At 29.1% G+C, this 71,238-nt stretch overlaps 9 protein-coding genes across 10 annotated transcripts; 6 read left to right on the forward strand and 3 right to left on the reverse strand.

Moving 5' to 3' along the window:
- Window positions 1-3,070: 3,070 nt before the first annotated feature.
- On the forward strand, window positions 3,071-6,583 carry LOC124911300 (COP1-interacting protein 7). The gene is made up of 8 exons (XM_047451765.1): window positions 3,071-3,328; window positions 3,410-3,589; window positions 3,658-3,788; window positions 3,874-3,926; window positions 4,013-4,071; window positions 4,155-4,307; window positions 4,405-6,169; window positions 6,235-6,583. Exons 1-8 carry the CDS (start codon window positions 3,270-3,272, stop codon window positions 6,394-6,396), a joined length of 2,562 nt encoding a protein of 853 aa, XP_047307721.1. The 5' UTR covers window positions 3,071-3,269; the 3' UTR covers window positions 6,397-6,583.
- Window positions 6,584-6,589: 6 nt separating this feature from the next.
- On the reverse strand, window positions 6,590-8,044 carry LOC124911716. Its single transcript, XM_047452226.1, has 2 exons — window positions 7,638-8,044; window positions 6,590-7,299 (listed from the first exon to the last, which is right to left on the reverse strand). Exons 1-2 carry the CDS (start codon window positions 8,042-8,044, stop codon window positions 6,723-6,725), a joined length of 984 nt encoding a protein of 327 aa, XP_047308182.1. The 3' UTR covers window positions 6,590-6,722.
- A 2,006-nt stretch (window positions 8,045-10,050) lies between these two features.
- On the reverse strand, window positions 10,051-12,010 carry LOC124911301 (polyphenol oxidase, chloroplastic-like). Its single transcript, XM_047451766.1, has one exon. The coding sequence runs from the start codon at window positions 11,920-11,922 to the stop codon at window positions 10,159-10,161; it is 1,764 nt and encodes a 587-aa protein (XP_047307722.1). The 5' UTR covers window positions 11,923-12,010; the 3' UTR covers window positions 10,051-10,158.
- Window positions 12,011-13,642: 1,632 nt separating this feature from the next.
- LOC124911720 lies at window positions 13,643-25,494 on the forward strand. The gene is made up of 5 exons (XM_047452228.1): window positions 13,643-13,667; window positions 24,030-24,159; window positions 24,243-24,366; window positions 24,944-25,146; window positions 25,242-25,494. Exons 1-5 carry the CDS (start codon window positions 13,643-13,645, stop codon window positions 25,492-25,494), a joined length of 735 nt encoding a protein of 244 aa, XP_047308184.1.
- LOC124912101 (bifunctional epoxide hydrolase 2-like) lies at window positions 24,019-27,342 on the forward strand. Its single transcript, XM_047452659.1, has 7 exons — window positions 24,019-24,159; window positions 24,243-24,366; window positions 24,944-25,146; window positions 25,242-26,260; window positions 26,341-26,508; window positions 26,583-26,821; window positions 26,910-27,342. The coding sequence occupies exons 4-7, from the start codon at window positions 25,970-25,972 to the stop codon at window positions 27,154-27,156; spliced, it is 945 nt and encodes a 314-aa protein (XP_047308615.1). The 5' UTR covers window positions 24,019-24,159; window positions 24,243-24,366; window positions 24,944-25,146; window positions 25,242-25,969; the 3' UTR covers window positions 27,157-27,342.
- A 1,871-nt stretch (window positions 27,343-29,213) lies between these two features.
- LOC124911996 (AB hydrolase superfamily protein YfhM-like) lies at window positions 29,214-30,789 on the forward strand. The gene is made up of 4 exons (XM_047452546.1): window positions 29,214-29,594; window positions 29,749-29,916; window positions 29,998-30,233; window positions 30,303-30,789. The coding sequence occupies exons 1-4, from the start codon at window positions 29,220-29,222 to the stop codon at window positions 30,562-30,564; spliced, it is 1,041 nt and encodes a 346-aa protein (XP_047308502.1). The 5' UTR covers window positions 29,214-29,219; the 3' UTR covers window positions 30,565-30,789.
- A 1,113-nt stretch (window positions 30,790-31,902) lies between these two features.
- LOC124912628 (clathrin light chain 2-like) lies at window positions 31,903-33,806 on the forward strand. Of its 2 annotated transcripts, XM_047453272.1 has the most exons (4): window positions 31,903-32,203; window positions 32,285-32,445; window positions 32,991-33,144; window positions 33,226-33,806. In XM_047453272.1, the coding sequence occupies exons 1-4, from the start codon at window positions 31,979-31,981 to the stop codon at window positions 33,622-33,624; spliced, it is 939 nt and encodes a 312-aa protein (XP_047309228.1). In that variant the 5' UTR covers window positions 31,903-31,978; the 3' UTR covers window positions 33,625-33,806. The 2 variants fall into 2 exon arrangements, with proteins under 2 accessions (XP_047309228.1, XP_047309227.1); XM_047453271.1 differs by having other exon boundaries at window positions 31,903-32,445.
- Window positions 33,807-33,907: 101 nt separating this feature from the next.
- Window positions 33,908-37,535, reverse strand: LOC124912627 (cold-responsive protein kinase 1-like). The gene is made up of 7 exons (XM_047453270.1): window positions 37,319-37,535; window positions 36,916-37,024; window positions 36,052-36,164; window positions 35,711-35,921; window positions 35,396-35,624; window positions 35,162-35,312; window positions 33,908-34,253 (listed from the first exon to the last, which is right to left on the reverse strand). The coding sequence occupies exons 2-7, from the start codon at window positions 36,989-36,991 to the stop codon at window positions 33,921-33,923; spliced, it is 1,113 nt and encodes a 370-aa protein (XP_047309226.1). The 5' UTR covers window positions 36,992-37,024; window positions 37,319-37,535; the 3' UTR covers window positions 33,908-33,920.
- A 2,972-nt stretch (window positions 37,536-40,507) lies between these two features.
- On the forward strand, window positions 40,508-44,319 carry LOC124912626 (trafficking protein particle complex subunit 13). The gene is made up of 12 exons (XM_047453269.1): window positions 40,508-40,946; window positions 41,024-41,108; window positions 41,244-41,374; window positions 41,473-41,575; window positions 41,702-41,716; window positions 41,907-42,052; window positions 42,134-42,335; window positions 42,802-42,876; window positions 43,324-43,440; window positions 43,553-43,597; window positions 43,838-43,936; window positions 44,037-44,319. The coding sequence occupies exons 1-12, from the start codon at window positions 40,651-40,653 to the stop codon at window positions 44,055-44,057; spliced, it is 1,335 nt and encodes a 444-aa protein (XP_047309225.1). The 5' UTR covers window positions 40,508-40,650; the 3' UTR covers window positions 44,058-44,319.
- Window positions 44,320-71,238: the final 26,919 nt, after the last annotated feature.

Genomic DNA, 71,238 nt, shown 5'->3' on the forward strand with positions numbered 1-71,238 from the left:
AAAAAAAAAGTCGATATTTTTTTTATTTCCCTAAGTGTAGTTTAAAATATGAGTTTTAGTGAGATTTAAACTCATAACCAACTAAAAGTTCTAAATTCTTTACTCAGAAAAACTAAGTTACAACCCTTTATATTTAAAATTATATCAAATTTAACAAAAATATCTTTCTATTTTTAATAAATGGGCTGCCCTAACTCGATGACTTGTCGAATTTACCCGGCTTTGTGTATCGATTGTGTTTGTTGTACCCGGGACTCTCCATTTTTTTTTTGTCTTCGCCATCAAGTGATTAATTAATTAATTATACATTTGTTACAAAATTAATTTGCAAGTGATCATGTGATGATCAATTGACTTCCTTAAGTCAAACCACAAGGAATATCATAAGTATAACCATTATCAATATATGAAAATGATGGAACATGGGAACCATGTGATGAACTCTGTCTTAATGCAAACTTGGCATAAAAAATTTGAATTTTATTTTTTGAAAAGGTAAAACCATTAAGATCTGATATTGATGATCTCTGCATCATAAATTAAACACTCACGAGGAGGATGTGTAACATTGAACAAGCAATCTTTTCCCATCTTTTTTGATCATTATCTTTGTACTTGCCTTTCATGACAAGCAAAGAAAGTGTAACATTTAATTTATTTTACTTGTACTTTTCAGTCCCACATGATCATATGCCACATCCACACCATAATTTACAATCTCAAAATTGATCCAAAATAAACACCATATTTAAGTTTATTTATGACAGGTTTTTCACCAATGTGGAATGTTTGACAGAAAATCTAATATAATGTATCCTCTTATTTGGCAGCATGGTTGAATGTTGGACTTTTCTTCCCAACTTCCAAAATGTTTTTAATTTAGGTTCATTTATTTGTAAAATATGTAAGTCCAATTTGAAAAGGCTTATATTCAGGATTTATATTTTTTTTTATAATTTTATTAAGATATTAATTTAGATGAAATAATGTTCTTAAATATATTTTAACTATGTATATATATATATATATTATTAAATTTAATAATATTTATCTGATCAAACTTAACTTTACTTTAGCTCTAAATGTTTCTAAAATATTATCGTATCCCCAAGTATTCAATTTCTCCTCCGCATAGAAAATTAATAACAAAAATATATCATTTGAAAAAAAAATATCACAACCATAATTAATGTGGGGTATTATAAGAAAACATTAATAAATTTTCAAATTGAGAGTTACAAATTTAGAAACAAATCAAAAACAGAAAATGAAAGTTCATAGAAAATTAAATATTCACAAAAACATTAAATAATATTTTAATATCTTAATTTAGATAAAATAAGGTTTTAATATATATATATATATATATATAATTTTAATTTATTTTAAAATTATTTTTTTAATATCTTAATTTAGATGAAATAATGTTTCAAAATATATTTTAATTATATATATATATATATATATATATTAACAAATTTAATAATATTTGTTCGTTAAACTCAATTTTATTTCAGTTTCATGTGTTTCCAACCCTGTAAATTTATCATAGGTTGTTACAATTATGTTTGATTTCATCCTATCGCATCACCAAGTGTTCAATTACTCCTCGACATCGAAAACTAATAACAAAAACGAGGAATGATAAACTCAACGAAAAAATTAACGAAAGTAAGTCCACGAATCCGACGTGGCCTGCTAGGTTGTCCCCACGTTCCGAAAACGCTCATTTCGGGTATCGAAATGCTTATTTCGGGTCTCGAAATGCTTATTTCGGATCCTGAAAATGCTTATTTCGAGACATTTTTAATTTTTCTCCCTTCTACCCACGTGTGTTTCAGGACCTGAAATGAGTGTTTCGAGACATTTTTAAAATTATCTCTCTTATCTAAATGGCATGCCACGTTTTATGGACTTGCTTTTTCTAATTTTTTAGTTGAGTTTGTCATTTTTCAACAAAAACATCTCATTTAAAGAAGGAAGAAAAAAAATATCACAACCATAATTAATGTGGGTTATTATAGGAAAGCATTAATAAAGTTCCAAATAGAGACTTAGAAATTAAGAAACAAATAAAAAAAGAAATTGAAAGTTCATAGAAAATTAAACATTGACAAAAACATTAAAGTCCCCCAAACACATAAAATACCTTTAAATCTATTTTTAAATTTACCAATATTTTGATAAATTAAGGATAAAGATGTTTCTAGGTAGGTAATGACTCATCTAGCTAGGGGTGAGCAAATGGGTAAAACCAATTCATTTTGTCCGATCCGTAATAAATCCAAATTAAGTTTATCCAATCCGTAATCCAAAGCATTTTACTAATTAATACGGATCGGATACGGATTGGATTGAAAATTGTTTGGATAATCCAAACTAAAAAATATTTATATATATCAGCTTGAAATTAGTCAATAATTTTTTTTTAATTTTTTTTTTTTAAATTTTTAAATTTTTTTTAAAAAAAAAAATCGAATTTTTTATTATTATTAAATTTGAATCTGAAAAAAACAATAAAAATAATAATACTAATAATAAAATAAAAATAAAAATAAATATCGTTGTCAAGTGATGATAAATAAAATATATATTATATTGAGATTAAATTTAATTTAAAAAAAATTAATTAAATTTTTTATTTTTATTTAGATAGTTTGGATAATCATCATTAGGTGAGATTTGATGCATTACCCTTCACATAGACTTTATTTATTTATTTGTTTTTGCTGTTAATCAATAATCACCATATTTAATTAAAATTTAATAATAGTGGTGGAAACATGAATAGTAATTAAATAATAATTATGATCCATAATTAATCAGATAATATTTTTGATGAAGAATTATTATAAACCAAGCAAGTAGACACCGACGCCTCAACCAACCCATAATTGAATCTGGCCCACTTCCTATTTCCTTCCATAAAAAGACAACCTTGGCGGGCTGGGGAATGAGATTCTCTGTTAAAGGTTTAAGATTTATGATTTGATTAATCAGAAAATTAGGGTAAAACTTAGATGTTAATGATGATGAATTGATGATGATCATTACCCTACTTTACCTTTTTTGTTTTGGAAATGGGAAGAAGGAAGGATAGATCCATTTTTTGTAAAAAATTCTCCGTAAAAATGGACACATCACTCTCTGGCATGTGCTATCGCTGGCTCTAGCTCATTTACAGTTCATCGCTAGTTTCTTTCCTTAATACGCCACGCCCAAATACCCTTTAGCTTTCTCTCTCTCTGTGTTTGTGTGTGTTTTTGACCATGGATCCTGAAGCTCTTCTCGAGCATGCTGTGTTTCAGCTAACCCCAACAAGAACAAGGTATGTTTTATCGTTTTACCGATACAGATTTGTGAAATACTGACTGATAATTGATGGGTTTTTGCTGAAATGTGATAATAGATGCGATCTTGTGATCTTCAATGGAGGGATTAGTGAAAAAATTGCATCTGGGCTTGTTGGACCCTTTGTTTCGCATTTGAAATATGCGAAAGATCAGCTACCGAAGGGTGGGTATTCGATTCGTCTTACGCCGCCGACTAATGTTGATGCTTCTTGGTTCACTAAATCCACTTTTCAGAGGTGAATATTTCCTTCTGTTCTTAATTGGCCGCAGATCTTCTGTTCTTATACTTGTATATACATGGCAGATTTGTGAGGTTTGTTAGCACGCCTGAAGTTCTTGAGAGATTTGTGGGTCTTGAGAAAGAAATATTACAGATTGAGAGTTCGGCGGTTCAATCTAAATCCATTGAAAATGGGATTAACCATGAAGTAGAAGGTAATTCATTAGTTAGAATGTTAATGGAAATCATTGATTTTGTGATTATTACTCATTCAAATGGAAACTTGGCGATGTTTTTCAGGAAATTTATCAACTGTTAATGGGTTTTCCAAGCATTCTCCTAATGCTTCAAAGGTAATCAATCAATCATGTCTTCATAAATTGATCGTTGCTCTGGTTTTCCTTATGTTTGATTATCTTTCTTGTGTTGTTTTGTTTAGGTTAAGAATGAGACTGAAGGAACTGATGGTGCTGTTGTTGGACAAGAAGAGAATTCCAAGTACATTCATCTTCATCATCTTACCCTTTTATTTATTTTTCGTTTTTCCCTAGATCAAATTTAAACTAATTTCTCTATTTAAGGATTCGTCTTCAACGTCTAATGGAGACCCGGAAAGCCTTACTTCGAAAGGAGCAAGCCATGGCTTACGCTCGAGCCCTTGCTGCTGGATTTGAATTAGAGAACATCGACGATCTTCTCTATTTCGCAGATGCATTTGGAGCTTCACGTTTAAGGTACAAATCAATCAACCTTTTGTTTGTTTCTTTTTTTGAAAACTGTCAATGCATTATATATAATATATTTTTCTGAAATCTGCATAACAATATGCAGGGATGCTTGTACGGAATTCAAGGATTTATGTAAGAAGAAACATGGGGATGGGCTATGGATGGATGAATTAGCTGCAATGCAAGCAGCATATGCTCAACTTGAACAGCCCTATATGGTCACACCAGGAATTGTTCTTACCTCCGATGGTAATAATGGTTTGGATCAATCGACTGACTCGATTTCAAGTTCAGAAAACAATACAAATGGGACTGCTGCACCAGATCAGATTCCAGCTACAACAAACACAAACGTTCAAATGCAAATGCCATGGCCGAATCAAATCCCTCCTTATATGTTCAATTTTCAAAAACAAATGCAGAATATGTCTCCTTATCAAGCATACCCTTTTCCGGGTATGCCTCCTTATTACAATATGGGTTGGCCTCCTAATATGGATGAACATCACAGAACATCTTCCAAGAAGAAGAAGAAGAAGTCGCCAAACAGGGAAGCTGATGATGAAGAAGAAGAAGAGCTCACTGAATCTGAACAGGAGAGTGAGTCAGATACTAGGCGATCGCAATCGAACAAGAAGAAACAACAGAAGTCTTCTAAGACTGTTGTTATTAAGAATATCAATTATATCACTTCGGATAAAAGAAATGGAGAAGAAGATGGAAGTTCCGATGATGAAGACGATGATTCGGTTGAAGATGAGATGGATGAAGATTCGCTCAAGCAAGTGCATGACATAATAGGATCAATCCAGAAGCATCATCAGAAATCAAATTCAAACAAGAAGAAGAGGAGTGGGCAAAAGGGTTCGTCTCGTCAGGAAGTCGAGAACAATGACGGTTCTGACAAGGCGATCAAGGAAGTAAAAGGGAATGATAATTGGGAGAATTTTCAGAACCTTCTAATGAGAGATGACGATCCACCATCAGATATGGTTGAAAATCATCAATCTGTTCAAAATGATTTTGAATCTGGAAATTCCCGTTCTTTTGATCTGGCCTCTGAAAAGCTCAACACTAAACGGAATTTCGGAATGGATTCTTTTGATGTGTCAGAAAGGAACGTAGTTAATGAAGGTAGAGGAATGGAAGATTTTGCAAACGGTGAAAACTTCCGTCCTATACGGCTATCTGGCGACGATTCCATGCTTTTATCGCAAAGGGTATCGGGATCAGGAAATATTACTCGAGAAGGATATATTCCCGAGTCTTCAACTATCAAACATGGAAAAGCGGAAGATTGGTTCGTGGCAAATCATTCGGGAACATATGAGACGAACGGAATTTCCACCGGGAATATGTTCGAAGGAAATTTCCCTTCGCAAACCGCCGCCAACATGGAAAAAGTCGAAAAAGTGGTCCCCATTGACGATTCTTTCATGGTAACGACTCGTACTTCTGTCGACGATCATTTTGACTCGCAATGGAAAACAGACATAAGCATGGTTTCTGGCATCCTTAATAGTTCCCAAACCGAGGTTCCAAACAAGCTCGATAACCGTAATAGCCTTGAACCCGACGATCTCTGCGCTGTTTTCGCTAGGGATTCGGCTATCGGAGAGTCTTGGTCTTCTGAAATGGACTATGGTGTCGAGATTTCTTTCGTCGAACCCATTCAAAAGCCTGCAATAGTTGAAACGATTGTTCCTGTTCAAGTGGAAGCTCCAGAAAATGGTAACAGCCCCATTCCTAAGAAACAAACAAGGACTAAAACCTCGCCGGTTTCAAAGATTAAATCTGACTTTTTATCGAGAAACAAGACCCCGGTTGCTGTGCGAAAGCCCATCACCCCAAAGAGCAAACTGGAAAAGGTATTATATTTTTGAATTCAAATGACTAATTTCAGTTTTCAAATGCGATTTTATCTTCGTTGCAGGAAGAGGAGGCCCGGAAGAGGATGGAAGAGCAGATGATCGAACGACAGAAGAGGATTGCCGAAAGAACTGCAGCCAGTGGAGCAGCTAAGAAATTACCGCTAGTAGGAAGTAAAGTTTCACCCAGCAAGCCGGGGCAGCTTAAGAACACAACCACAAAGTGATCGGTGTCGTTTCAGGTTTCAATTTTGCGCTTAGCTCGTGAAAAAATCAAACATTCTTTTACTTTTACTTTTTACCATGTGTGTTGGATTGCTTGTGAAATATTATATGCCTCTCTTTTTATGTATAGTGTTATTTGAGTTGTATATGATTACACATTGCTGGGAATGAGAGCCTCCTTTTAGTCCATTTTTTGTTCATAGAATCATTAATCTTTCAGAATATGTTATTATTTGTGTATTGTGTAAGACTTTTGAAACTTCAATAAACAAGGCTATTTGTTATTATTCTTATCTTAGTATGAAACAGTTAAGGTTTTTCGAGATATCTATGATACATCCTCATTATCATCGTCGCGATCATCACTGTGATTGGGTGGTGGTGGAGGCCATAGATAGGACTCGAGCGCCATTAAAGCCAAGGCAATTGGTCCTATCGCGAGAACCCCCAGAGCAAACATGATAAGAACTGCCATTAACAAGCATACCAGCCATAGTGTCGTCCATAAGGCCTTCAGATATGCAGACAAACGCGGCATTCCGCGTGACACATGTACCTCTGTTAGCAATGTTGTGAATGCATCTAATGGAAAGACCTCAAAAACAAGTCTTGATATTGGGATGAATATCACATCAGTATAGATCTTTTCGAAAAACCTTAATGGGTTCATGTTGATGTCGTCAGTATAGATCTTTTCGAAAAACCTTAATGGGTTCATGTTGATGTTGTCGATATTGTTGTCTTTGTCGGGTTTGTTTGATTCACGATGCTGCCACCACCTCCAGTACCATAACCAAACCAAAGCCAACATGTTTTCGCCGCCATCATCTCCATTGTTGTCGCCATTTTTCCTTTTATTGCCTCCTCCATTGCCATTGCTATTATTTCCATCAGACATGATTAATCTGGAATTCATTTGGATAATTAGGTTATTATTTCAAATAAAAAAATTGTTACAGAGTTATTTGTATAAAAATACATCAAAAGTTTCAATTTATTTCAAGAACAAATATCTTTTAAATCATATATTATGGTATTTTGGTTATGACAATCAAGGCCCTTAGGGCTTGTTTGATGTACTTTAAACCATTATCCCATCATCAATAATCTATAAGGAAATTATTTAAAAAAATACCTTAAATATTAAGAGTATTTTTATCTTATTATCTAAATAATCCACTCAAACAAGATTTTTTTTTAAAACAAAAACAAAAAACCAAACAAACTCAAGAGAGTGACTTACTGATCAGATCCTGCAGAAACTTGTTTGATTACAACATCCAAAAGCTCATCTTGTTTCCTTTCTTCAGAATCATCTTGATTCGCCATTAGGCTAGCATAAGCTCTGTTGAAAAACTTACCAAATCCAGATGGCGTTTTCAAGAACAAGCTAACTCTGTTTGATAAAACAGATCTAGATAATACCCACTTGCCAGGTTCGGATCCAGATTGTTCATTCATGGAAAAAGTTCCATTCTTTCTTGAGTTCCATGAAGATTGAGCAGAACCCATTGAAACTCCATGGAACCCTGTTCTATGTTGCAGATGCTTACAAGGCCAAGAAGCCAAATGAGATTCTTCTTCCCCATTAAGGAAACCTAGGGCGTGTTTGGAGTTGGGACGAATGATAAGTAATCTGCCCAGAAGCATTAATAACTATAACTGAAGAACAGACAGATCAGATCTATCTATTCTTGATGATGTTAATGGGGTTTCTCAGAAATGAATCATAGTTTAATTAATGTGTTTTCATCATTGGATCTAATTGGTCAACCTTTGTCCACATTAATCACTATTATTAAATGACTTTTCTCCAACCGGGGACTCCTAAACCTTTTTTAGGGGAATTAACATATTACTATAATTTTGTGTGTGAATTATAACCAGAGCCCGGGGCAGGTCTACGGCAGCCAAAAGTCCCAACATATTTATTTTATAGATCTAGGGCAGCCCTTTATAGGTTACTTCCTTAATAGAAAAATATACAGGGCAGATTTTTCCAGCCAAAAAAAACGACATTAATGATAAGTCATCTACCTTTTACATTGATTATTTGTAAATATAAGAATATTGTATACAAAACGCTATTATGATGACGATATGAGATATCTTTTCTGAAAAAATCGGTAGAAACGGTCGGTGTTTTAATTGATATTATTGAGGACGACCGAAACTCGTTAACGCTAGATTTGAAGTTATATTTGTTTGTTGTTGAACATTTTTTACTTATATTTCATTATTGCTCTAAAATTGTTCATCTCGTTGTGTTTGTTTGATTAGAACTTCATAGGTGCACGTTTCTCTTTATACAGTAGAATTTCGATTTCAAATGGAATCGAACTCGTGACATTTTGATCTCTCAAGCCGACTCTTACCACTGGACTACATTGGTAAAGTAATATATATTTTTATTTATATAATACATCAGGAATACATTTCATCCCAGACTAATTTTCAAACACAATAATAAGTCATATTTTTTTGAAAAATGCCTCCAAAATTGATTGTTTCTTTCCTCCACAAAATATATCTGATCCTTAATTTTGTGTAAAACATGCACCACTTATGGAATATTTTAATCATGTTGTACTATATAATTTTGTATAGTGACAATAGTTTGAAAAACTAATTCTCTTGAGGACTCTTGTGGTATAGTGACAATATCATCTACTCGTCAAATGATTTTTTTTTTTTTTTTGTCTCAAAGGTATTCATTTATCGAGGTACTACTATATTTTTTCATGTACGGAGTGTAATTTATATTGGTTTATTTTATTTTTTAAAAATCTTGTTTGATATTTAAGATAAATTATTAAAATGTATAATCAGAATATATTTAAAAAAAAAAAAATCTGAAATAACTCTAATATAAAGTCAGCTTTAATTGGTTACCATGGTCCGTGAGAATAGTAATTTTTGTGCTATTTTTAATAATATTTTATTAGTTGTAAAGAAACAAACAAAAATATCATAGTCTATGGGGGACCAACCCTATCTAATTAGTAGCCACCCAAATAAATGGGAAAAAATAATTATTTGACTTTAATAATCACTCATTAAAAGAAGATTTTGATATAAGGTAAGTTTGATTCAATTTATTTGCTTAGTTTATTATACTCAATTTATTTGCTCAAATTTATTCGTTAAAGGAGGGAGTAAATAAAAAGTTGTTTTAAACTCAAAATATATTTGATTATAATTGTTTGCATTAATTTTTTACGCAAACACGTCAAGATATAACGACAATTTTGTGAAGTGTTTTAGGACCAAAATGACTATCACACCCTCATCATTTTGGACGTCCAAATCCTCTAGCAAATATGTAATACCAAGCATAAAACATGTCATTATCTTCGTATTAAATAACATATTATTTTGTACTAAATTATTTGGATCAAACAAACTCGGGTCATCAAAAATTGACACATTATCAAAGAAACTTTAAATGTCTTCTTTAATATATGTTGAAATGTAATTGCCTCTTTTAAATGAGAAAAGATACATTGAATGTATAATATTCTTATTTAATAAAATTAAGATAATATTTTAATTATTTTGTTGAAAAGTAATTGTCCTTTAGATTTTTTCAATTGGGTTGAATTTGTTAGTTCAATCTTTGAAATATCCATACAATTTCTTAATTCTTTTGAAACTATTAATATTAATTTCAAAATAAAAGGATAAAAACATCAATTTACCCAACCCAATGAAATGGGGGTTATTCTTTAAAATATTATACTTTAATAATAATAAAATTCATTCAATCATTCAAAGACAATTTTAATACTAGCTATAGTGACAGTTGTAGTGACGCGTTTTGGTACTATAGTGACTAAAACACTATCATCATCTTCAACATCCAAATCTTCAAGCAAATCCGTAATCCCAAGCCTCAAACATGTTTTTATCTTCATCTTCTTCCCTTCTTTATGCAAATGAGGCACGTTCACGAATGTCCCTGCAAACTCCGCCTTATTCGGCCCGGTAAACGTCGCCCCATCGTCCTCATCGTTCACCAAAACGTCGAATTTCACAAAAGAATCCTTATCAAGTTCAATTCCCTCGATTAACAACACTTCTTCCTCTTCTTCCTTCTCCTTTTTACTCCTCTTCTTTTGCTTCGGCCTAATCACTTTCACCGTCACCGGTTTTTTATCCAACACTATCGGTGTCGTCGCCTCACTTGTTGTTGTTGTGGTTTTGGTTTTGGTCGGTATCTTGATCTCCCTGGATTGAAGAGTTGTAGTTCGTGTCGTAGGCTTCGGCCTGGCACCGAGCCATAGATTAGGCACGGTTTGAAAAGTGTAACCTAGTCTCTTCTCATCCAAGCAATCTCTTACTTTAACCTCAACTAACTGAGCGTTCTCGTCGTAGAACGCGAACGACGTGTTTAACCAATCCGTATCGGTGAAGTTACGTCGACGCCCTCCAAGGGTATTCCACACCGCCCAAAGCCGGTCAATGTTCGAATGGTGAGCCATAAATATAGGGTCCCGACCCGCAGAGTAGAAGTTTCCCATGTTCTCACCATTAGGTTGATTACGGTCCCCTGTCCAACCATGAACTGGTCCGTGAGGAGAATTCTCAATCGAACCACCGCCAGGATCCGCTTCGGATCCTGCCCGATATGGTTCGCCTAGGAATGAGTTGGCCTTTTTACCATTGGATATCATTTGTTTATACATGAGGGCTAGGTTATCGGATATTTGCTCCTCATTGGTAGAAGTTGGATCGGTTCCATCGTAGTTGAAGTTAACCAAAGTGGGAGGTTGATGAAGAGGGTCTCGAAGCGGGTCGTAAAGTGGGGAGTTAGGGTTCGAGTAGATGGCGGGTATTGGCATTCCTGCCGGGTTATCCCAGTTCCAAAATGGCATGGCGAAAGTTGGATCGTCGATAAGTTTTCCCAATATTTTCTCGAAGAAATAGAGGTAATACCTATGCCAAGGAAAGAATAGCCACGAGTTATGAACTTGGAGCTCCAAACCCGGATAATTGACTTGATCATAAGCTCCATCACAATAAGCACAATGAATATTAGCTTGTTGATAGAAGCTACGAGGATCGGTTGATGGAAGAGCCTTCATGAGCCTAACCGCTCTTTCGAACTTCTCGACATACTTCTTATCTACCAAATGAGAAGCCGGCCGGATTCGAAGTCTAGTAGGTGGTGGCAGCTTGAAAGGAACAATCTTGTTTCTAACCGAGGGTGGGCAGCAGTTCACCGGGTTGGCGCCCTCGGGCAGGTCGGCTGCACCGCATTGAGTGAGATCCGGTGCTAGAACTGGATCCGCGAGTGCGGGTTGTGGTAAGTTGGATGCGGTGTATAGACCACCTAGCCCGATTAACACGTCTCTCCTATCTAATTCGCCTGGTTGGTTCATTTTGCATTTCACGTTTAGTTTGTGGTATGAACGGTAATGATTTGTGTGGCTTTGTGGTGTCTTATTCGACGAGGGTAGTCGGAAAGACAAGGATAATGCTACCGTGGTTGATGCTGGCATGGTGGCCGGAAATGTAAAAGATGTCATTGTTTATTTTTCGACAATGTTGTCGATGAAAAATTTAAGGATATTTCATCTGTTTATATAGTGAGTAGGATTTGAGATTAATGTTAGTTGCAAATTTCTAAACAACTATGTATAATGTGGGGAACGGACTTTCAAATCTTTGGACCATGTGTAAAACGTATGGAATATGCCTACTTGCTATAAAAAGAAATGTCTTCAATGTGTATACTTATATTTCAAAGTTAAAAACTCATTTTCATAACATAATTTTTGAAAATAACTATTTTCGTGACATTTCTATTTTTACTAAAAAACGATTTAAACATAAACTAATGACGGTAAAATTTAATAACCAAAGTTCATTTTGTTTATCTTATTGCCAATTCAAAGTTTGAAATACTCTAGATCAAAGACAAATTCAAAAATTCGAGTTTCAGTATGCTGAAAAAATTTTGGGATGAGCTTAAAAAATTAACAAGAAAATTATAATAAAACGAGAGAGTATAAAAGTAAGAGTAATGATATATACAACACCCTTATACAACACCTTCACATAACACCTATCTCATTTTAAAAAAAACATAAAATATTTTTCTCTCATATATTTTTTTTAAGATATGTTTTCTCTTTCTTTCCAAATGAGATAGGTGCTGTTTGAAGGTGATGTATGTATCATTACTCTAAAAATAAATTATCTTTTTTCAAAAAAAAAATATATAAAAATTAATGAATTAAATTTAAAAAATATAAAAAAAAAATATAAAGAAATGTCACCTTTGTACCATAAAATATATATATATATATATATATATATATATATATTATTTTTTATTTTTGGAGTAAGTCATAGATTAGAATATACTCCGGACAAAGTTTATCTTTTTATATTTTATGTGATAATGAATATATAATTAATAAACACACAAAAAAAAATGATTTAGTTTAATTAGTTAAATCAAATTTATAATAATTTTATGTTCAAATTTTGATAGAGAATATTTTTAATTACATATATATACTAACCGTTCACGTATTAAGGTAACATAACCTTTTTTTTATTATAATGAATTTTTTGTCATAGTAAAATCCCAAAAAAACTTCTAACTTAAAAAAATAAACAATAAAAAGGTGTATAGTAAAGTGAAAGAAAAAGAAGGATTAGTGAATAAATCACATATTATTTATAGAAACAAAACATTGTGATCAATTAATATTGTGGTCCATGGCATTGAATTATTGATTTTTGGATCTATGTTTTCAAACAAACAAAAGACTTTACGGAATAATGGAGACTATTCAATGGTATTCAAATTAACATATAGTCCTCAATTTCAAAAATATCAAGGAATTTATAGGTCATGTTTGTATTTCATTATCATTTACATAATTTAAGGATTAAATGAAACATTGGGTTAAGTAACTTTTGAATATCTCCTAATACTTTAATTAGGTCCCATTTAATTTATCATTATTATTATTATTTCATTTTTCCTTCACAGTACTTTGTAAAAATTGTGAGATGTCACCAACAAATGAACCTATTTAGAAATGTAAATTTTCTTAAATGAACTCTAATAACCTATAGTTAAAGGCAAACTAAAATGACCTCTAGACTACCAAATTAATTTCAGGTGAACTTTCTCATTCTCATACACCTTATTTGTAAAATTTGAATTGTTTTTAAATATTATCAGGTGGGAAAGAATTATTTAATTAAATAACCCTTATCATGAAATTGGAAATGGGTGGAGGAGGATCTAGTGCAAGTAAAACGTGGGTTGATACAACTTTTTTATTTGGGACCATTTATCTATATAGAATTGCGTGTGGGATTAAAACGAAAACTAAGAAATCGAGAAATAATTTTTATATTTATGTAATAATCGGTAGAAACAAGTTTAACTGAAAAATTATTTTTTAATTTATAAATTTTATTTTTAATTTATAAGTTTCAGTTGATATATATAATAATTTTATATTTAGTATATTGTTTATATTTTATTTTATTATTTTTATCAATATTAAATTTTTTAAAACCAAAAAAAGGTCAAACTAGTTAAAATAAAAAAAAATTATAATAAAAATTCATGACATTTTTAAAATATATAATATTTTTATAAAGATTTTAGAAGACGTTTAGGAATTTGAACACTATTTGATTTTTTTTTATATGAAACTAAATAATTTGTTATATAATTTTGTTTAATAAAATTATTATCAAAATTCAATTATATATATATTTTTTTAATTAAAATAAGGTCTATATACTAAATAAATATTTAATAAAAAAAAGTTAATAATAACAATAATACTTTATTATAAATTAATTAAATTTTAAGGATAACTTGTAACAACATATAAATTTATAGTTTATATTTTATTATTAACATATGATCTAAAATTATCAATATTTATATATCTAGAAAAATATTATGATTTAAAAATTAATTAAAAAAAATAATAAACATAATGACTTTTTGTTGAATTGAATATTAAGTAACATTATAATATTTAGATGGTGAATAAAATAATATTCTTATATTAAAAATAAAATATAAAAAAAATATTTTAATTATTAAAACTTAATTAAAACAAAAATAAATTCAAAATGAAACAAAGTCCTCAAACTAATAAAAAAAAACTTTCAAACAAACTCTAGTAAAGACTAAATCTAATAAAATAACATTTTTTTTTTAGAGAGCTACCTATCAGAAGTGAGTGTTTCCAAACTATAGTCATAATTGAATGTGGAATTAGGTAAGTTACCGTTTCCAAACAAACTAATATATATTGTACTTTTAAACACGATTATTTTCACGGTCAGTAAAAGGGAAATACCATCAAATTTCCGGTGGGGTTGGCCAAACTTCGATCTAAATACCTATCGAAATATGTTTGCGGTGTATTGATTAATACCCACCGAAATGTTTTTGGTGTTTAATTATTAATACTTATCGAAATGTTTTAGGTGTGTATAGATTAATACCGTGAGGATTAAATTTACATCTAATAAGTTGTACAAAAAGATATTTAATTATAACATTTAATGTGATAATTTTTTTCAATAAAGACGACGATGATATTGACGAAGATAGATTAACATTAAATGTTGATATCATGACTACTTTAATGTGTGACATGGATAGAGATTGATTGACAAAGAAATAACATGCGGTCAATTAATATCAATCCACAAGCACAAGCCCTTGATTTAATGCACTAGGTAAATGCAGCAGCGAGAAAGTGGAAGAAGATATGCAGGGGAATGGAGGTAAAATAAATACAAGATTGGAGGAAGATTTTAGAGAAAAAAAACTAATTAAAATAAAACATATACCTACAAACCGTCTTATAAATTAATTAAATATTATATTGATTTAGTCAAATATATAAATTATATATATATATATATATAGATCATAACATATAAATTGTATATATTTTTTTGTTTTGTATATATATAATGAATTAGTTAAATAATATATAAATTATTTAATTTATAATTATTAATTATAATATTAGTTATACAATATAAGTAGCAGAAATAATTAATTATACTTATTATAAATTTATATACAAATATATAAATATATATAATTAATATTTGTTTTTGGAGTTAAAGAAAAATTAGTATGACACCCGCTTAAACTTAATCTACAGATGAAATTGAAACTTTTTTCTCTCCGACCCTTACCACTAAATTAGGGAAGTTAAATATAATTAATATATACATACTGATTAAATTAAAACTAATCTTTTAATATTCTAATAGAGATTGAAATATTTTTTATCTTTATTGATAAGTTAATAAAGACTGAAATTATTTTTTTGTCTTTATTGAATAAAAAATTTAATCTCTTTTAACGGTGTTATTCTATACTGAAAAAAAATTGATCCCTATTAACATGTTAAAAGCATCATACTCATACTCAAATTCAAACATAAACTCAAACTATATTTTTCCTCCATTCTCAAACTCAAAATGAGTTTTCACCGATTTTCCCTCCCTCGTCTCAAAAGTTTTTTTTTCTAATTCAACCTTAAACTTAATTTAAGTATATATTTTATAGATTAAACTTATTTATATAATTTATTATTTTAATTTATTTATATAATTTAATTCATTTATATAATATTTTTATATAAAATAAATTTATAATAATGTTTAAAATTAATAATAATGTTATAAAAATTATAATAATGTTGAAAAGAATTATAATAATCTTCAAAAAAAAAATTATAATAATGTTAAAAAATTATATTTTTGTTTTGTATCTTAATTTTTTAATTTTTAATGAAATTTTATAATTAATTATAATCAAATTTAAAATAATGAGGTGATATTAAAATATTGTGGTGTAATTTATAGAATTGTAAAACATATGGGTTAATGTAAAAAAATTATAAAAGTTGATGTAAGGAAGAATGTTATAAAAATATTCTTTTGGATTTAAGAATAAATTTTTAGTCGAAAAAAATTATTGTTTGATGTGTAATTTATATTAAAAATAAGTTTAAAAATTGATTTTTCGGGTTAGAGATAGTCTAATACAAATTTACAATTTTTTTGTCTAAATTAAGGACAGGGTTATTAGAGATCGTAATGTTTTTTTCTCTATTGACGCTTAATAGTCACTATTTTTTTTAAATGGATTTACTAGAGACTGATTAATCCGTCACTATATTTAATCAATGTAAACTCAATTTTTACTACTAAATTTATAAGTCTCTTCTAATTATGAACAAATAATTAATGCTTCCATATGAAAACAATGTAAAGCTTTGAAATAAATTGTCGGTTGTCAAATTTGATAGTTATAATTTAAATATATTAAAGATTAATATTCCAAAAAAAAAAGATTAATTATATTGACCAACAGCTAGAGCAAAGAGATTTACATTCCCTTCTAGATAGACGTGGACCGGTTGGTTTATCAAAATTTGTTATGAACATCAAATTTTTGGTTGGTACATATTATTTAAATTTGAGTCCCTAATCTTTTTCAAGAAATACATTGTGAGCTGAGCCTCAAATTTGTATGGAGGAAAAAATAAATTTGTTAAAATTAGAAGGAAAATAAATATAACGAGTTAAACTTTAAATCTGTTCGGAGAAGAAATTAATATATTAAAATGTGTGAATCTAATTTTGAAAAATAAAAATCAGATCTTAGTTTTAATAATTTATTATTTATTTACTTACATGTATTATATATATATATATATATATTAATTTATAGATATTATTTTAGTATTTATACCAATATACTGAAATTTTGAAAATTCATATTAATATCTTACCGATAAATTTCGGTATCGATACTATACCTTACTCAAAAAATTAATATTTTCGATATTTTTTTATTACTGTATTTTTAATTTATCGAAATATCGGTAATTTTTCAATTCCTAGTTATTCTATTGAGAATTAAGACCTCACAAACTCATTAAAATCATTTAAGTGGTAAAATGATTTTTAAGAAAATAAGTCAAATGTTAAATTAAAAATAAATAATTAAAATCTAGACCTTAGGAATACATGGACTAACACCTTTGTTTTTGATAATTTTTAACGCATTTGAATTTCAATTAGTAGTTAGTACTCCATTGGTTTTGTTTTATTGATCTTATTGATTTGTGTTATTTTGACATATTATATTATATGTTTTGGAATTTTGTTTTTATGTAAAATAAGTCTTTACACTTTTTTCATAAAAATATATATATTTTTATTTTAAATATATAATTACTGAATAGTACTCATAAAATAACTTTTATGACACATGTTAACTAATTAGTGAAAGGATCATGAAAATAGTTTTAACTCACACAATATCTTAATTAAAAATATCAATAATTATAATTTTTTAGAGTAATAATAGGGGGAGCGAAACATTTGCAGCGAATGGGGCAGCGAAGGACGTGGATTGCTGAATAGACAAGCTGACTCAATATATATTTATTTTTCTCTTTATTTTCATTAATAATTTTTTCTCACTTCTCACTATTTACCTTTTCTCTCTATATTAATTAAGACTTATTCAATAAAAAATCGATTATTATTATTAAAAAATATTTAATAATTATTCTGTTTAATTTTTATTATCATAAATATGTTTTTTTTAATTAGTGTACATATGCGATTATTATACACATTTTAATTATTTCTCTTTCAATAATTTATTTTTTATTGAAAAAAATAAAATTTATTTTCAATAATAAAAATTACTCAAATTAAAATAAATAAATAATAAGTAGATGTTATATTTAATTAAAAATATTTAATTGGGTTAATTTACTATTTTATATTAATAAATTACACAATCTAATTAAAGTAAAAAAAAACATGATACAAAATATAAAATAAACGTACCAAAAAAATATGGTCCAAAATGTATTATAACATCTATTTTTATAAAATCAAACAACATAATATAATCGATAAATTGTCTTTAATCATTTCATTGCATTAATAGTTTTCACTAGTCTACAAGATAAATTAGAAACAATATAATTTAGAATAAAAATAATATAATTTAATACTAAAAATAATTGTCTAAAACATAATAAATCAAACCTTTTTTTTCCGAGCCTTTGTAATTGATTTCTTCACAATTTGTTCAATAACATATTGTTTTCTCTGTGGACTACCTGTTTACACTAGATATTATTATTCCTTTAAACTTTTCAACAATTAAGAGTTTAAAAAAAGAATTAATTCATTGAGTAAAATGATTAATAATTTATTATTATTATTAATATATATTCTTAAATTAACAGAGGATATAATTAATTAATTGAATTTTAAAAAAAATATGTTTATGATAATAAAAATTTAAGAGATTAATTATTAAGTGTTTTTTAATAATAAAAATTGATTTTTTTATTGAATGCGTGTTAATTAATATAGGGAGAGAAAAGGTAAATAGTGAGAAGTGAGAGATTAATTATTATTTATTTTAATTTGAGTAATTTTTATTATTGAAAATAAATTTTATTTTTTTCAATAAAAAAAATAAATTATTGAAAGAGAAATAATTAAAATGTGTATAATAATAGCATATGTACACTAATTAAAAAAAACATATTTATGATAATAAAAATTAAAGAGAATAATTATTAAATATTTTTTAATAATAATAATCGATTTTTTATTGAATGAGTCTTAATTAATATAGAGAGAAAAGGTAAGTAGTGAGAAGAGAGAGAAAATTATTAATGAAAATAAAGAGAAAAATAAATATATATTGAGTCAGCTTGTCTAGTTAGCACTCCACGTCCTTCGCTGCCCCATTCGCTGCAAATATTTCGCTCCCCCTATCATTACTCAATTTTTTATACCAATCAATATCACTCTTGATTTGGATTCTTGAAAAAATAAATCTCACTTTTATGATATATAAAACCTTTTATTTTTCTTTTTTAAAATGTTCTATATGAACATAATCCACAATAATAAATGAAAATTTTATTTTATTTTAAAAAGTTCATGCAATATATATAAATGATAGTGTTTAAGTATAACAATAAAAACATAAGTGTTATTTTGTCACTAAACTCATCGAGATCAAGCATTGAATAGCAACAATGGAAACAAAACTAAAAAATGTTCACCAACGAACAAACGTAACATAAAATCAAGTTTAAACGAGTTTGAAGATTTTCAAGAAAAATTAATGAGTTCATCGACTTTTTCACAAGATTTTCAAAAATATTTTATCAATCATAATAATAATAATAATAATAATAATAATAATAATAATAATAATAATAATAATAACATCGCGGAACAAAAAATAAAAATTATTTAAAAAAACTAATAAAATATAAAATAGAGTAAGAAAGAAAGGTTCACATTTTTTAAATTATATATATATATATATTGTGGACCATCAATAATGCAAACTATTAACTATATATCATATTCATGACAAATCAATGAGACAACTCATTAATTGAATTTGACGTGTGTTTTAGTGTAACAAGTACTTTATTATAGAAAATAATTTATCGTAAAATACCATGATTTGACAAATGTAACTGAATCAAAATAGATGAAAAAGAGATCTAAGAATGCAAATTTTGGTTCAGAACCTTAGAAAAATAAACCGTTCTTAGTGTACATTACCATTTTGAAAACTAAATTAAAAGATTTTTTATTTCAAAAATTGTCTATTTAATATGAAAACGAATAAGAATTAATTAAACATAACGATAAATTATTATAAATAAAATTAAAATATAAACACAATAAAGTGTGGAAGTCTATCGTATATATCATCAAAAGAGTTGGGTAGGGTTGGTTCATTTTTACGGTCATCGTTTTTTAGTCATACCTCGTTTAAACTCAAAGTGCTTTCAGATGAAATTAAGTTCGTGACCGTTTGGTATTTTAAGTTAACTCTTACCACTATGTTAATTATGTTAATTTGGGGAATTTCATTTCTACCATAATAATTAAGAATGCAATATTACAATGGTAGTTCATAGATATAATATAAACTTTAACGATTAAAAAATATATATATATTAAATTATAAATGACTTGTACTACAAAGTTTCTTTCAATAGTACAATTGTACAAGACTAGCTACAATAATAATGCAATAATTTGTACTAAGAGGATAAGGTGCATGCGATGATCACTTTCTCTTTGATGTATAAATATCATTCAAATTAAGAAGGCTAGTATTTATTATAGCTTTAAAGGCTAATAATAATAATATTATTTCCTCAATATATGGTTGAATAATTAGTTTATTCTACTAGTAAGTTTGTTCAGCCCCTTTTCCGTTCCTAATGTTATGAATTGTTTAATATTTGTATTTATTTTTTATTTTTTAGAAAATGTCAATTTAATAAATTGCACAGGAGGAGAATGAAATAGTTGACAAAAACACAATTACTTAGGTTTCTCCTTTTCAATTTGTCTGGTTGGTTCATCTTGCATCAGAAAATGATCGGTACAGGTTAGATTTAAGGTGAACCAACTAGAGAAATTGAATATGAGAAAAGCATGAACAACATTATCTGGTCGATGTCAAAGATGTTTCTTCCGCGGTCGAGGTAAGTAAGTGCATGTATCTTGAATATTATGTTTATTTTTAAATGGTTTTTGTGAAAATCCATTCATTATTTTGTTATTGTCCTATTAGGGCAGTTGTTCACTTGTTGTATGTTTTTTTTAGAAAATAATAAATAATTAATTAGTTAGTTTAAAATGATAATTAGTTTTTAGTAGTTATTAGTTAATTTTGTTAATTACTAACACTTCTATATTGATAATTGTTTAATTAATAAATTCAATAATAATACATTTTCAATTCATTTATTTCTCAAGAAGTTAATTTTCTTTCATTGCAATATACATTGAGTTTGTTTGATTTTGAGTTTTATCTAGGTTTTGGGTAGAGTCATTAATTGATTTATTTTAAAAATATAGTGTTTTCAAATTTAATAACCATTTATCTTTTAAATTTTAAATAGGTGGGGTAAAAAATTAAAGAAAATATATTAATAAAGAATATTTTGGTATATAAAATAAGTGATGGAATAGATAAAGGCTCGAAATTAGGTGTTTTTTAAAATGGGGTTCGGAACTTTGAGTTGTTTTATACCGGCCTCAAATTTTTAAATTTTAACCATTTGAGTCTCTTTTTTCAAATGGATAAAACGTCAGTTATATTCATTTATTTTTGGATTAAAGGAAAACTAACATGACACTGGGCTACTTTGGTGGGGTTCGTTAGATTATTTTAACGTGTTATTTTCGGGTTTCTAATTAGTTTATTACGTTTTCAAATAAAATTATATTTAGAGAAGTCTTGAACATATATTTTAAGAATTGAGTATTATTTTTGGGATTACGCATTCTAATTAATCAAAGTTGGATTTAATGATTAAAACAATGTATAATCTAATAAAAGATTTGAGAAAATTTGAATAGAGATTGATTATTTATTTATTTTTCAAAAAATATTACAACGACATAACTTTATGTACGACCTACAAATTTAGATGTATTTGTATTTTAAATTGAGTATTTTTTTTTTCAAGATATACTCGTTCATAATTAAATAATGCGGTTTGAATGTTTAAAAAAAATGTATAATTAGTGAAATAGTTAGAAAATTTGAAAAAAATTATTGTTATTTTGTTTTTATAAATATAATAAATTAACTAATTCAAAAAAGGAAAATATTAAGTTAAAGTAATAAGACATGACATCATTTGTTTTTATAGTTCAATTTATTTAATAAAAACGATCAAAGTTTGAACCCAAAATAAAAATTAGATCAATGGATAATAGGTAAAATGAAAATAAAAAAATATTGAATTTTAAATAAAAACAAGCTCTCAAGTCCGGTTGTTATCAATGACAACTAAGAACAATAAAAACAATTGTAACAGTCACGGTAATTTGTCTGGTCGTGTTCACGCTTGTAGTGCCCTTTTCTACCTAGTTAGTAAATATATTAAATTTCATTTTATTTATTATTATTATTATTTAAAATATAAGAAGACCTAAATATCTACCCAAAAAAATTCCAAAGAGGATTGTTGTTCTTTGGGACGAAGAAAGATCTGTCTTATTCGATATCTTATTCTATGGCTTGAACTGAAATACAAGTAAGCGAGAAGAATTTCAATTTAGATTTTTCTAAGCTTTAATTATCCCAACCTAATGATATTGAATGATTGACTCATATAATGATTTAAAGTATAAATATAAATCATACATGTTTTAAAGTATAATTTAAGGCCTTTAATAATATTATTTGGGCCTATAGAGGTGGGCTATGCAATAACATAAGAACTAAATACAATTTTTTTAACTGAAATTGTTTGTAGACAACTCAACAAATAAAACCGATCAAAGTTTTGTGAAATTATTCACAATTCAATTAAAACTTTTAATTGATAACTAACCTTTGAAGTATAATAATGATTTATATCAAACAATATAAGAACACCTTATTGTGAAGTTGAACATATAAATCACTCTTACATTTAAACTGTTGTTTAAAATTTATTATTTTGTTTATAATATATATTTAATAATTAATATTTAATTTAACGATTTTATTTAAACTAATAAGGAATGAAGTATTTTGATTTTTTTATTAAGATTAATAAATTTAATTTATATATGGAATTTATTTATAATGATTAAATTTAATGATAATTTAGAATAAAATAAATAAAATAATGATTTTATTTTATTTTTTAAAATATATATAATATATTTTATTACAATAATTACTAAATTATTTATTAAATATATACAAAACTGTAATGATAATTTAGAATAAAATATTTTGATTTTATTAATAATATTAATATATATATATAATTTTATTTAATATTATTATTTAAAAGTTATAAAAATTATATTTATTTATTAGAATAAATTCATAATATTAACAAAATATTATAAAATTTTTAATAAATTGAATATAAAATTTTAACAATAAACTGAAAATTTGATGTGAGATTTTTTTAATTGATCAACTATTTAGTTATATATATATAATTTTTTATTTTTATGTTTTGTTTTTCATTTATTTATTTATTTATTTTTTAATTTGGTTAGAGATTTCATACTCTTTTTTTCAAATCTTATATTTTTAGAGTTTTTTATAATTAAATTTATACCAAATTTAATTTATTTATGTTACATTTTAAATAAATAAATAAAAAATTAATATCATTATTTATAAATGGGACGAAGATAATAAATTAACAAATAAAATGTCGTTTTTGTGTAACTTTAGCCATAAAAAAAGTTGTCGGATTTAAAAAAGATATCCAAAATTCCAATTAACCACAAGACTAATTCGACATTTTTAAGTATATAAACCTCACACAATTCAACATACTGGTAAGAGTCGGTTTAAAAGATCAAAAATTTGATTAGATCTGAAACGCAAGTTAAAAACGAGTAATTTGTCCATTTTATTTATGCTCATTATAGTTTAAAAAATGTGTAATAACTTTATTTTGTTCACAAAAACGTCAACCGTTATCAAACACCACATTAGAGCTACTGGCCGCTCATAGCCAAACGCCAGCTTAAGATGGACGCGCAAGTTAGTTACATATAAACGAGCGGTTTTAGCTTTTACCAGAATCCAGTACCAGCCAGCCTCAGAAGTATATTGACTCCGTTTCATTCATTCCAGCAGCAGTTTTCTGCACTTCATCTTTCTTCTCTTTCAGGATCAAGGCCAAGAGATCACAGCATTTCTCGTCATTCCGGTGAACCTTCATCTTTTTTCTACATTTTTTCTACTTTTCTTTGTGTTTACTCCTAAATCTCCGTATCCTTATTTGTTTTCCAGAATAATGAAAGAATTTTCCAGAATAATGCAAGAATTGGACTCAAGGATCGTCTTACTATTGATGTTTCTCCTTGATCTAGCTGCTTTTGCACTTACAATGGCCGCCGTTCAGACGAAGACTAAAGTGAGTTTTCGTTTTACTTATGATCCTCTACCGCTGCATTGCGATTCTATATCATAGGTTAAATGTGATGGAATTTGATCTGTAGACTGGATCCTTGAATTTGATTTACATGTTTAAGTTGTTTTCAAGCAATTATCGATCGAATATTGGTACACACTACAGAACTTTTTAGTTTTCTATGTTGTAGTATTGTTCATCGATTCCAGTTCATGTGAAAATGTACTCATATGGATGGATGCATCTTAGGTGTTCTCAGAGTAGCTAGGTTAAAGTTGATCAAGTAAGACATGGAAAATCTCATATTATAATTAATGTTGACTAAATCAAATACATTAAACATTCTCATAATCCATGGAAAGATATGCTTCTAGATTCACTGAGCATTCAAAAGATTAGGATCACTTAATTTGTTTGCAGTTTATGATTTATGCCTAATTTGTTTCAAGGACATTGTTAGTACTTTGAGTAAAATCTAAATGCATCATATATGAAGACATATTTCATCACTTACCATAGCCAGGAGTTAAGTCTTCTACATCATCATCATCATCATGTTCCATTTCAATTTTTATGACAGGCAACACTACACCAATCAGTTGATGGCACTATCTATTGTGTGTATAGTTCAAACATTGCGAGTAGATTTGCTGTTGCATCTATGTTTTTACTTTCAGTCAGTCAGACTATAGTAACTGTTGCAACCCAATGCTTATGCTTTGGCAAGATTCTAAGGCCTGGAAATTGGAGGATATCAGCAATAATGTTATTCATCACTTGCTGGTATATATATATATATATATATCATTTGGGTATTAATAAATTATTTGACAAAATTCTTCTTGCAAAAGTATAATCTTCTTTTATTGAAATTGCAGGATATCATTTCTTGTTAGTGAAATGTTCTTGTTCTATGGTTCGGTAAAGGATGCAAGCCTTACAAACTATAGGCATTCGAATAATCTGCCTTGTTTCACGTTAAGCAGTCGAGTGTTTGGAATTGCAGCTCTTCTTATTGTTGTCACTGCCACTGCCTCTCAAACCTATTATGTTAGCTATGTCAAGACCGACGGAAGCAATTCCCTTCCTTCGACGACATCAAACACTAGTATAGGGATGGGAGCTTATTAATGGATTCTTTTGGGTAGTTTCTTCGATTGTACGTATGCATGTCGGGTTAGTTTCTTTTTTCGCTTTGATCATAATGTGGTGTTGGTACATACACATAAACATTTGTTTGAAGAGGAAGTGAATTGATTTTTGAACTGTTGTTTTCCTATGCAATTGAGTTACTTGTTAGAATTTTCTTGTTTTTATTTGAAAACTTTATTTTTTCTTCATATTTAGATGTGATCATATTTAAAAAAAAAGTTTTTATAGTTCAGATTTAGATAATCAAGTGACACTTTAAGAAGGGTGTAAATGTAATATACACACAATCTAGTTACAGTTATAATAATAGAAAAATACAGCCCATTTGAAAGGTACTGAATTTGAGGGTTATGAATTGTTATTTTTATTAATGTGAGATTCTAGTAATCTAGTCAGGTATATGCTAAGTCCAAGTTGAGCAAATCTCTGTTTCAATTCACTCTGAAGAGCAGCCATGGATCAGATACAGCACACTTACGTGAAGGTGAACGGTCTCAACATTCACTTAGCCGAGACTGGATCCTCCTCCTCCGACAAGGTGGTGATATTCCTTCATGGGTTCCCGGAGATTTGGTATTCATGGCGGCACCAGTTGATCGCCGCCGGAAAAGCCGGCTACCGGGCAATTGCGTTGGATTTCAGGGGATATGGGTTGTCCGATGCCCCACCAGAACCTGAGAAGGCAACTTTCAAAGATACTATCAGTGATCTACTCGCCATCCTTGATGCTTTGATTATTCCGAAGGTACAATCAATACTTACCCACTTATCAATCTGAATTAGCTTTTGAGATTTGAACATTTTATCTTATCAATTACATTTCAGGTGTTTCTTGTTGCTAAGGATTGGGGATCAAGAACTGCATACGATTTTACACTTCTTTACCCGGAAAGAGTTTCAGGAATCATCACATTTGGAGCACCATTTGTCCCCCCTGGTCCGGCTCAGTGGGTAATGAAATTACCGGAGGGTGTCTACGTCTCTAGATGGCAGGTAAGTAGAAGACCTAATAAGTTTCATTAATGTTATATGAGTTGCTTAAATAAGAGTCTCTCCTTATGATTTAGGAATCTGGACGAGCTGAAGCAGAGTTTGCTCGTTTTGATGCCAAAACCATTGTGAGAAATGTCTACATTTTGTTCTCAAGAAGTGAAATCCCGATGGCTACTGCTGTTGATCAGGAGATTATGGATCTTGTAGAACCGTCCACTCCTTTGCCAGCTTGGTTCTCTGAACAAGATCTCCAAGTGTATGGTGATTTGTATGAGAAATCAGGATTTCGCACTGCTTTGAAAGTCCCATATAGGTAATTTAGCTAATAAGCGTGTTATCATCTTGTTAATGACCAATAATAATACTAATGACACTATTTCCTCAACTGGATTTATTTGTAGGTCACTGGGAGAAGTCTATGACTTGCCAGATCGAAAAATTGAAACTCCAACATTGCTGATAGTAGGCGAGAAAGATTTCTCATTAAAGTTTCTAGGAATGGAGGAAATCATAAGAAGCGGGAAGGCGAAAACCTTTGTCCCGAATTTGGAGATAAGTTATATTTCGGAAGGAAGCCATTTCACGCAGGAGCAATTCCCGGATAAGGTGAATGAACTTGTTCTTGATTTCTTGAGCAAGCATGATTAATATAATAAGGTTTGTGTTATTGAGTATCAGAATAATGCGTTGTACTAGAAAGGTTGTTCACGACGAATAAATAATATGTAGTGATGACCCAAAAGTTGGTTCGAATAAGATCCATATTAGTGCTTTGAACAAAAACGCTTTGTATGGAAGTTGTGTCATATTGTGTGGTGTCGTCCTATCTCTCTAGTTATAAATAAAAAAAAAAAATATCTTGATTATGATTACAGAGTTTTTAGTTGTTTAGTTATGTGTTAGAATCTAGTCATTGTGGTGGGTGATACATATTTCTACATCTAGATTCTAGGTCCAGCAACTACAGCTATCTCAACTCTACACAGTTGAAGATAACTAATTTTTTATGAGCAATTATACACCACTTAAAAACATATTTTCAATTTAATACAATTATCTGTTTCTTTAATTTAAATATTTTTATTTTTCTTACTCTGATTTTTTTTATTTAATAATATATATTTTTAATTAATATAGTTAATTTTTAAAAATAATAATATTAATTATTAAAATAAATAAATATGTATTAATTATTTAAAATGTGTTAAAACAATATGATCGTAACTACTAATTTTTTTATTAATATATTAAAACTATTAATTATTTTTATAAATAAATATATAAAATATAATATATATAAAAAAAAATAGTTAATAGAATTATATTTTATATATTTATTATTTTAATTTATAATGTTATATATACAAAGTCATTTTAAATTAATTAATATAATTCTTTTAATTTTTAGATGGTTTATATATTATAAAAAAATGAGGGTGGTTTAACTAACAATAAGACTCAGTATTATAAAATTTTAAAATTAAAACTATTACTTATTTTAAACTATTAATTATTTATATATATATATATATATTAATTAATAAAATATAATAAATAGTATTAATATATATATATTCAAATATAAAATAAAAATAATTACCTTATTTATTAAAATAAGTAATTATATTGTTTTTGAAAAAAATATTATTAAATAAAAATGTTTAACAAAAATAAATAAAAAATAATTTTGAAATTTTGAAAAATAAATATTTAAATAAAAATATATTTAAGTAACTGTCTTAAACAAAGAATTGATTTCATATTTATTTAAAAATAAAGAGTAAAGTACTTTAATATTTAAAATTTAGAAAAATATATCATCACATAATTATGTTAGCTTTTTATATAAATAAGTTTAATCTTATAATTAATTGATGATTAAACTAATAGGGAGAGTGAAGTTTGGGGCAGCTAACTCCACAACTATCAGAGGAACTTGCCTATATTTAGCACAAAAAATAATATAAAAATGGAAGAAAAAAATTTAAGGAGATAACATTTTTTTATTTATTCAAAACATATATATCCTAATTAACTACAACTTTTGACTTGATAATTTGGACATTTTAAAAATTAAACATTATTATATATTTATTTATATAGATAGATTAATTAGTTAAAAAATTAAACTTATATTATTAAAACGTTACGCTTCATTATCAAATTTGGTGTTGAATTGAAAATATAAAGTGTTATTAGTTTAGTTGATTAAAAAGTTGTACTTGTTTTTGTTAGGTTGCAATACGAATCATGTATATATATATAATTTTTATTTTTAATTTTATTTTTAATCGTTTTAAGTTTATGGGCGGGTTAACTCACAATCCGACCCAAATATTTATTTACTTTATATACATATCCAAATTAACCACACCTCTCTATCCCACCTCTCTATCCGAAAATTCGAATATTTGAAAATTAAGTAATAATATATATAGATAAGTCATGTGAAAAAAAAAATTGATCATGTACATCATTAGAGAGAGAAATATATAAATGAAAAAAAAAAATAATCATATAAAAAGTTAAAAAAGAAAAAAATCTAAATCTAAAAAGTTGGAGATTTACAAACTATTCTGTCAATGTAAAAAAAACATGACTTTCTTTATAATTTATCTATCTAACTTTGTAGATTTTCAAGGGGTGGATGGAGAGTCGTGTATCATTATTACTCTTAAACTATTATAAAAGACAAAATTAGATGGTTAGATATGTTCCCCGTTTTTGCATGTAAAGATTCTTTCTTATTGTTTCAACTCATCTTCCCTTCTCTCACTCTGTGTTGTCAAAGGTTATCCATGGACCAGATACAGCACAACTACGTTGAATCCAACAACGGTGTGAAGATTCACTTAGCCGAGATCGGAGCCGGCGAAACTGTCGTCCTTTTCCTTCACGGATTTCCTGAGATCTGGTACTCATGGCGCCATCAAATGATTGCCGCCGCGAAAGCCGGTTACCGAGCTATTGCGCCAGATTTCAGAGGTTACGGCTTGTCAGATGCCTCACCAGAACCTGACAAGACGACATTCAAAGATACTGTCGCAGATCTCCTTGCAATCCTAGATTCCTTGACTATTCCAAAGGTTAATTTACAACTAACCTAACTGAATATACTTTGTTAAATCACATTTCAGGTTTTCATTTGTTTTGATTTGATTATTCACAGTTGTTGAGATCTGTAATTTAATACTCATCAGGATTTACTGAGATCTAGCTTTTGATCGATTATGTTTTCAGGTGTTTCTTGTTGCTAAAGATTGGGGAACTCGACCTGCATATCTTTTAGCATTTCTTCATCCGACAAGAGTTTCAGGAATCATAACACTTGGAGTTCCATACATGCCTCCATCTCCAGAAGAACGAAAAAGATTGCTTCCTGAAGGTTTCTATATCTCAAGATGGCGGGTAAAACTGTTTTCGGGTTTAAAGTTTAGGGTTTAAAGTTTAGGGTTTAAGTTTAACAACTGATCTTCCGTGTTTTGAAAGGAACCTGGACGAGCTGAAGCTGATTTTAGTCGTTTTGATGCTAAAACTGTTGTAAAAAATGTTTACATCTTGTTCTCAAAAAGTGAAATCCCCATAGCTGATGAGAATCAGGAAATTATGGATTTAGTTGAACCATCAACTCCATTACCATCTTGGTTCAGTGATGAAGATCTCAAAGCTTATGGTGACTTGTATGAAAATTCAGGACTTCAAACAGCATTACAAGTTCCATATAGGTAATGTCAAATTGTCAAAGATTATTATTTGTTACGTTTGTTGATGATGAAGAAGAATTTGTTTTTTAGGTCAATTGGAGAAGTAATAAACTTGCCAAATTCGACAGTGGATTGCCCGGCTTTGCTGATTATGGGCGAGGAGGATTATTTCATAAAATTTCCGGGAGTTGAGGATTACGTAAGGAGTGGAAATGCGAAATTCTTTGTTCCGAAATTGGAGACAATATATGTACCTCAAGGAAGTCATTTTGTGCAAGAGCAATTTCCTGATAAGGTGAATGAGCTTATTCTCGCATTCTTGAGTAGCCAAGCCATTGCCACGACGGAATAAGGTTATGTTTCTTATTGCGATTAATAATGTTATGCTGTTTTCGAATAATCTAAGACTTTGTTTCAATTTGTTGAATTATAATTGATATGTTGTTATATGTCTACAAAAACAATTTGAATTGGGATGGGAAGAAAATGTGTAGGTTTGAATTCAAATTACAACTTTATAATTAAACAAACAATATAATTTGAAATTGAAGAGCAGCTGTCATTTTACTTTACCCAATTATGATCTTCCAATAAAAATAATACAATTTAATTGAAAATAATGAAGTCTCATGTTTGACTTGATTCTTATTAAAAGTACCATATTAGAATGTCAGTTGAAATATATCACTTTAAAATATAAAATAAAATGTAAGAAATAAAGCTAAAATAAGATTGGAGAGCTAAATAAAAATAAAAAAAAGGTTTTCAACAAAATTTAGATTTAATCAATGTAACCAAAACATGTAAGTAGACATTAAGCTGTTTATACACTCCAAAATCCATTTAAATTTCATCATTGAGTCACCGTCAGTTCAAACATAACGATAAAATATTATATGAAAAAATAAAAATAATGAAAATTAAATAAATTCATGCAATCTCTTATATTCTTGAAAACAACTGTTAATTTTGTAGGGCTTAACGTTACGCCGTTTAAATTTTAAAAATAATTAATTGTTTTTTTTATCTATTTTTTAAATGAATAAAAACATAAATTTATGATTTATCCACTAATTTTATTCGATATTTTTTTAATTCCACCACAATTCAAATTCTTAGATCCGTCCCTAATTCTACCAACTTTTCGAAACATTTCTAACCGTTTTGAAGCGTCAAATCTAATAGATTAGAATTAAACAACAACTGTGAAAGTGTGAATTATCATCGGACCGAACCAAATTTGACACCAACCGTGAAAGTGTCTAAAGTGTGAATTTTTCGATTTTTAACAATAAAATCCATCGCATTAAAACAACTAAAGAAGCATATTCAACCATTCAAGCTCCCTCAAATTTGAAGCTTAAATTGAATTCCAATAAAAAAAACAATTATACATCTATTTATTTATTTAAATAAGATAATATTATAAAATATACTGATACATTTGTTTGGTTCAAACATTTTAAATAGTAACTTTATAAAGTATGTAATAGTATGACCTAATTCAAATGAACCTATTAATATATATGGAAATCATTTAAAATAAAATATTCATAAAATATATAAATAATCTAGAATAATTTTAATAATATATAAATGAAAGGTGTCCTAAAAAGATAAATGTGGCGTAACAATTCCACCACCGTCCATATACTTTCATTTCCCTTTATAAAGTTTCTCCTAAGGTGGACGCGTGAACCACCACCACCATCACTCTGAGAGATTAAACCGGAGCGAGAATCTAGAGAGAGAAAGAAAGAGAAAAAATGTCCTTCGATTCCTTCGATGGCGAAGCTTCTGTACCAGTGAGGACCTCCTCTACTCATCCTTTCGACGACGAAGACGACGGTTACGTCGGATTCGATCCTACCATACCTTCTCAACGTTTCGACGATTCATTTCCAACTTTCACCGATTCTGTTGATGATGGAAGCGGTTACGTCGCCGCTGATGCCGATCCGCGAGGTGTTCTTGCTCCGGAGTACGAAGAGGTGACTGTAGATCATGATGCGGTGAATACTAGTTCAGATGTATTTGGATTTGAGACTGATCTCAACACTGATTTTTCGCAGTCTTCTCCGTTTACTTCTTCGATCCCGAATTCGAATGGAAATGGTAAATCGTATGACCTTGGTGATGATCCTGATGGTCTTTTCTCTTCTGATGGACCGATTCTTCCTCCTCCTGGTGAAATGCAGTCGGAAGAAGGATTTGCTCTTCGAGAATGGAGACGGTAAGGTTTTAGTTGTTGTATTTCTACTTAGTTATGCTTAACTTTATGTAGATCTGTCATTTCTTGGCATCTTAGATCTATCAAATTCTTCCTTCTGCAACTTTCTTGCTTTCAATTGTTTTGATGACCTAATTGTGTCTAAACTGAAGGAGCTTGCTAATGTATGCTATATAACACGTAGAATCTTTAACTCCTTTAATGGCGGATTCAACCTGAATTCATGTGATAACCGCTGCTATTTGTGTGAATTCACTTCAGTCTTGATTATGAATGATAACTTTCTAATGATCTTGCCAAGAACGAAGCTGTTTATTTGAATCCACTTAGATTAAAAGTGATTAGCCTACATGTATTCATTTGATTACTCACTAGTTAGTTTGTTTGATCTACTATATCCATTACATCTAGTTGTGAGAAATATGATTTTTAACTAGGTTTGATGAACAATTCATACAGTTTATTGATTTTCAAGGAATTAGGTTAAACCCTAGGTTATAGTGTCTCTTTATAGACTACATCAACGCTAACTATTGACGATTGTGCAGTGAAAACACAATTCGACTGGAGGAGAAAGAGAAAATGGAGAAGGAGATGCGGATCCAAATTATCGAAGAAGGGGAAGAGTTTAAACGGGCTTTCTACGAGAAAAGAAAGCTTAATATCGAGACTAATAAAACCACCAACAGAGAAAAAGAGAAGGTCTGGACTAAATAACTAACACTCGTGTTTCATCTAAGTTTGTTGTCGGTTATTCTAATCTCTTTCTCTTCTGATGCACAGTTGTATTTGGCTTCCGGAGAGAAGTTCCACAAAGAAGCGGATAAAAATTACTGGAAGGCAATAGGAGAACTGATTCCTCATGAAGTTCCGAACATTGAAAAGAAGAGAGGAAAGAAGGAAGCCGAAAAGAAAGCAGGAATCACTATCATTCAAGGACCAAAGCCTGGTAAACCAACAGATCTTTCCAGGATGCGTCATATATTGATCAAGCTTAAGCATGCACCTCCGGCTCACATGATTCCTCCTCCTCCACCACCGGCTGCTCCGGCGAAGGAAACCACCACCAAAGATGGAAAGGCGATTGTTGTTGCTGCTGCTGCAAATACTCCCGAGTCAGCACCTGTTGGTAAGGATTCTCCAGTCGAACAAGAACCATCATCTGTGCCGGTCAATCCTTGAAAATTTAAAGTTTGTTTAATTAAAACTTAATACGGGTTTGACGTTGGACGACTTCATCTTGTCATTTTTAATGGTCGTAACTTTCGAACGATAAGCCATCGTTTCAGATTCTAGGTTTTCTGCAAATTGAGCTCATATGTTAAATACCTTGATTTCTAAAAGTAAATTTGCAGTTTAGATTTTGGTAAATTAGCATAATATGATCACAAGCTTTGTTTAATCAAAGATCAATTTGTGGTAACAGTCAATTGAATACATGGTAGTGGTAAAAAATATTGCAAGCATGGTTTTGTTCATTATCTAGGAGTGACCTGAGTGATGGTGGTTGGGACAGAGGTCATATTGTAGCTAGTAGTGATTCCGGAAACCTTCTTAGTTTGACTAGAAGAAGAAGGTTGATCGGTCGACTCATGGAAGAAACCGGGTGGAGTAAGTTGGTTTTCGTTTATTTTGATGTCTCTTGTTAGCATTTCCAAAACCTGGCTCATCATTGGCCTTCTTGTTGCTGTTGCTTGAACACAAAACAGGGCAATTTTTGCATATTTTATTACTTGTTCCTTTGGGAATAATTGCCCCATTTCTGGATCCACCAGCTCCAATAGTTTACCTTCCAAGTACAGTTCCCATGCCTGTTCGCCCAAAACATAGAACACTTTTCATAAACAAAAGAAGTATTTTATTACATGTTTGTGATAAATCTAACCTAAAGGAATTCTTCAACTCATTGGTGCTCAAGTTTCACAAACTTTTTATGTATTTTAGTGTAAAAAGTTGTAAAAAATAAATGATTATACTTACAAATCAAATTTAGGAGAACACTTTTTGCCAAATACTTTTTTTTTTTTGTAGCTAGGGATAACACTGTGTATACTTCTCTTTAAAAAAAATATGATAAAATTATATAAAAGATTAATAAACTTTAATAGATAAATATATTGGTGATATTATATATTTAATTGTGTTTAGTATTAGGACTTAAGAGTAAGATAAATATCATCCCGTTCCATCTCCGGTCAACTACCCGGGAAAAAACCGCCCCAAACTCTGGGGAGAATTATAATTGTCATATTTATTTGCAGAGGTTGCACATCTTGAATCATGCAAGAACTAAATAACTTCCATAGCCCTAATCATAATCCGCCTTGACTCTAGGACTAGTGATGGAACTAAAAAGGATGGATAGTTGCTCTCCTTGAGGTTATTTGAAAATAATCACTTAGGTATTCTTTCTATTTTTTTTCAACAACCACTTAGGTCAAATAGTCCTAGATCAAATGAGGTCTAAATGTGGGGCTATTGTACTATAGTTAGCTTCCTCAATACCTGCTATATGGCTTGGTTTGTGGTGTCTAGTTGCTTTGCCTGAAGGTGGTAAGGGGCATTACAAAAGCATGTTCGCAAATAGTTGTTAATTGAAAGCCAAAGCGAGAAATCCTTTTAATTTTTTGAGTGATTTTAACTGCCAACACTTATTTTATGGCTTGCATTGGTTCTAATGAAACTTGGAGAGAACGAAAAACAGATAAGTGTAACGCACCAATTCAAGGAGAAGCTTTTGATCTCCACTCCAGTTGGACTTTGTACTGCTCCTCCCACTTATTATTTCCAGTACCAAGACACCATAACTGTACACATCAGCCTTCCTAGTTAGCTGACCACCAAGCATATACTCAGGTGCCAAATAACCTCTGCAATTCGACAAAAACAACATAATAAGCTTTCTTTTATATCTTTATATTGTTTCACAACATCAATTGATACAGTTACATACGTTGTCCCAGCTATCTTTGTACTAATATGCGTAATATCATCTGGGAAGAGTTTAGCCAACCCAAAATCACCGATTTTTGGATTACAGTCTTGGTCAAGCAGTATGTTACTAGCTTTTATGTCCCTGTGTACTATATGTGGCTCAACTTCCTCGTGAAGATATGCAAGTCCTCTGGCAGTTCCTACGCAAATGCCACTTCTTTTATTCCAATCCAGCTTTATCGTTTTCCCTGTACCAGATAACAAAGAATTAATTAAGTTAGCTAAATATTAAAAGATTCCTATTGCAGACAGGATAGTTTAAGATATAATTTACCAATCAATGCATTGTCAAGACTCTTGTTTTCTAAATATTCATACACCAAAATCCGGTTAGTTCCTTCACTGCAACACCCTATCAACTCAACAAGATTTTGATGTCTGACATTTGCTATTGTGGTAATCTCTGTCAAAAATTCTTTTACCCCTTGTTTTGATCCGGCAGAAAGTGTTTTTACAGCTACTGGTGTGCCGTTTTTTAGTATGCCCTAGAGAATTGAAATGGATTAGAACATTTGGAAACAATTCTAAAGATAAAAGAACCAAACACAATTTGAAGGGAACAAGATACTGTTCATCAGCAAATTACATGGAAGTGACTAGCAAGCAAATACAAACCATGTATACAACTCCAAAACCTCCTCGGCCGATCTTGTTGCTCCTGTTAAAATTGTTCGTTGCTACTCTCAACACGTTGTAGGGAAAAGATCTAGTGTTTCCAATTGGATTTCCTAATACATTGAGGATAAATGAAATATAAATCACCAGTAGTGCAAACTTAGATCACTCCAACAAATAATACTAAAGCCACATGCCCTGCTTAACAGATATGATTTTATGCATTAGAAGAAAGGTTGCAAATCACTTTCTTACTTTTCTTTAACAAAAGTTCATTTCATTTTATTCAAAGTGGTCTTTTAAACAAACTACAACAAAGCCAAAAAAATATTTACAAAGGAAATGAAACAATCCTTTGATTTATAAGATCAGAATTAAACAACACAATAAAAGCTAGAAATTTTTGTTCTTCATGAACTCAAAGTGAAACCTATGATACCCAACCCCAAGAACCATGTCAAAGTTCTATCATGAGAATAAGTGCCTTATGGAAGCCAATGAGGACCCAAACATCATCTTAGTATTGCTTTCATATCAGAGGCCTATTTTCAGTCTAAATTCTATCCAGTGGTACAAACTGATATATATAAGCATTTATAACCAGCATTCAAGGAACATGAATCTGATACTAGAATGTACTGGGATGTCCTCAAAGGCCAAAGTTCAAGAAACACGCATAAAAATGAAACTTGAACGCAACATGAATCTGATACTACATATATCTGTTGGCAAAAGCATCAATGGAGGATACAAATAGTTGGAGCAGATATGAACAAGGTAACTCAAAAGGTAAATAGTTCACTACAACACAAAAATATCGCACACAATAGCTGTCTTAAATCTTAATTTGTGAAAGATATATACCTTCTAGTTCTTGCAATGTACGACCGTAATTCCTTCTTGTGCTAGTACTTGAACTGCCAAAGCAGCAGCAATCCATGGTTCTTTGCTTTGATACAATAACAAAGGAGAACTGTAATCAACAGTTGAACACGATTTAGCTTCCTAATATACTAATAAATCACATTCGTCCAACCTAATGACAGTAGAAAATAACTTTTATGCCTGTAACTAAGTGAAACTTATAGAATTGTAGTTTCTGCACAAATCATGAGTTTATTGAAGAACATAAACAAGTAATTCTTCAACTTCGTCATGTGAATCATGTGAATCAAGCAACCTAGATCCTGTTCTGGAAGCTAATAAATGAAGATTCAACAGCGGTATACGAATTTAACCTCTAACGGAAGCTTAGTAGCTAATTTACCTTGAATTATTCGGAACAATGGAATGATTTGGCCATAGAACACTCTGCTTCGAAGGAGGAACAATGATCAAATTGATAATAATGATCGAAAGCTGAAGGTTCAGGTAGCCGACTCCAGGTTTTCAGGTAGATCGGATGATCCTTGAAGTTTGACGTGTTGTTGATGTGGCTGCTGCGGTATGCGTCTCTTTCTCTCTCTCTCTCTTGTATGATCGATATTCAGGAAACACGGTTTGTAATGGCCGGAAGTCATAGTTGAAATATTGTAGTAGGCTGGAAAAATAAACCCCCTTTTCAGATCTTCTTCTGTTTATGGCGGTTGTGTGGGACCGTAACAAAAAGCCATTGCAGGCCGCTCTCAAATTTATAATTTCAAACTTTGAAAAGTTTATTCGTTTATTCTTATGTTTAATATAATTTATTGGATTAATTATTATTATTACCAAACATTAAACACTATAAACAATCGCGAAATCTAACACACCATTCATTTACAATTTATTTGTTTCAATGTAATATGTTAATTATCAAAATACTAATGTTATTGTAAGTTTACATTATTTATTCAAAATGTAAATTAATACGGTTAACATGATTAAATATTTCAGTTTATTATTAACTTATTAAGATAGTTTAATTGACAAAAATAATTATAAAATAGCCCAATAATAAGAGTCAGTTTAAGAGATCAAAATATCACGAATTTGAGGCGGGATTAGTTATTGTGGGATATTATGTTAATTCTTTTTAATTAAGAAAACACATTTTTATTAAAGTTAAGTAAATGTCATGATTGTAAAAGTTATACTAGTTCTTGATTTAAAAAATATACAAATATTTTTTAATTTATTTTTCTTACATGTTTCAAATTATGATGTGGGTTTAATTTGATATTTTATTTATTTACAAGTATTAATTTATTAGGTAAAATTATTATGCCATGTTTGGGTAAAAAGAAATTACTAAAATTAATTTTTTAATATCTTATCAAGTATTAATTTAAATAAAATAATATTTATAAATTTTTATAATTATATATATATATTAACAAATTTAATAACATTTATTCATTTAAATTCATATATTTCAAAACAGATCCTATCAATTTATTTTTAGTTATTTTAGCACTTATATGTATGAATAAATTAAGTATATTTTAACAAGATTTAGCCTAATCATAATACATAACATAAAAAATGTGATAAAATTATGGAAAAGTGATTTTGTGTCATTTTTTGTTATCAAAACATATCCAATAAATGATCACTTCTAATGAAACTAAATAAGTTAATAAGGCAAGCTTTGTTTAAAGTCAAACAGTTTCATTATAGATATTTTTGAAGACCAAATATTTTCATTGAAACATTTGTACAGTTTAGTTGACATATATATTTATTTTACTATTATTTAAATTGAATTATAGTATTGTTTTTATTTGAGATAAAAGTTGAATTTTAACATATAGTTGCCTAAGTCATAATACCGTTAGCACGTGATTGGTTCATTTTTCATATGAATTTGCATTCACAATAGGAAAGCGTGTACAGCAGTTTTAGGGCCTGTTTGGTATGGGTTATTTTGAAATAATATGATTTTTTCAGATTTATTTTTTATGAAAAATTATTTGAATTATACAAATAACATATATTTAGTATTCAATATTTAAAATTGTTATCAATAAATAAATTACTATTATTTTGTCTTCTTACTTTTTTTTTTGTTCAAATCTCTGGAAACAAAAAAAAAAAACTAACATTTGTCTGACTTGAAAAAAAATATATAAATATGATTAAAAAATAAGGACTAAATTATAAGTCAAATTTGAAGTGCTGGGTTGGAAAAACAATAATATAATCATGGTGGTGGACTTAGAGGGAGTAGAATAAGTTATTATTATCTAATTATATTTTTTCAAAAAATAAAATATTCAATTTTTGACAAAAACATAGTCAAAATCAGTTTTCATAATTAGGTTGTTTTTGTATATTTAATCAAATGTGCCAATCTAGAATACACAATTATTGAAATGTATTCTAATTTTATTTTACTATACTCTTTGTTTTAAAAGTATCAATTTAAAAATTCACTAATAAGATAATTCAAATAAAATTAATACTGATTAAGAGATAAAAAAAATCTTATGTATTCCTAATAATAAAAGAAGACAAACTGATTCAGGAATGAATTAGAGCTGGAATTGGTTTGATTATTTTTTAAACAAAATAGGTTTATTCCTTTTGGAAAAAATAAAATAAATTTAAAAAAATTATGAAATAATGTCTCAGTAAACACACTTAACCATGCGCAAAATTTGCCACCTAATAAATTCGAACCCAGTAACTTAGGGTTAATATCCACCTCTTATTGGCGCTAGGCTAGAAGAGGGGATAGTAATTGTGAATATTTCACTATTCCCACCAAGGTATCCATGGTTGCTTACTCCCCTTTTAACAAAAGTGTAATTATATATATAATTGTAAAATATTTGTGTTATGATTTGGTTTATCCCAAAACTCAAATATCATACCCTATAATTTTATTTTTTCTATCTAAGTCACAATTCTCTTACTTAAGCCATATCTTCTAAACTTAAAAGGTAAATTAGTATTTAAATTTTAAAAATTAATTTTTTTTATTATTTTTATCAAACAAGAATTCTTAAGAAAAAACCTAGTAAGAAAAAACCATCTACTTAGAAAGGGTAGAATGTCCTCCCACTAAAAACATTTTGAATTTTAATGGAAAATAATAATTATATTGGGAAGATTTATTCAATCTAAGGATTTAAGTAGTTTATTTATATTTTACGGATATTAGTAAGTCTCATAAAAGTTTAATGTGTTCGTTTTTAAATCTCAAATCGATTTATTAGTCGGTTCGGTCGGTGTGTCAATTTTAAAACTCTCGATTTCGATTTATTAGTAGTTTGGTTGATCAATTTATTAGTCAACCGGTTCCGTTGATTTTATTTTTATTCATTACAAAATTATTACTAAATAATATAATTATATATATATATATATATATAATTTGATTTGAAAAATAAATATGAAAATGTTAATTGTAAAGATAACTATAATTTAGTAACAATTGGAATTTAAACTAAATAAACAATTAACCAAATAGTTGAGTTTATCGATCTAATAATCAATCGGCTTTATCATTCGGTTTGGTCTTTGTTTTAGATTCGGTTTCAATTTGATCTTGGTTTAAGCTCTTCCTACACTGTAAATTCAACCCTCTTCTTCATCTTCATCTTCCTCAAAGCACTCTTCTGTAGTAGAACTACCCAGAAACCCTTTTCAACAGATCGCTGATTCGAAGGAAGAGAGATGAGTAGTACTGCTACGCAGGCTCCGCACTCGTTGGCCTTCAGGGTCATGAGATTATGCCGTCCCTCTTTTCACGTGGAAACCCCTCTTCGATTCGACCCATTTGATCTTATTGCCGGAGAGGATCTCTTCGACGACCCTATCGCCGCCGCCCATTTCCCTCGTCTTCTCGCTAATCAATCTGTCTCTTCCAAATCAAATGATTCCGATTTCACCTATCGCTCTAGATTCCTCCTCCAGGAACCCTCCGACGCAATGGGTCTTCCTGGTCTCCTCGTTGTACCTCAGGCTTTTGGGTACCTTTCTATTCCTCTCTTTTCCTCACTTTAGGTTGATACTTACTTACTTACTTACATATGATATGAACTTACAGGGCTATATATCTGGGTGAAACATTCAGTAGTTATATTAGTATCAATAACAGCTCGACTTTTGAAGCTAGGGATGTTATAATTAAGGTACAATTAAACCAATATGTTGTTTTATTGAGTGAATGTAAACTCTTTGAATGTTTGTATTAGTAATTGGAGTCTTTGAACCTGATCTTCAATCAATCATGGTTTTGATCACTGGTCATGGAAATTGTATCACAGGCAGAAATTCAAACAGAAAGACAAAGGATATTGCTTTTGGATACCTCGAAATCTCCAGTTGAATCAATTCGAGCAGGGGGGCGATATGATTTTATAGTGGAGCATGATGTTAAAGAACTAGGTGCACACACGTAAGTTTTCCCTTTCACTGAATAGACTCTGATTGTTATTTTTGGCTTATTGAAAGAGTTTTTATCGTTTAATTTGTTATCCACCATGCTATTTGCAGGCTTGTTTGTACTGCTCTCTACAGTGATGGAGATGGTGAGCGCAAGTACCTCCCGCAGTTCTTCAAGTTTATTGTTGCAAATCCTCTCTCAGTTAGGACCAAGGTATCATCAATGTTTCATTTTGTCTTGTTGTTCATGTTTGTGTGAAAATACTTTGTAAATGAAAATTCTCAGCTCCAAAGAGTGGATCTCTCTGTGTAATAATTTTTGCTTATTTGATTTGTGCAGGTCCGTGTTGTGAAGGTATGTTGACACTGACTCGTATTTTAGTTGAGCGTAAGTTCAGGATCCTCGTCATCACTTGAAAATGATGTAATTTGGTTGATTTTGTAAAGAATGTGAATCTTGTACAGGAATAATGTCTACTACAAAGTAACTGTTTATTTATGTAGGATCATGTTTGCTTGCATTGTTACATTTTCTTCATTATCAGGATAATACATTCTTGGAAGCCTGTATAGAGAATCATACAAAATCAAACCTATATATGAATCAAGTGGATTTTGAGCCAGCTCAACACTGGAGTGCAACAATACTCAATGCGGACAATCATGATGTTGAGAATACTGCGTTGACAAAGTAATCATTTGGGAGTGTTTCAGTTATTGATTGGAAGTTGGAAATCCCCATTATTTTCTGTCTTAACACCACTTTTGACAGAGATGACGAGATATTCAAGCAGCCCATTCTGATCAAATCTGGCGGAGGAATTCAGAATTTTCTTTATCAGTTGAAATCGTCATCACAGGGAGCTTCTCCTTTGAAAGTTGATGGAAGTAATATCCTCGGAAAGCTTCAAATTACATGGCGTACCAATTTGGGTGAGCCAGGTCGCTTGCAAACTCAGCAGATTTTGGGTAATGTAAGTGGCTCTTGCCATAAACTCTATACTCCACTTCATTTGAGATCTATGCATGAATGAATCTCCATAAGTATTTTTGATATGTTTTTTTGAAAGGTTAAAAGTTGTATTAATAAAGTTGTAATGGTTGACTCTATCTGGAAACACTTTTGTTTCTGGATCCAGACTAAGTTCAGATACACCCCGTTTCCAAATGTAATATATTCTTGTACCATAAATGAATGAGAAAATTTGCCAAAATAGTGTTTCCAAATGTAGTCAAAACAAACAAGTACATACCAAATTAATGAACTTGTAACTATTTTTATTAGTTATTTAAACTTTTGGTTGGTAAATCTTGCTATTATCCTTCAACTTGAGGGTTCTATATCAACCACTGGATCATAAATATTATACATATATCTTTCTTTGTACATTAAAATTGATTTAGCCCTAGTCTAAAAACTTTTTATTATTTTTTGATCAGCCCATTGCAAGGAAAGAAATTGAGTTGCAGGCAGTGGAAGTTCCAACAAGTATTATACTGGAAGAACCTTTTGTGGTAAATCATGTTTTTCACTTCTCTTATGTGATTCCACTTGAACTTCCTAATGTTTGCCACTTTGGAGACATATTCAAATATACCTTTAATTCCATCTTTAGTTGCTACGGTTGATAAAATGATGCCGAAAACTATTACAAACCCTAGAAGTTATAGTTTAGAAGTAAAGAATACATAGAAAAGGGTTGAGGCAACCATTAACCAACTTCTCATTCATTTCATAACTGCAATAACTCAACTATATATTGAAATCAAGACAGAGCACTTCATAGTTAGGTTAATACACATGTACTTTTTCTTCTTCTTTTTTTAAAATTGATTGAAAATAAGAACTACTCTTATGTTAATCTTCAGATATTGTTGTTCTTAATCTAGTAGTTGTCATAATGGCCTCACATTTGATGACAATGGCTTGTTTGCCTAAGTGGTTTTGTGAATCTTGTACAGGTGCATTGGAACCTATCAAACCAAACTGATAGGTCTTTGGGTCCGTTTGAGATTTGGTTATCTCAAAGTGAATTGCCCGATGAGAAAACTGTCATGGTTAATGGTCTTCAGACATTGGTAAATGATTTAACTTCACTATAATATCTAATTCTCCAGCTCTGTCCGAATTCCATATCATTTCTCTGGAATTCCCAAATCAAGAATTTGACATGTATGCATGTATCTACAGGCTTTACCACAAGTTGACGCTTCAGGGAGTATAAATTTCCAGTTGGTAAGCATATATAGTGTTATTGCATGCTAAATGAATTAATCAATTTTGTGTACTTTTTGTTTTTGTAAGGCGGCCTGATGACCCCTTCCTTGTCATCTATATCCTTCAAGTTGAAATAATACCCTTGTCCTTAATTTCTTCGAAGGCCAATCTTGTCTTTTCATATCCCTTATCAAACTTTATTTTATGTCTGTTCACAAACAAACAAGCTCTAAGTTGTTCATGGCTGTTCACAAACAGAACCTTATTGCAACAAAAGTTGGTGTTCAGAAGATTACAGGTATAACTGTGTTTGACACAACTGAAAAGAGAACATACGATCTGCTCCCTGATTTAGAGGTTAGTAGACTCTTCGACACTACTTTTGGCTTTTGAATTTCTGTTTGCGAAAATGCAGATGAAGATTGCATCTGAACCACCTCTTTTGCATTTGCTGCAGATTTTTGTTGATTTGAGTTAACCTGTTCAACTCGATGGTTATGTTTCATAGAGAACTCCATTTGAAGCCAATGGCTTTTTGAACTTTTAATGGGATCCGATAAAGGATGCAATGAAATGAAGAGTTCCCATTTCTAGTGTAGCTCGATCGGCTCATTAACACCTCTCTTCCCATTGTATGAGTTTCAAAATTGCAATTTGAGATTTAATGCCTTCTCAAACCTAACTATGTATTGAATGACTTATAAATTTTTGCCTTTTATAAAATTGTTTCTTAACATCAATCTTATCAAATTTAAATAAACATTGACATTTATGTCTTTTTGTTATAAATTAATGAATTACTCTATAAAAAATACCATGTCAAAGAAAATTAAGATATGGAATAAAATATATTTTAAAATAATAAGATTTTGCACTTAAAGTCATTTTTCTCATTTTTCTTTTTAAATATAAATAAATGATTTATCACTCATGACATAAAAACAATTTCCAAAATTCATAAATTTCTTTCTCTATCTCGTTACTCTTTTAGAAAAAAATAATAATATTATTGATTAGAAAAAAATAATAATATTATTGATGGAAGGATTAATCTTAATCTTTACCATAGTTTGTCAACTTATAATAGTAATAGAAAAAATAACTACTTTGAGAAAACTTAAAAATTAATTATTATATTTAGTCTAATTAATAATTAATAAGAGATAATTATAAATATTTTCTCTTATTTATTTAATACTTTATCATCCACTTCAAGCGAAAAAGTGAGGCACAAACCGTGATCTTGGTACGTAAAAGAGCAAATCGTTGGGAAGAAAAACCTTTGGTGAAAATATCAGTCACTTGATCTTCAGTAGAAATGTATTGGATGAGTAGTTGTTTACGAACAACTTTTTCTCGAACAAAGTGAAAATCGATTTCAATATGTTTTGTGCGAGCATGAAATACCGGGTTTGTTGATAAGAATGCGACACCAATATTATCACGCCATAGAACTGGGGAAAAAGAAAGTGAAACTCGAAGTTCCCTAAGTAGAGATTGAATCCAACAAAGATTAGAAGTTGTATATGCAAGAGCACGTTATTCAAATTTAGTATTAGAGCGAGCAATTACTTGTTGTTTCTTAAAATTCCAAGAAATGAGGTTGTCACCTAGAAAACTACAAAATCCAACTGTTGAACGACGATCATCAGGACATCCTGTCCAGTCAACATCAGAGTAGGCAACAAGAGTGAATTGAGAATTTGGACGAAGAAAGATCCCATGATGAGGAGTATGACAAAGATATCGAATAATTCGTTTAACCGCTCCCCAATGAGAAGATGTGGGAGTTTGCATAAATTGACAAACTCGATTGACAGTAAAGACTAACTCATGACGAGTTAGTGTAAGATATTGTAGAGACCCTACTATACTCCGATAGAAAAACAAATCAGATAAAGGATCACCATCATGTTTAGAAAGAGATGAGCCAACATAGACGGAAGTGTGTAATGACTTTTCTTGAAGCATATCAGCTCGAGTGATAAAATCGTCAATATAATTGAATTGAGAAAGAAATAAGCCATCTTTGGTTTGAGTGGCTTCCATTCCAAGAAAATAATGTAATTGACCTAAATCTTTAACATAGAATAATTTATTTAATTGAAATATAATTTTTGTTAGAAATGATTTAGAGTTGTTTGTGAGAATAATATCGTCCACATATACTAAAAAGTATGCAGTTATTTGAGGTGCATGATACCTAAAGAGATCCATGTCAGATTTCGATTCTATGAAATCAAGAGATAATAAAGAAATCCGGATAGTAGCATACCAAGCACGAGTAGACTGTTTAAGACCGTATATTGCTTTATGAAGTTTGCATATATGATTAGGATAATCTAGATGGACAAATCCGGGTGGTTGTGCCATGTAACTTCTTCTTGTAGAGACCTATGAACAAATGCAATTCTAATATCAAGTTGATGAATGAACCATTGATAAGATATTACCAAAGAAAGAATAACACGAATAGTAATGAGTTTTGCCACATGACTGAATGTCTCTTCATAATCAATACCTTATTGTTGATGGAATCCTTTAGCCACAAGACGTATTTTATGCCGATCGATAGACCCATCAATTTTATGTTTGAGTTTGAAAACTCATTTTTACATCCAACAAGATTATGAGATGGTATACGGGGAATAAGAGACCGTGTTTTATTCTGAATAAGAGCATTATATTCATTTTTCATGGTAAGACGTCATTGCGGATCCTTATTAGCTTTGGTAAAATATGTAGGTGTAGTAGCGGAAGAAGTAACAATGATAGATGATGAGGACATAAATCGTGCTTTATTGCGTGTGATCATCTGATGAGCAAAAGATTTATGTGCATTAATTGTTGTGATAATTGGTTGTGTTGAAGGAACGATAATAGTAGTATATGAAGATGATATAGTGTTTGGTGATGTTGTGAATGTCGAAGAGGGTGATGGTGGAGACGATGAAGTGATATGAGATAATAATGGTGGTATTGATGAATTAAGTATAGTTGTTGGAAGAAATGTCTCATTATCTTCTTGTGGTTTAGACAAGTGCACAAGGTCCTTACTTTTGAAAGGAAAAATGAGTTCGTCAAAAGTGACATGTCGAGAGATAAATATTCGTCCAAACGAATGTGAAGACACTTATAACCTTTATGAGATGAGCTGTAACCAAGGAAACTGCATTCATTAGTATGAAAATTGTGTTTGTGTTGATTGTACGGTCGTGTGAGTGGATAATAAGAACACTCAAATGTCTTCAAAAAAACCATAGTCAGGAGAAGAATTAATATAGTCTCGAATGGTGAAAGTTGATGTAATGTCACAGTAGGAAGACGATCGATAAGATATGTGTCTGTTTTAAAAGTTTCACTCCAATAATGTAGTGGCATAGATGCATGAACCAATAAAATGAGACCAGTTTAACTCCAATACCGTTTTGCTCACTAGTATGTGGGCAAGATAAACGTTGTAAAATACCATGATTATCCGTTACTAATTTGAAATTTCTATATTCTCCTCCCCAATCAGTTTGCAATATTTTGATTTTACGGCTAAATAAATTTTCAACAAGTCGAAGAAAGTTAATAAACGTATTCAAAACATCTAACTTTTTCTTTAGCGGATATATCCATGTGAATTTGCTAAAATCATCCACAAAATGTACTAAATAACGACGAGCAGTAGACGAAAATTCGGGAGCAGGTCCCCAAACATCCGAATGAATTAGGTCTAAAGGTAGTTTATGTGCTTTCTCAGACATGATCCACAAAAACAAATAATATTACTACCTGAAACTGGTAATTTAAAGTATGATATAACTAAAGATGTAGTAGCGCTAGAAGGATGTCCAAGTCGTGAATGTCAAATTTGAGCCGAAAATCGAATACCAATAAACACTTGTTTATTAGAACATGTTAAAAACGAACTTTCAGTAGGTTCAATACAATAAAGTCTGTCCTTGAGTAATCTCTTAAGAAACACTATCTTCGTATATCAGTCTTTAATAAGACAAATATTTGGGTGGAATTAAAAAATACGTTATTATCTAATGAAAATCTTGCGCCACTCATCAGATTTTTAGTAATATCCGGAACGTGTAAGATATTATCTAAGGAGAGAGATTTTTGTTGATTTAAAATTTTAGTGGTATCAATATTATAAATATTCAGAGGCATACCGTTTCTGACTTTAATAGTTTGAATATCTGTATAAGGAGTATGTGCGTGTAGATTATTAAGATCGGAAGTAATATGGTCGGTAGCACTTAAATCTAGACAACAAGTTAGATATACAATAGTAGACGATGTAACTAACATTGTAGGATTTGTAGAAGGATTAAAACGAGGACACTCGAGAGCACTATGTCCTTGTACATTACATATTTGACAAGATGGATTATAAAAACAACTTTCAGAGCAATGACCAATTTTATGACAAAAATTACAATGTGGACGATTATTGTCTCAGTTCTGTCTTTGGTTCTTTCCGTCTCCATGTCCATAAATATGAACAACATTCGCCAAAACGTTTGAGGGCGAAATATTTTCATAATAAAATTTTCTTTTCTTGAATATGAGTCGTTGTTCATGATTTAGAAATAGTCGGCTCTTTGATTGAGAAACATAGATTTTCTCTAGTGTTTCCTATAGTTCTTGCGCTGGAGATGATTTTGAGACTTGTTGACGAATTTCGTCGGTCAATGTTGAAAAGAGACATGCAAGTATCATTTGATTTGAATTATATTATTTTGATCATCTGTTTCTTGAAAAATTTGGGAGAAGTTTCAAGATTCCTTATACTATATCCATAAAATCATAACCTATCATGATTGGGGTAACTTGTGATTTCCAATAGATATGGTTATGTTCATCAAGTTTTACTCTTCTATGTATTATTGGTAGAACTGAGAAGTGATATTATTTTTCTATTGAAATCATTTTCGGGAATTTTCAATTTGAGTTGTTAAAAGGGAAAGATTGAAATAATATTAGCTTATCTATTTATAATATTTTTAATAGTAATTGAAAAGATAACTAATTTGAGAAAACTTAAGAATTAATTATTATATTTATCCTAATTAATCTTATTTATTTAATACTTTATTAAAATAATGAAAAAAAATAAAACGATTCTAATTATAAGACTAATTATAAAAAGTATAAAAAGGAAGAAATAATAGAACAAATGTAGTTTATTTTTGTGAAAGAACTCCATATATATATATATATATCCATATATATCTAATTAACTGTATTGTAAAAAAACATTAATGAGATAATGATAAAAATGCAAACAATCAATCAATCAAATTATATAATTATATTAATTAATTAATTTGTGATACTAAGTAATTACAATCATTATGAATAAGCTTGTTACAATCATTATGAATAAGCTTGTTAGTTGTATTAATACCTTAAAATTATATTATTATTATTATAGGATTAATAATTACGGTAGAATACTAGTTTTTGGTAAATCTAAACGAACTAGAGCGAACCAGAGTTGAGACTCGACACGAAAGCTCCATAGTTGCACTTTCATACCTTCTTCGAGACTGCTACTTTCGACCAAGTGATTCCAACCGTTCAAAAGATTATATACAACTGTCTTCCCCATTGTCCATTTCTTTAGACTCAACTCTTTTTCCATAATATTTCCATTCGAATCGATAATCTTCACCGCCATACTGTTAAGAAGTGTCTTCTCCTTCCTCTTCTTCTTATTGTTATTTTTATTCTTCTCTTTCTTTTTATCATTTTTTGGTACTTTTGGCGGTAGTATTTCGTCCAACCAGTTTTTCTCTGCTTCGGATAAGAAGAAGTTTTTAATTTTTTTCAATGGTATTGATAATCTGCCATTAGATTTCTTAACATCTGTAGAATACAATTTTCTTTGAAAAACTATTGCCACATTCGACCCTCCCATCTCTTGGATCTTACGGAGCATCCAAATAGGCAACTTGGAATCCTTACTATCAATGATTTCAGCAGCATCATCACTTTCCCTATTCCTCCTCTTCTTCTTCTTTGTACTTTCGTCATCATCGTGATCCTCTCCTGAGTATCGATTTGGATTTTCTGCAAGTAAAAGAAGAGCTTCTATAGCTATACGTTCGTTTTCATTAATACCATCAAGCTCATGCAGCAGGGGAGACTTTACTACTACGGATCGAGAAGAAACAAATGTGCAAGGACGGACCCAAGATCCTGGGTTGGGGTGAGCTCTACTTAGATCTGTCGTCCTTTCACATGTGGAACGTTTCTTTCTAGGCACATCAGCGGAAAAACAATCTTGCTTTTCAAATGCCATGATATTATGATATGTTAGAAAGAGTGGCAACACAAAAATATGTTTTCAAATAATTGGAACTATATTTATATGGAAAATCTTGAAAGAATATCTCAAAGCTGTTGTTATGAAATTATCCGAAATTATAATGTAATAAGGAATGAGTTTTTGGCTCCTGGATTTTAGTTTAATATTTAAATTTGTTATTAATATTTATTTGTTTTTTATATTTATTTCCGGTCATATTTACTAATTTTATTCTTATTTTCGGCCATACATATATAATTATTTAAATTGGCTGTGATGGTTGGCCAAAATTTTATTTTATTTTCAACAATTAAGTTATGATTCACCTTGTTTAAAGTAACTAATTATTTTTCTTTTTAATCAAAGTTTAATTCATAAAAAATACAGTACTTAATTTATGGTATTTATCTTACTTCCAATAAAAAATATTTAATTTGATTAAAACACATGATAAATTAAGTTATTAAATTTAAAATGAGGAGGAATAAGAGAGATAATTTGTGAATCAAATCTAGGAATTTCGTGTTCCAAAATTTATCACCTAGGTTGACTTTTTATTCTCTTTATTTCTTTAACTCATTCTATTAAATAACCAATTATGAAGTAGTAAATATTAGAACATCAAATATAAATCATCAAATATTTAAGGTTGTCAAATCCTAATATTTAGGGGCTGTCTTTTTTATTATTATTGAAATATCTTCTTTATCAAATCCTAATAATATGATTTGTAATTAAATAAATAAATTTATATATTAAAAAAATCAAGATAAATGAAATACTTGAGATTAAATAATCATTTACTCAAACAAAGCTACTATTATGAAAAAAAAAATGTACATACAAAAAAGTTAAATAACTTAAATTTTGTATTGTTATATGCTTGTCTTTATATTTTTATTACTAATTTAATACAAATTTCAATATATTTAAAAAATAGATAGACTCTCTTCCATTGATTTTTATTTTATTTTTTTGATAAAGATGCTTTAAAATTGTTATTATAGGGTTGCAAAGTAATAAATATAATTTTGAATCAATTTGAATATGATTGACATTGAATGATTGACATGCCATGAGTGATGTTTAAGTCAATCGTCTATTATTATCAATCGCGGGCTCAATCGTATTGAGTCAATGAGTTCTAATTTTGATTATTTTTTAGTAATTTATTTGGCTTGAAAGGAACTATAAGACGTGACGTTCAGTGATTGCAAATTACGGTCGACCGATGCATTTACTCTATAACTCTTGTTATTATGATAATTGGAAAGATATCATTTGTTTCCTGTAGAGAAGCACCAATTTGTGATCTCATCGGAAATAATAATGCCAGACTCGTCAAGCATTTAGATCCACATTTTAGGTTGATAATTGCATATATTTTTCTGATATATATGATAAATTTGTTTCTCAATGACACTTTTCAGGATTGATTTTAGACTAATTAGAGCAATCTATTCAAATTTGAATGTAAGTAGGATATATACACATTAGTAAAAAAATATTATTAAGGAGAGCAAAATCTCTCGGAGAAAGCCCAAATACCTTCGGTGATAGTCTTCACCGAGTGCGATAAATGCTTTCAAAGCGTCTCAATAAAATAGTTATCGGTGAAAAGAAATTAGTAGTTTCGAGGGCAATCGAAGGCCCTCGTTGAAAAAAAGAGAGTATCTGTGAGGACAATTAAAGGCTCTCGGTGAAAATGGTATACTTTTACCAAGTGCAGAAGCCTATTGCTCTCGGCTATGATGATTTTTTTTAAATAAAACTATTATAAACTGAATAATTACCAATTTGAACCAATCAATTTCATACATAAATCATATATAAATTAAAAATACTGAATTTCATATACCAAAAACCCAAAAATACAATCATCCAATAAACCTAAATCTCAATTGATATAAGAAATACAATTATCTAATAAACCAAAATCTCAATCATTCAATATATCGATCAAAGTATTAAAAGATAAAAGCAAATCTATATAATATATCATATACAGACTAATCCGGAGGTGGAGATGGAGGATATCTCGCCATAAATGCCGCCAACTGATTCTGGAATTATTCTCTTTGTCTTGCCATCTGTCTTTGTGTCTCAAGTATACTAGAGACTCAAATTGTTCTCTTTTCAAGGTCAATCATGTATCAATCTGAAGACGACGTACATAAAATCACACAGTTGGAATTTGGATAGTTGGATAGCTTCAGTCCTCTTGTATTCAAAGTCATTTGATGAAAGATCGTCGGCTGAAGTGGATCTAGAAAAATCAATCATATCAAAAATCAAGTTATGACAAATAAAAAGTTATTTTCAGACTGTATAAATATTCAGAGGCATACCGTTTCTGACTTTAATAGTTTGAATATCTGTATAAGGAGTATGTACGTGTAGATTATTAAGATCGAAATTAATATGGTCGGTAGCACTTAAATCTAGACAAGTTAGATATACAATAGTAGACGATGTAACTAACATTGTAGGATTTGTAGAAGGATTAAAACGAGGACACTCGAGAGCACTATGTCCTTGTACATTACATATTTGACAAGATGGATTATAAAAACAACTTTCAGAGCAATGACCAATTTTATGACAAAAATTACAATGTGGACGATTATTGTCTCAGTTCTGTCTTTGGTTCTTTCCGTCTCCATGTCCATAAATATGAACAACATTCGCCAAAACGTTTGAGGGCGAAATATTTTCATAATAAAATTTTCTTTTCTTGAATATGAGTCGTTGTTCATGATTTAGAAATAGTCGGCTCTTTGATTGAGAAACATAGATTTTCTCTAGTGTTTCCTATAGTTCTTGCGCTGGAGATGATTTTGAGACTTGTTGACGAATCTCGTCGGTCAATGTTGAAAAGAGACATGCAAGTACCATTTGATTTGAATTATATTATTTTGATCTGTTTCTTGAAAAATTTGGGAGAAGTTTCAAGATTCCTTATAATATATCCATAAAATCATAACCTATCATGATTGGGGTAACTTGTGATTTCCAATAGATATGGTTATGTTCATCAAGTTTTACTCTTCTATGTATTATTGGTAGAACTGAGAAGTGATATTATTTTTCTATTGAAATCATTTTCGGGAATTTTCAATTTGAGTTGTTAAAAGGGAAAGATTGAAATAATATTAGCTTATCTATTTATAATATTTTTAATAGTAATTGAAAAGATAACTAATTTGAGAAAACTTAAGAATTAATTATTATATTTATCCTAATTAATCTTATTTATTTAATACTTTATTAAAATAATGAAAAAAAATAAAACGATTCTAATTATAAGACTAATTATAAAAAGTATAAAAAGGAAGAAATAATAGAACAAATGTAATTTATTTTTGTGAAAGAACTCCATATATATATATATATATCCATATATATCTAATTAACTGTATTGTAAAAAAACATTAATGAGATAATGATAAAAATGCAAACAATCAATCAATCAAATTATATAATTATATTAATTAATTAATTTGTGATACTAAGTAATTACAATCATTATGAATAAGCTTGTTAGTTGTATTAATACCTTAAAATTATATTATTATTATTATTATAGGATTAATAATTACGGTAGAATACTAGTTTTTGGTAAATCTAAACGAACTAGAGCGAACCAGAGTTGAGACTCGACACGAAAGCTCCATAGTTGCACTTTCATACCTTCTTCGAGACCGCTACTTTCGACCAAGTGATTCCAACCGTTCAAAAGATTATATACAACTGTCTTCCCCATTGTCCATTTCTTTAGACTCAACTCTTTTTCCAGAATATTTCCATTCGAATCGATAATCTTCACCGCCATACTGTTAAGAAGTGTCTTCTCCTTCCTCTTCTTCTTATTGTTATTGCTATTTTTATTCTTCTCTTTCTTTTTATCATTTTTTGGTACTTTTGGCGGTAGTATTTCGTCCAACCAGTTTTTCTCTGCTTCGGATAAGAAGAAGTTTTTAATTTTTTTCAATGGTATTGATAATCTGCCATTAGATTTCTTAACATCTGTAGAATACAATTTTCTTTGAAAAACTACTGCCACATTCGACCCTCCCATCTTTTGAATCTTACGGAGCATCCAAATAGGCAATTCGGAATCCTTACTATCAATGATTTCAGCAGCATCAACACTTTCCCTATTCCTCCTCTTCTTCTTCTTTGTACTTTCGTCATCATCATGATCCTCCCTTGAGTATGGATTTGGATTTCCTGCAAGTAAAAGAAGAGCTTCTATAGCTATACGTTCGTTTTCATTAATACCATCAAGCTCATGCAGCAGGGGAGACTTTACTACGACGGATCGAGAAGAAACAAATGCGTAGGGACGAACCCAAGATCCTGGGTTGGGGTGATCTCTACTTAGATCCGTCGTCCTTTCACATGTGAAACGTTTCTTTCTAGGCACATCAGCGGAAAAACAATCTTGCTTTTCAAATGCCATGATATTATGATAGGTTAGAAAGAGTGGCAACACAAAAATATGTTTTCAAATAATTAGAACTATATTTATATGGAAAATCTTGAAAGAATATCTCAAAGTTGTTGTTATGAAATTATTCGAAATTATAATGTAATAAGGAATGAGTTATTGGCTCCTAGATTTTAGTTTAATATTTAAATTTGTTATTAATATTTATTTGTTTTTTATATTTATTTGCGGCCATATTTACTATTTTTATTCTTATTTGCGGCCATACATATATAATTATTTAAATTGGTTATTATTAATTTTTAAATTGGCTGTTGATGGTTGGCCAAAATTTTATTTTATTTTGAATTAAATTATGATTGACCTTATTTAAAGTAACTAATTATTTTTCTTTGTAATCACAGTTTAATCCATAAAAAAGACAGTATTTAATTTATGGTATTTATCTTACTTCCAGTATTTTTTTTTTAATATGATTAAAACACATGATAAATTAAGTTATTAAATTTAAAATGAGGAGGAATAGTAGAGATAATTTGGGGATCAAATCTACTAATTTAGTGTTTTAAAATTTATCACCTAAGTTATTTTTCATTCTCTCTTTATTTCTTTTTTCTTTTGACTCATTCTATGAAATAACCAATTAGGAAGGTTCTAAATATTAGAACACCAAATATATATCATCTAATATTTAGGTCCTAATATTTAGGGGCTGTCGTTTTTTATTATTATTGAAGTTTTTATTATTATTGAATTATCTTCTTCGTCAAATCCTAATAATATGATTTGTAATTAAATAAACAAATTTATATATTAAAAAAATCAAGATAAATGAAATACTTGAGATCAAATAATCATTACTCAAACAAAGCTACTATTATGAAAAAAATGTACATATAAAAAGTTAAATAGCTTAAATTTTGTATTCTTATATGCTTGTCTTTATATTTTTATTACTAATTTAATACAAATTTTAATATATTTAGAAAATAGATAAACTCACTTCTATTGATTTTTTTTAAATTTTTTTTAATAAAGATACTTTAAAATTGTTATTATAGGGTTGCAAAGTAGTGACTATAATTTTGAATCAATTTGAAATGTGATTGACCTTCCATGAGTGAGGTTTAAGTCAATTGTCTATTATTATCAATCAATCGCGGGTTCAATCGTATTGAGTCAATGAGTTCTAATTTTGATTATTTTTTAGTGATTTATTTGGCTTGAAAAGAACTATAAGACATGATGTTCAGTGATTGCGAATTACGGTCGACCGATGCATTTACTCTATAACTCTTGTTATTATGACAATTGAAAAGATATCATTTGTTTCCTGTAGAGAAGCACCTATTTGTGATCTCATCGGAAATAATAATGCCAGACTCGTCAAGCATTTAGATCCACATTTTAGGTTGATAATTGCATCTATTTTTCTGATATATATGATAAATTTGTTTCTCAATGACACTTTTCAGGATTGATTTTAGACTAATTAGAGCCATCTATTCAAATTTGAATGTAAGTAGGATATATACACATTAGTAAAAAATTGATTATTAAGGAGAACAAAAACTCTCGAAGAAAGCTCAAATACCTTCAGTGATAGTCTTCACCGAGGGCGATAAATGCTTTCGAAACGTCTCAGTGAAATAGCTATCGGTGAAAAGAAATTAGTAGTTGCGAGGGTAATCGAAGACCCTCGGTGAAAAAAAGAGAGTATCTGTGAGGACAATTAAAGGCTCTCGGTGAAAATTGTATACTTTTACCAAGTGAAGAAGCCTATTGCTCTCGGCTATGATGATTTTTTTTAAATAAAACTATTGTAAACTGAATAATTACCTATTTAAACCAATCAATTTCAGACATAAATCATATATAAATTAAAAATAATGAATTTCATATATCAAAATCCCAAAAATACAATCATCCAATAAACCTAAATCTCAATTGATATAAAAAATACAATTATCTAATAAACCAAAATCTCAATCATCCAATATACCGATCAAAGTATTAAAAGATAAAAGCAAATCTATATAATATATCATATACAGACTAATCCGGAGGTGGAGATGGAGGATATCTCGCCATAAATGCCGCCAGCTGATTCTGGAATTATTCTCTTTGTCTTGCCATCTGTCTTTGTGTCTCAAGTATACTAGAGATTCAAATTGTTCTCTTTTCAAGGTCAATCATGTATCAATCTGAAGAAAACGTACATAAAATCACACAGTTGGAATTTGGATAGTTGGATAGCTTCAGTCCTCTTGTATTCAAAGCCATTCGATGAAAGATCGTCGGCTGAAAGAGGATCTAGAAAAATCAGTCATATCAAAAATCAAGTTATGACAAATAAAAAGTTATTTTCAGACTGTATAAATATTCAGAGGCATACCGTTTCTGACTTTAATAGTTTGAATATCTGTATAAGGAGTATGTACGTGTAGATTATTAAGATCGGAAGTAATATGGTCGGTAGCACTTAAATCTAGACAACAAGTTAGATATACAATAGTAGACGATGTAACTAACATTGTAGGATTTGTAGAAGGATTAAAACGAGGACACTCGAGAGCACTATGTCCTTGTACATTACATATTTGACAAGATGGATTATAAAAACAACTTTCAGAGCAATGACCAATTTTATGACAAAAATTACAATGTGGACGATTATTGTCTCAGTTCTGTCTTTGGTTCTTTCCGTCTCCATGTCCATAAATATGAACAACATTCGCCAAAACGTTTGAGGGCGAAATATTTTCATAATAAAATTTTCTTTTCTTGAATATGAGTCGTTGTTCATGATTTAGAAATAGTCGGCTCTTTGATTGAGAAACATAGATTTTCTCTAGTGTTTCCTATAGTTCTTGCGCTGGAGATGATTTTGAGACTTGTTGACGAATCTCGTCGGTCAATGTTGAAAAGAGACATGCAAGTACCATTTGATTTGAATTATATTATTTTGATCTGTTTCTTGAAAAATTTGGGAGAAGTTTCAAGATTCCTTATAATATATCCATAAAATCATAACCTATCATGATTGGGGTAACTTGTGATTTCCAATAGATATGGTTATGTTCATCAAGTTTTACTCTTCTATGTATTATTCGTAGAACTGAGAAGTGATATTATTTTTCTATTTGAGTTGTTAAAAGGGAAAGATTGAAATAATATTAGTTTATCTATTTATAATATTTATAACATGAAAAGATAACTAATTTGAGAAAACTTAGGAATTAATTATTATATTTATCCTAATTAATCTTATTTATTTAATACTTTATTAAAATAAAGAAAAAAAATAAAACGATTCTAATTATAAGACTAATTATAAAAAGGAAGAAAAAATAGAACAAATGTAATTTATTTTTGTGAAAGAACTCCATATATATATCTAATTAACTATTAACTGTATTGTAAAAAAACATTAATGAGATAATGATAAAAATGCAAACAATCAATCAAATTATATAATTATATTAATTAATTAATTTGTGATACTAAGTAATTACAATCATTATGAATAAGCTTGTTAATTGTATTAATTCCTTAAAATTACATTTTTATTAATATAGGATTAATAATTACGGTAGAATACTAGTTTCTGGTTCGTCTAAACGAACTAGAGCGAACCAGAGTTTAGACTCGACACGAAAGCTCCATAGTTGCACTTTCATACCTTCTTTGAGACCGCTACTTTCGACCAAATGATTCCAACCGTTCAAAAGATTATATACAACTGTCTTCCCCATCGTCCACTTCTTTAAACTCAACTCTTTTTCCAGAATATTTCCATTCGAATCGATAATCTTCACCGCCATACTGTTAAGAAGTGTCATCTCCTTCCTCTTCTTTTTATTGTTATTGTTATTTTTATTCTTCTCCTTCTTGTTATCCTTTTTTGGTACTTTTGGCGGTAGTATTTCGTCCAACCATTTTTTTCTCCGCTTCGGATAAGAAGAAGTTTTTAATTTTTTTCAATGGAATTGATAAACGTCCATTGGATTTATTAACATCTGTAGAATACAATTTTCTTTGAAAAACTACTGCCAAATTCGACCCTCTCATCTCTTGGATCTTACGGAGCATCCAAATAGGCAACTTGGAATCCTTATTATCAATGATTTCAGCAGCATCATCACTTTCCCTATTCCTCCTCTTCTTCTTCTCTGTACTTTCGTCATCATCGTGATCCTCCCCTGAGTATGGATTTGGATTTCCTGCAAGTAAAAGAAGAGCTTCTACAGCTATACGTTCGTTTTCATCAATACCATCAAGCTCATGCAGCAGGGGAGACTTTACTACGACGAATCGAGAAGAAACAAATGTGCAGGGACGAACCCAAGATCCTGGGTTGGGGTGATCTCTACTTAGATCCGTCCTATTTGCACATGTGGAACGTTTCTTTCTAGGCACATCGGCGGAAAAACAATCTTGCTTTTCAAATGCCATGATATTATGATATGTTAGAAAGAATGTCAACACAAAAATATGTTTTCAAATAATTAGAACTATATTTATATGGAAAATCTTGAAAGAATATCTCAAAGTTGTTGTTATGAAATTATCCCCAAATTATAATGTAATAAGAAATGAGTTATTTGCTCTTGGTTTAATATTTAAATTTGTTATTAATATTTATTTGTTTTTTATATTTATTTGCGGCCATATTTACTATTTTTATTCTTATTTGTGGCCATACATATATAATTATTTAAATCGGTTATTATTAATTTTTAAATTGGTTGTTGATGGTTGGCCAAAATTATTTTATTTAAATTATTTAAAGTAACTAATTATTTTTCTTTTTAATCAAAGTTTAATCCATAAAAAAGACAGTACTTAATCTATGTTATTTATCTTACTTCCAGTAAAAAAAATTTAATTTGATTAAAACAATAAATTAAAATTAAGTTATTAAATTTAAAATGAAGAGGGATAGGAGAGAAAATTTGGGGATCAAATCTAGGAATTTGGTGTTTTAAAATTATCACCTAAATTGACTTTTCATTCTCTCTTTATTTCTTTTAACTCATTCATTCATAACCAGAAGGTTATAAATATTAAAACATCAAATCTAAATCATCTAATATTTAGTCAAATCCTAATATTTAGGGGCTGTCTTTTTTATTATTATTGAAGTTTTTATTATTATTGAATTATCTTCTTTGTCAAATCCTAATAATATGATTTGTAATTAAATAAACAAATTTATATATTAAAAAAATCAAGATAAATGAAATACTTGAGATCAAATAATTATTACTCAAACAAAGCTACTATTATGAAAAAAAATGTACATAAAAAAATTTAAATAGCTTAAATTTTTTTATTGTTATATGCTTGTCTTTATATTTTTATTACTAATTTAATACAAATTTTAGTATATTTAAAAAATAGATAGACTCACTTCCATTGATTTTTTATATTTATTTAATAAAGATGCTTTAAAATTGTTATTACAGGGTTGCAAAGTAGTGAATATAATTTTGAATCAATTTGAAATATATTGAATGATTGACCTTCCATGAGTGATGTTTAAGTCAATCGTCTATTATTATCAATCGCGGGCTCAATCGTATTGAGTCAGAGTTTTAATTTTGATTATTTTTTAGTGATTTATTTGGCTTGAAAGGAACTATAAGACGTGACGTTCAGTGATTGCGAATTACGGTCGACCGATGCATTTACTCTATAACTCTTGTTTTTATGACAATTGGAAGGATATCATTTGTTTCCTGTAGAGAAGCACCTATTTGTGATCTCATCGGAAATAATAATGCCAGACTCGTCAAGCATTTAGATCTACATTTTAGGTTGATAATTGCATCTATTTTTCTGATATATATGATAAATTTGTTTCTCAATGACACTTTTCAGGATTGATTTTAGACTAATTAGAGCAATCTATTCAAATTTGAATGTAAGTAGGATATATACTCATCAGTAAAAAATTAATTATTAAGGAGAGCAAAAACTCTCGGATAAAGCCCAAATGCGCGATAAATTCTTTCAAAGTGTCTCGGTGAAATATCTGTCGGTGAAAAGAAACTAGTAGTTGCGAGGGAAATCGAAGGCCTTCGGTGAAAAAAAGAGAGTATCTGTGAGGACAATTAAAGGCTCTCGGTGAAAATTGTATACTTTTACCAAGTGCAGAAGCCTATTGCTCTCGGCTATGATGATTTTTTTTTAAAATAAAACTATTGTAAACTGAATAATTACCTATTTAAACCAATCAATTTTAGACATAAATCATATATAAATTAAAAATATTTAATTTTATATACCAAAATCACTCATCCCAAAAATACAATCATCCAATAAACCTAAATCTCAATTGATATAAGAAATACAATTATCTAATAAACCAAAATCTCAATCATCCAATATACCGATTAAAGTATTAAAAGATAAAAGCAAGTCTAAATAATATATCATATAGAGACTAATCCGGAGGTAGAGATGGAGGATATCTCGCCATAAATGTCGTCAGCTTGATTCTGGAATTATTCTCTTTGTCTTGCCATTTGTCTTTGTGTCTTAAGTACTAGAGACTCCAATTGTTCTCTTTTCAAGGTCAATCATGTATCAATATGAAGACGTACATAAAATCACACAGTTGAAATTTGGACAGTTGGATAGTTTTAGTCCTCTTGTATTCAAAGCCATTCGATGAAAGATTCGTCGGCTGCAATATGAAACAGTAAAAGAATGTGTAAACAGTTAAATCGATCGAACGTCGAGATAATGCTCATGAGGCAATTTACAAGTCAATGAATTTGAGCTTCTAAAACTTAAAATACTAGCAAGAAGGAAAACCTTTCCACCGATATATGCAGCCAAACATTTCATTAATTGAAGTACCAAAACAAAATCAATTTCATATACAATCTCATGTACATGAGATTGTATATACTGATATATGCAGCCAAACATTTCATTAATTGAAGTACCAAAACAAAATCAATTTCATATGTACATGAGATTGCATATGAAATTGATTTTGTTTTGGTACTTCAATTAATGAAATGTTTGGCTGCATATATCTTTCTCGATTTCTCAGGCTATCTGAAGCAATAGATTGCATACTGGATGGAGCTCAAAACCTAATTATTCCGAATGATAACAAATTAAGCAAGTCGAGAAATAAGCAGCATCAACCAACCACCACCCTGCACAACGGACAAAAATTCTGCTGGCTAACCCTAAAACATGTAGTTCAATTCATACTGAATTCCATTGGAGTTTTCTCTCAAGTTTCAACAATGAGCATCGATTCACATAATTGACCCTCATGTCATGAATATCCACCATGAGGAACCTGCCTCCTCTGCTTTGGGGAGAGGATCAGCTGTCCAAGTGAACCTGTCTCTTGCTGTCTCATTTATCAAAACGACGTAATTTTTATAAATTAGACAAATAAAAAATTATATATATGAAATAAACCCTAAATTTTAAATTTTAAATTTTAGACTCTAAACCCTAAATTTTAAACCCTAAATCTTAAATTCTAAATCCTAAAAAATTATATATATGATATTTTATTTTAATATTTAATTTTCTCTTTCTCTCTCCACTCTCCTATGATAGAAGAGTCAACAAGTGGGACATTTTCTTTGGGACAGTAGATCCGAATTCTCTGCTTTGAACTACACTAAGTTGTTGTGACAAAACAGTTACAGCTGCAATTTCAACTTTTTTTTGCTGGTGATTTAACTTCTTACATCGAGTACTGTGGCCCTCCAGAGGAGTTGATTCAACTAGTAAAGGTAACAATGAAGGAGAAGAAAACTACATAAGATCATCGATAAGCGATAAAATTCAGTTGAAATTGGCATAAAATGCATAAACAACTATTGTAATACCGTTTAAAAGATAAATCGGACCTTGATGACTTCGATACCATTGGCGCTCTTGCGCTCTTGCGAGCAACTGTGGTAGAACATGTGAAGCATTCCTTGTGAATGACGTCGTCCACTGCACTCGAAAGGGATGAGCATATATAGATCTCAAATCTCAATCAAGTTACATTTAATCATATGAAAATAACTGAAATGCATACTAATTATTTTTACTGTTAAGCAAAAAATATATATATATATAGTTGAATGCTTTAAAGAAAATCCTATAAGGTATTTATACTAATATATTTGAATGTTGTAAGTTTTAAATAAATTATAAATTCAAGAAAAAACAATGTTATAAAAACTCAATAGATAAACAAAAATATAAATATTTGTTCATATATGTGCATCAATGTATAGAATAATAAGTTTATTTCTTAAAATATAATTTTTCAATATATTACAAGTATAAATAATATTAAAATATTTATTTATATAATTTGATTTATTTTATAATATTTTAAATAATATGATGAAATAGTGCTTCAAAGATTGATATTAAAAAACAATTCCAGAAATATAATATGACATGATGGTATATTAACGCATTTTCCACGTAAAACTATGATTATGATGCCTTTTGAATTTCGTTCTGGAAAGACGGTAGAGCATCAACGAGTTAATCATTTTTCTTCAATAACTTATAAAGTAACTTTTTATTTTTTTTATTTTTATTTTTTTATTTAATGTCACTTTTCGTAGTTATATTTAAACAATTTTTATCATTTAAAAAAAATCATTATTCCAGGTTCCACTTAAAAAATTAGAAATCAAAATTTATTTGAATAATTTTTGTTTGAAAAATGTAAATGTATAATAAAAATTAAAAAAAAATATTTATATTTATTTTTTTAATATATATTTAATATTTTAACTTAATTATTTTATTTTAAAATAATAAATAAATAAATATTTTTAAAATATTATTTAATTTTAATAAAATTAATAATTTTAATATATATATTCTATTTATAATTCTTAAAATTAATAATAATTTTAAATAAAGATTTTTAAATAATTTTTTTAATAAATTGTTTTTAAAAAGATTATAAAAAATAATTATTTATATATAATTTAAAATAACTATTAAAGTATTTATTAAATAAATACCAAACTAAACCACATAATTAATTAATATAAAATAAATAATTTGAAATTAATAATATTAAATTATATAGACTAAATTATATTTTAAAATAATAAAATTTTATTTTATATAATGAGAATAAAATATATATTTATTAGTTATTCTAAATTAAACATATTTAAATTTATAAGAAATTTAAATATATATTTAAATTATTAATCTTATTAAATAAAATTATAATTTTAAAATATTTTATTATTAAATTTCTTTATTTATCATTTTTAATATTACATTAGTCTAATGTTTCATAATTTTGTTGTATTTTCATGTTCAAATTTTGTTGTTTTTTTTAAGGATACCCGAAAAATTGATCAAAATTTAATATATTGTATTCTCGTATTACATAATTCACTCTAGTTATATTAATTAGAAAATATATAAATAATTAAAAATATATGTGGTCATTGATTTTTTTTAATTCAAAATATTATTTCAAATATATATTGTCTTATTTTTTTTATTATAATAAATAAATCTAAAATAATTTTTCAATTACTTTAAAACTTAATCTATTTAGTTAAATGTATTTTTAATTTTTTTTAGTTTTAATATTTTTTTAACTATTCATCTTGGAAAATTATAATTAAAATAAAAAAAAATTATAATTATTTAAGACAAGTGTCTCATTTTGTTTTTTTATTATAATAAATAAATCTAAAATAAATTTTCAATTACATTAAAATTTAAAATATTTAGTTAAATATATTTTTAATTTTTTTTCTAACTTAAATAATTTTTTAAAATATAAAATATTTTCAATTACTTCAAAATCTAAAATATTTGAATTAAAATAATTATTATTTAACACATGTCAAAATATTTTTATTTAAAAAAAATATGAATATTAGTTCCTTAATAATTATATTAATTAATTAAGTTGAAATACTATATAATTACAATCATTATCAATAAGCTTGTTAATTGTATTAATTCCTTAAAATTACATTATTATTATTATTATTATTATTATTATTATTATTATTATTATTATATGATTAATAATTATGGCAGTCTACTAGTTTCTGGTTCGTCTAAACGAACTAGAGCGAACCAGAGTTTAGACTCGACACGAAAGCTCCATAGTTGCACTTTCATACCTTCTTCGAGACCGTTACTTTCGACCAAGTGATTCCAACCGTTCAAAATATTATATACAACTGTCTTCCCCATCGTCCACTTCTTTAGACTCAACTCTTTTTCCAGAATATTTCCATTCGAATCGATAATCTTCACCGCCATACTGTTAAGAAGTGTCTTCTCCTTCCTCTTCTTCTTATTGTTATTGTTATTTTTATTCTTCTCTTTCTTTTTATCCTTTTTTGGTACTTTTGGCGGTAGTATTTCGTCCAACCATTTTTTCTCCGCTTCGGATAAGAAGAAGTTTTTAATTTTTTTCAATGGTATCGATAATCGACCATTAGATTTCTTAACATCTGTAGAATACAATTTTCTTTGAAAAACTACTGCCACATTCGACCCTCCCATCTCTTGGATCTTACGGAGCATCCAAATAGGCAACTCGGAATCCTTACTATCAATGATTTCAGCAGCATCATCACTTTCCCTATTCCTCATCCTCTTCTTCTTCTTACTTTCGTCATCCTCCCCTGAGTATGGATTTGGATTTCCTGCAAGTAAAAGAAGAGCTTCTACAGCTATACGTTCGTTTTCATTAATACCATCAAGCTCATGCAGCAGGGGAGACTTTACTACGACGGATCGAGAAGAAACAAATGCGTAGGGACGAACCCAAGATCCTGGGTTGGGGTGATCTCTACTTAGATCCGTCCTAATTGCACATGTGGAACGTTTCTTTCTAGGCACATCAGCGGAAAAACAATCTTGGTTTTCAAATGCCATGATATTATGATATGTTAGAAAGAGTGGCAACACAAAAATATGTTTTCAAATGATTAGAACTATATTTATATGGAAAATCTTGAAAGAATATCTCAAAGTTGTTGTTATGAAATTATCCCGAAATTATAATGTAATAAGAAATGAGTTATTGGCTCCTAGATATTAGTTTAATATTAAAATTTGTTATTAATATTTATTTGTTTTTTATATTTATTTCCGGCCATATTTACTAATTTTATTCTTATTTGCGGCCATACATATATAATTATTTAAATTGGTTATTATTAATTTTTAAATTGGGGTGATGGTTGGCCAAAATTTTATTTTATTTTCAACAAGTTAAGTTATGATTGACCTTGTTTAAAGTAACTAATTGTTTTTCTTTTTAATCAAAGTTTAATTCATAAAAAAGACAGTATTTAATTTATGGTATTTATCTTACTTCCAATAAAAAATATTTAATTTGATTAAAACACATGATAATTAAGTTATTAAATTTAAAATGAGGATGAATAGGAGAGATAATTTGGGAATCAAATCTAGAAATTTGGTGTTCCAAAATTTATCACATTCTCTCTTTATTTCCTTTGACTCATTCTATGAAATGACCAATTATGAAGGTTTCTAAATATTAGAACATCAAAGATAAATCATTCAATATTTAGGGTTGTCAAATCCTAATATTTAGGGGCTGTCTTTTTTATTATTATTGAAATATCTTCTTTATCAAATCCTAATAATATGATTTGTAATTAAATAAACAAATTTATATATTAAAAAAATCAAGATAAATGAAATACTTGAGATCAAATAATCATTTACTCAAACAAAGCTACTATTATGAAAAAAAAATGTAAATACAAAAAAGTTAAATAGCTTAAATAGATAGACTCTCTTCCATTGATTTTATTTTTTATTTTTTTAATAAAGATGCTTTAAAATTGTTATTATGGGGTTGCAAAGTAATAAATATAATTTTGAATCAATTTGAATATAATTGACATTGAATGATTGACATGCCATGAGTGATGTTTAAGTCAATCGTCTATTATTATCAATCGCGGGCTCAATCGTATTGAGTCAATGAGTTCTAATTTTGATTATTTTATAGTGATTTATTTGGCTTGAAAGGAACTATAAGACGTGACGTTCAGTGATTGCAAATTACGGTCAACCGATGCATTTACTCTATAACTCTTGTTATTATGATAATTGGAAAGATATCATTTGTTTCCTGTAGAGAAGCACCTATTTGTGATCTCATTAGAAATAATAATGCCAGACTCGTCAAGCATTTAGATCCACATTTTAGGTTGATAATTGCATCTATTTTTCTGATATATATGATAAATTTGTTTCTCAATGACACTTTTCAGGATTGATTTTAGATTAATTAGAGCCATCTATTCAAATTTGAATGTAAGTAGGATATATACACATTAGTAAAAATTTGATTATTAAGGAGAACAAAAACTCTCGAAGAAAGCCCAAATACCTTCAGTGATAGTCTTCACCGAGGGCGATAAATGTTTTCGAAGCGTCTCAGTGAAATAGCTATCGGTGAAAAGAAATTAGTAGTTGCGAGGGCAATCGAAGACCCTCGGTGAAAAAAAGAGAGTATGTGTGAGGACAATTAAAGGCTCTCGGTGAAAATTGTATACTTTTACCAAGTGCAGAAGCCTATTACTCTCGGCTATGATGATTTTTTTTTAAATAAAACTATTGTAAACTGAATAATTACCTATTTAAACTAATCAATTTCAGACATAAATAATATATAAATTAAAAATACTGAATTTCATATACCAAAATCCCAAAAATACAATCATCCAATAAACCTAAATCTCAATTGATATAAGAAATACAATTATCTAATAAACCAAAATCTCAATCATCCAATATACCGATCAAAGTATTAAAAGATAAAAGCAAATCTATATAATATATCATATACAGACTAATCCGGAGGTGGAGATGGAGGATATCTCGCCATAAATGCCGCCAGCTGATTCTGGAATTATTCTCTTTGTCTTGCCATCTGTCTTTGTGTCTGACTCAAATTGTTCTCTTTTCAAGGTCAATCATGTATCAATCTGAAGTAGACGTACATAAAATCACACAGTTGGAATTTGGATAGTTGGATAGCTTCAGTCCTCTTGTATTCAAAGCCATTCGATGAAAGATCGTCGGCTGAAGTGGATCTAGAAAAATCAGTCATATCAAAAATCAAGTTATGACAAATAAAAAGTTATTTTCAGACTGTATAAATATTCAGAGGCATACCGTTTCTGACTTTAATAGTTTGAATATCTGTATAAGGAGTATGTACGTGTAGATTATTAAGATCGGAAGTAATAAGGTCGGTAGCACTTAAATCTAGACAACAAGTTAGATATACAATAGTAGACGATGTAACTAACATTGTAGGATTTGTAGAAGGATTAAAACGAGGACACTCGAGAGCACTATGTCCTTGTACATTACATATTTGACAAGATGGATTATAAAAACAACTTTCAGAGCAATGACCAATTTTATGACAAAAATTACAATGTGGACGATTATTGTCTCAGTTCTGTCTTTGGTTCTTTCCGTCTCCATGTCCATAAATATGAACAACATTCGCCAAAACGTTTGAGGGCGAAATATTTTCATAATAAAATTTTCTTTTCTTGAATATGAGTCGTTGTTCATGATTTAGAAATAGTCGGCTCTTTGATTGAGAAACATAGATTTTCTCTAGTGTTTCCTATAGTTCTTGCGCTGGAGATGATTTTGAGACTTGTTGACGAATCTCGTCGGTCAATGTTGAAAAGAGACATGCAAGTACCATTTGATTTGAATTATATTATTTTGATCTGTTTCTTGAAAAATTTGGGAGAAGTTTCAAGATTCCTTATAATATATTCATAAAATCATAACCTATCATGATTGGGGTAACTTGTGATTTCCAATAGATATGGTTATGTTCATCAAGTTTTACTCTTCTATGTATTATTGGTAGAACTGAGAAGTGATATTATTTTTCTATTTGAGTTGTTAAAAGGGAAAGATTGAAATAATATTAGTTTATCTATTTATAATATTTATAACATGAAAAGATAACTAATTTGAGAAAACTTAGGAATTAATTATTATATTTATCCTAATTAATCTTATTTATTTAATACTTTATTAAAATAAAGAAAAAAAATAAAACGATTCTAATTATAAGACTAATTATAAAAAGGAAGAAAAAATAGAACAAATGTAATTTATTTTTGTGAAAGAACTATTAACTGTATTGTAAAAAAACATTAATGAGATAATGATAAAAATGCAAACAATCAATCAAATTATATAATTATATTAATTAATTAATTTGTGATACTAAGTAATTACAATCATTATGAATAAGCTTGTTAATTGTATTAATTCCTTAAAATTACATTTTTATTAATATAGGATTAATAATTACGGTAGAATACTAGTTTCTGGTTCGTCTAAACGAACTAGAGCGAACCAGAGTTTAGACTCGACACGAAAGCTCCATAGTTGCACTTTCATACCTTCTTTGAGACCGCTACTTTCGACCAAATGATTCCAACCGTTCAAAAGATTATATACAACTGTCTTCCCCATCGTCCACTTCTTTAAACTCAACTCTTTTTCCAGAATATTTCCATTCGAATCGATAATCTTCACCGCCATACTGTTAAGAAGTGTCATCTCCTTCCTCTTCTTTTTATTGTTATTGTTATTTTTATTCTTCTCCTTCTTGTTATCCTTTTTTGGTACTTTTGGCGGTAGTATTTCGTCCAACCATTTTTTTCTCCGCTTCGGATAAGAAGAAGTTTTTAATTTTTTTCAATGGAATTGATAAACGTCCATTGGATTTATTAACATCTGTAGAATACAATTTTCTTTGAAAAACTACTGCCAAATTCGACCCTCTCATCTCTTGGATCTTACGGAGCATCCAAATAGGCAACTTGGAATCCTTATTATCAATGATTTCAGCAGCATCATCACTTTCCCTATTCCTCCTCTTCTTCTTCTCTGTACTTTCGTCATCATCGTGATCCTCCCCTGAGTATGGATTTGGATTTCCTGCAAGTAAAAGAAGAGCTTCTACAGCTATACGTTCGTTTTCATCAATACCATCAAGCTCATGCAGCAGGGGAGACTTTACTACGACGAATCGAGAAGAAACAAATGTGCAGGGACGAACCCAAGATCCTGGGTTGGGGTGATCTCTACTTAGATCCGTCCTATTTGCACATGTGGAACGTTTCTTTCTAGGCACATCGGCGGAAAAACAATCTTGCTTTTCAAATGCCATGATATTATGATATGTTAGAAAGAATGTCAACACAAAAATATGTTTTCAAATAATTAGAACTATATTTATATGGAAAATCTTGAAAGAATATCTCAAAGTTGTTGTTATGAAATTATCCCCAAATTATAATGTAATAAGAAATGAGTTATTTGCTCTTGGTTTAATATTTAAATTTGTTATTAATATTTATTTGTTTTTTATATTTATTTGCGGCCATATTTACTATTTTTATTCTTATTTGTGGCCATACATATATAATTATTTAAATCGGTTATTATTAATTTTTAAATTGGTTGTTGATGGTTGGCCAAAATTATTTTATTTAAATTATTTAAAGTAACTAATTATTTTTCTTTTTAATCAAAGTTTAATCCATAAAAAAGACAGTACTTAATCTATGTTATTTATCTTACTTCCAGTAAAAAAAATTTAATTTGATTAAAACAATAAATTAAAATTAAGTTATTAAATTTAAAATGAAGAGGGATAGGAGAGAAAATTTGGGGATCAAATCTAGGAATTTGGTGTTTTAAAATTATCACCTAAATTGACTTTTCATTCTCTCTTTATTTCTTTTAACTCATTCATTCATAACCAGAAGGTTATAAATATTAAAACATCAAATCTAAATCATCTAATATTTAGTCAAATCCTAATATTTAGGGGCTGTCTTTTTTATTATTATTGAAGTTTTTATTATTATTGAATTATCTTCTTTGTCAAATCCTAATAATATGATTTGTAATTAAATAAACAAATTTATATATTAAAAAAATCAAGATAAATGAAATACTTGAGATCAAATAATTATTACTCAAACAAAGCTACTATTATGAAAAAAAATGTACATAAAAAAATTTAAATAGCTTAAATTTTTTTATTGTTATATGCTTGTCTTTATATTTTTATTACTAATTTAATACAAATTTTAGTATATTTAAAAAATAGATAGACTCACTTCCATTGATTTTTTATATTTATTTAATAAAGATGCTTTAAAATTGTTATTACAGGGTTGCAAAGTAGTGAATATAATTTTGAATCAATTTGAAATATATTGAATGATTGACCTTCCATGAGTGATGTTTAAGTCAATCGTCTATTATTATCAATCGCGGGCTCAATCGTATTGAGTCAGAGTTTTAATTTTGATTATTTTTTAGTGATTTATTTGGCTTGAAAGGAACTATAAGACGTGACGTTCAGTGATTGCGAATTACGGTCGACCGATGCATTTACTCTATAACTCTTGTTTTTATGACAATTGGAAGGATATCATTTGTTTCCTGTAGAGAAGCACCTATTTGTGATCTCATCGGAAATAATAATGCCAGACTCGTCAAGCATTTAGATCTACATTTTAGGTTGATAATTGCATCTATTTTTCTGATATATATGATAAATTTGCTTCTCAATGACACTTTTCAGGATTGATTTTAGACTAATTAGAGCAATCTATTCAAATTTGAATGTAAGTAGGATATATACTCATCAGTAAAAAATTAATTATTAAGGAGAGCAAAAACTCTCGGATAAAGCCCAAATGCGCGATAAATTCTTTCAAAGTGTCTCGGTGAAATATCTGTCGGTGAAAAGAAACTAGTAGTTGCGAGGGAAATCGAAGGCCTTCGGTGAAAAAAAGAGAGTATCTGTGAGGACAATTA

This window comes from Impatiens glandulifera, chromosome 8, assembly GCF_907164915.1.
Source record: "Impatiens glandulifera chromosome 8, dImpGla2.1, whole genome shotgun sequence".
In the NCBI taxonomy this organism is placed as follows: domain Eukaryota; kingdom Viridiplantae; phylum Streptophyta; class Magnoliopsida; order Ericales; family Balsaminaceae; genus Impatiens; species Impatiens glandulifera.

Excerpts from the sequence above, each read along its gene's own strand:
- LOC124911716 (XM_047452226.1), bottom strand. The coding sequence starts at position 8,044 with ATGCTTCTGGGCAGATTACTTATCATTCGTCCCAACTCCAAACACGCC. Across the intron at positions 7,300-7,637 it reads GTTTCTGCAGGATCTGATCA|ATTAATCATGTCTGATGGAA; the intron begins GTAAGTCACTCT and ends AATGAATTCCAG.
- LOC124912626 (XM_047453269.1), top strand. The coding sequence starts at position 40,651 with ATGAGTAGTACTGCTACGCAGGCTCCGCACTCGTTGGCCTTCAGGGTC. Across the intron at positions 41,375-41,472 it reads AAAGAACTAGGTGCACACAC|GCTTGTTTGTACTGCTCTCT; the intron begins GTAAGTTTTCCC and ends TGCTATTTGCAG. Across the intron at positions 43,441-43,552 it reads TTAATGGTCTTCAGACATTG|GCTTTACCACAAGTTGACGC; the intron begins GTAAATGATTTA and ends ATGTATCTACAG.
- LOC124912628 (XM_047453271.1), top strand. The coding sequence starts at position 31,979 with ATGTCCTTCGATTCCTTCGATGGCGAAGCTTCTGTACCAGTGAGGACC. Across the intron at positions 32,446-32,990 it reads GCTCTTCGAGAATGGAGACG|TGAAAACACAATTCGACTGG; the intron begins GTAAGGTTTTAG and ends ACGATTGTGCAG. Across the intron at positions 33,145-33,225 it reads CCAACAGAGAAAAAGAGAAG|TTGTATTTGGCTTCCGGAGA; the intron begins GTCTGGACTAAA and ends TCTGATGCACAG.
- LOC124911720 (XM_047452228.1), top strand. The coding sequence starts at position 13,643 with ATGGGTGGAGGAGGATCTAGTGCAA. Across the intron at positions 13,668-24,029 it reads TGGAGGAGGATCTAGTGCAA|AATCCAGTACCAGCCAGCCT; the intron begins GTAAAACGTGGG and ends AGCTTTTACCAG. Across the intron at positions 24,367-24,943 it reads CCGTTCAGACGAAGACTAAA|GCAACACTACACCAATCAGT; the intron begins GTGAGTTTTCGT and ends TTTTTATGACAG.
- LOC124912627 (XM_047453270.1), bottom strand. The coding sequence starts at position 36,991 with ATGGATTGCTGCTGCTTTGGCAGTTCAAGTACTAGCACAAGAAGGAAT. Across the intron at positions 35,922-36,051 it reads GTTTTGGAGTTGTATACATG|GGCATACTAAAAAACGGCAC; the intron begins GTTTGTATTTGC and ends TCAATTCTCTAG. Across the intron at positions 34,254-35,161 it reads AAAAGCTTCTCCTTGAATTG|GCATGGGAACTGTACTTGGA; the intron begins GTGCGTTACACT and ends TTGGGCGAACAG.
- LOC124911300 (XM_047451765.1), top strand. The coding sequence starts at position 3,270 with ATGGATCCTGAAGCTCTTCTCGAGCATGCTGTGTTTCAGCTAACCCCA. Across the intron at positions 3,329-3,409 it reads CTAACCCCAACAAGAACAAG|ATGCGATCTTGTGATCTTCA; the intron begins GTATGTTTTATC and ends ATGTGATAATAG. Across the intron at positions 6,170-6,234 it reads CAAAGAGCAAACTGGAAAAG|GAAGAGGAGGCCCGGAAGAG; the intron begins GTATTATATTTT and ends TCTTCGTTGCAG.
- LOC124912101 (XM_047452659.1), top strand. The coding sequence starts at position 25,970 with ATGGATCAGATACAGCACACTTACGTGAAGGTGAACGGTCTCAACATT. Across the intron at positions 26,509-26,582 it reads TCTACGTCTCTAGATGGCAG|GAATCTGGACGAGCTGAAGC; the intron begins GTAAGTAGAAGA and ends CTTATGATTTAG. Across the intron at positions 26,822-26,909 it reads GCTTTGAAAGTCCCATATAG|GTCACTGGGAGAAGTCTATG; the intron begins GTAATTTAGCTA and ends ATTTATTTGTAG.
- LOC124911996 (XM_047452546.1), top strand. The coding sequence starts at position 29,220 with ATGTTCCCCGTTTTTGCATGTAAAGATTCTTTCTTATTGTTTCAACTC. Across the intron at positions 29,595-29,748 it reads ATTCCTTGACTATTCCAAAG|GTGTTTCTTGTTGCTAAAGA; the intron begins GTTAATTTACAA and ends TTATGTTTTCAG. Across the intron at positions 30,234-30,302 it reads GCATTACAAGTTCCATATAG|GTCAATTGGAGAAGTAATAA; the intron begins GTAATGTCAAAT and ends TTTGTTTTTTAG.
- LOC124911301 (XM_047451766.1), bottom strand. The coding sequence starts at position 11,922 with ATGACATCTTTTACATTTCCGGCCACCATGCCAGCATCAACCACGGTA.